The 72,089-nt window shown below is 44.9% G+C and overlaps 1 protein-coding gene across 1 annotated transcript; it reads right to left on the bottom strand.

Annotated features, from left to right (window-relative positions):
• Positions 1–18,081: 18,081 nt before the first annotated feature.
• On the bottom strand, positions 18,082–57,352 carry LOC121547201 (palmitoyltransferase ZDHHC2-like). Its single transcript, XM_041858350.1, has 12 exons — positions 57,094–57,352; positions 53,418–53,444; positions 51,475–51,569; positions 49,185–49,305; positions 48,683–48,752; positions 48,536–48,568; positions 46,939–47,059; positions 46,309–46,441; positions 43,867–43,993; positions 22,679–22,771; positions 18,397–18,512; positions 18,082–18,165 (listed from the first exon to the last, which is right to left on the bottom strand). Exons 1-12 carry the CDS (start codon positions 57,218–57,220, stop codon positions 18,125–18,127), a joined length of 1,104 nt encoding a protein of 367 aa, XP_041714284.1. The 5' UTR covers positions 57,221–57,352; the 3' UTR covers positions 18,082–18,124.
• Positions 57,353–72,089: the final 14,737 nt, after the last annotated feature.

Here is a 72,089-nt window from a genome sequence, read left to right as displayed (position 1 = left end):
TGGGTGATGAGAAATGTTGATTTGCATTGGTTAAGCAAGAATGGTATTAAATTCATGCTTTCTAGTTACGTGTTTGCAAATATGCTATTCGTTTTTGGTGGTGTGTGGATAGAATTTACTAATGCCAGGATTTAGTAAACGAAGCAGAGGGTAATGTGAAGCGGATGTCTGAATAGTTTGTTTATACAACAGTGAGTTATACAGACAGTTCACGTTGAACAATGGGAGATCATTTTTACTATTAGGCTGATGGCGTAGTAAACATTTTCCGAAAATTCTGGATTTATTAAACAACAAGTTTATATTTTAATGCAACAGGTTTAAATCAGTAGATTACCGGAAAGTGGTTATGGGTTTGTTATTTATAGGTTTAGTGAATTTAATGAAACGTGGAGTTATCCAATGTGTTCTGAGGGGGAGTTTTCTTCTTTATTTCCCAGGATTGAGGGAAATCCCTTACAGTATATGTTAAGGGACAGTAGGAGACAACGTATCATTTTTAAAAAAAATAGATGCCTGGGAACAAAATATCACTGCTTAAGGGATTATATTGGCAAATGAGTGAAATATGACATTAAGAAGAGTGACAGGAACAATATACGGGGAAACAGACATTTCCTATGTTCTTGATTACATTTTGCATTTTGGTCATTTGGTAGGTGCTCTTATCCGGAGCGCATACATTTTCATACTGTAAAGAAGACAGAATAAAGAATTGAACATGTGGAAAAAAGAAAGGGGCAATCCTACGAGATAATGTCTGGCATAAAGATAAATAATAAATAATTTATTAAAGTCACCCATTTTCATACATTTACATTTACATTTTAGTCATTTAGCAGACGCTCTTATCCAGAGCGACTACAAATTGGTGCATTCACCCTATAGCCAGTGGGATAACCACTTTACAATTATACTTTTTTTTTTTTTTTTTGTTTGGGGGTAGAAGGATTACTTTATCCTATCCCAGGTGTTCCTTAAAGAGGTGGGGTTTCAAATGTCTCCGGAAGGTGGTGAGTGACTCCGCTGTCCTGGCGTCGTGAGGGAGCTTGTTCCACCATTGGGGTGCCAGAGCAGCGATCAGCTTTGACTGGGCTGAGCGGGGAACTATGCTTCCGCAGAGGAAGGGGAGCCAGCAGGCCAGAGAGGTGGATGAACGCAATGCCCTCGCCTGGGTGTAGGGACTGATCAGAGCCTGAAGGTACGGAGGTGCCGTTCCCCTCACTGCTCCATAGGCAAGCACCATGGTCTTGTAACGGATGCAAGCTTCAACTGGAAGCCAGTGGAGTGTGCGGAGGAGGGGGTGACGTGAGAGAACTTGGGAAGGTTGAACACCAGACGGGCTGCGGCATTCTGGATGAGTTGTAGGGGTTTAATGGCACAGGCAGGGAGCCCAGCCAACAGCGAGTTGCAGTAATCCAGACGGGAGATGACAAGTGCCTGGATTAGGACCTGTGCCGCTTCCTGTGTAAGGCAGGGTCGTACTCTCCGAATGTTGTAGAGCATGAACCTGCAGGATCGGGTCACCGCCTTGATGTTGGCGGAGAACGACAGGGTGTTGTCCAGGGTCACGCCAAGGCTCTTCGCACTCTGGGAGGAGGACACAACGGAGTTGTCAACCGTGATGGCGAGATCATGGAACGGGCAGTCCTTCCCGGGAGGAAGAGCAGCTCCGTCTTGCCAGGGTTCAGCTTGAGGTGGTGATCCGTCATCCATACTGATATGTCGGCCAGACATGCAGAGATGCGATTCGCCACCTGGTTATCAGAAGGGGGAAAGGAGAAGATTAGTTGTGTATCGTCAGCGTAGCAATGATAGGAGAGGCCATGTGAGGATATGACAGAGCCAAGTGACTTGGTGTATAGGGAGAAAAGGAGAGGGCCTAGAACTGAGCCCTGGGGGACACCAGTGGTGAGAGCACGTGGTGCGGAGACAGCTTCTCGCCACGCCACTTGGTAGGAGCGACCGGTCAGGTAGGACGCAATCCAGGAGTGAGCCGCGCCGGAGATGCCCAGCTCGGAGAGGGTGGAGAGGAGGATCTGATGGTTCACAGTATCAAAGGCAGCAGACAGGTCTAGAAGGACAAGAGCAGAGGAGAGAGAGTTAGCTTTAGCAGTGCGGAGAGCCTCCGTGACACAGAGAAGAGCAGTCTCAGTTGAATGACCAGTCCTGAAACCTGACTGGTTTGGATCAAGACGGTCATTCTGAGAGAGATAGCAAGAGAGTTGGCTAAAGACGGCACGCTCAATAGTTTTGGAAAGAAAAGAAAGAAGGGATACTGGTCTGTAGTTGTTGACATCAGTGGGATCGAGTGTTGGTTTTTTTGAGAAGGGGTGCAACTCTCGCTCTCTTGAAGACGGAAGGGACATGGCCAGCGGTCAAGGATGAGTTGATCAGCGAGGTGAGGTAGGGGAGAAGGTCACCGGAGATGGTCTGGAGAAGAGAGGAGGGGATGGGGTCAAGCGGGCAGGTTGTTGGGCGGCCTGCAGTCACTAGTCGCAATATTTTATCTGGAGAGAGAGGGGAGAAAGAAGTCAAAGCATAGGGTAGGGCAGTGTGAGCAGGACCAGCAGTGTCATTAGACTTAACAAACGAGGATCGGATGTCGTCAACCTTCTTTTCAAAGTGGTTGACAAAGTCATCCACAGAGAGGGAGGGGGGGGGATTCAGCAGTGAGGAGAATGTGGCAAAGAGCTTCCTAGGGTTAGAGGCAGATGCTTGGAATTTAGAGTGGTAGAAAGTGGCCTTAGCAGCAGAAACAGATGAAGAAAATGTAGAGAGGAGGGAGTGAAAAGATGCCAGGTCGGCAGGGAGTTTAGTTTTCTTCCATTTCCGCTCAGCTGCCCGGAGCTCTGTTCTGTGAGCTCGCAATGAGTCATCAAGCCACAGAGCTGGAGGGGAGGACCGAGCCGGCCGGGAGGATAGGGGACACAGGGAGTCAAAGGATGCAGAAAGGGAGGAGAGGGAGGGTTGAGGAGGCAGAATCAGGAGATTGGAGGGAGAAGGATTGAGCAGAGGGAAGAGATGATAGGATGGAAGAGGAGAGAGTAGTGGGAGAGAGAGCGAAGGTTGCGGCGGCGCGTTACCATCTGTGTAGGGGCAGAGTGAGTAGTGTTGGAGGAGAGCGAGAGAGAAAAGGATACAAAGTAGTGGTCGGAGACATGGAGGGGAGTTGCAGTGAGATTAGTAGAAGAGCAACATCTAGTAAAGATGAAGTCAAGCATATTGCCTGCCTTGTGAGTGGGGGGGGGGATGGTGAGAGGGTGAGGTCAAAAGAGGAGAGGAGTGGAAAGAAGGAGGCAGAGAGAAATGAGTCAAATGTAGACGTGGGGAGGTTGAAATCCCCCAAGACTGTGAAGGGTGAGCCATCCTCAGGAAAGGAACTTATCAAGGCGTCAAGCTCATTGATGAACTCTCCAAGGGAACCTGGAGGGCGATAGATGACAAGGATATTAAGCTTAAATGGGCTAGTGACTGTGACAGCGTGGAATTCAAATGAGGAGATAGACAGATGGGTTAGGGGAAAAATTGAGAATGACCACTTGGGAGAGATGAGGATTCCTGTGCCACCACCCCTCTGACCAGATGCTCTCGGGGTATGCGAGAACACATGGTCAGACGAGGAGAGAGCAGTAGGAGTAGCAGTGTTTTCAGTGGTAATCCATGTTTCCGTCAGTGCCAGGAAGTCGAGGGACTGGAGGGTGGCATAGGCTGGGATGAAGTCAGCCTTGTTGGCGGCAGAACGGCAGTTCCAGAGGCTGCCTGAGACCTGGAACTCCAGGTGTGTGGTGCGTGCAGGGACCACCAGGTTAGAGAGGCAGCAGCCACGCGGTGTGAGGCGTTTGTGTAGCCTGTGCGGAGAGGAGAGAACAGGGATAGGCAGAGGCATAGTTGACAGGCTGCAGCAGATGGCTACAATAATGCAGAGGAGATCGGGATGAAATGAACTAAACATCAGGGAAAGGAGAGAGCAGGCCTCCCTCACCAAAAAAAAAATATATATATAACTCTCCCAACTTCCACCTCAGAAACTATAATTGTTTCACTGAACCACCCGAGTAAAACTCTCCCAACTTCCACTTTAGAAATTAGAATTGTTGTAAACTACAGCAGACTGTTATCAGTAGCTGTAATTAAGTACAGTAGCTACCAAGTTCATGACTTCAATGCATATGGGGATATAATTGTTTAGTTTCTTTGACATTCAGAGAAAAACAGTCAGGATATTTTGGTTGGCAGTTTGACAATGAACAGCACTACAGGAACACTTGACATGGCAAGCACACTGATGTATCAAAAAGAAGACAGGTTCATGATGTGTCTATAGCCACATTTATACCTGGTTCTAACATGCATCCTTTGTCCTGATCTTGTCCACATTCTAATTGTGTCCAAATTTTTAGACAATTGTAGATGATTAAAAGCCACATTGTGATCTGATTGTGATCAGATCTTCCTGACCAAATTGGTGAAGTGAAATGAAAAAAATAACTTGTTTCAAAAAATTCTAAAGCATAAATAACGGAAAAGTGGTGCGTGCATATGTATTCACCCCCTTTGCTATGAAGCCCCTAAATAAGATATGGTGCATCCAATTACCTTCAGTAGTCACATAATTAGTTAAATAAAGTCCACCTGTGTGCAATCTAAGTGTCACATGATCTGTCACATGATCTCAGTATATATACACCTGTTCTGAAAGGCCCCAGAGTCTGCAACACCACTAAGCAAGGGGCACCACCAAGCAAGCGGCACCATGAAGACCAAGGAACTCTCCAAACAGGTCAGGGAAAAAGTACAGATCAGGGTTGGGTTATTAAAAAATATCAGAAACGTTGAACATCCCACGGAGCGGCATTAAATCCCTTATTAAAAAATGGAAAGAATATGGCACCACAACAAACCTGCCAAGAGAGGGCCGCCCACCAAAACTCACGGACCAGGCAAGGAGGGAATTAATCAGAGAGGCAACAGAGACCAAAGATAACCCTGAAGGAGCTGCAAAGTTCCACAGCGGAGATTGGAGTATCTGTCCATAGGACCACTTTAAGCCATACACTCCACAGAGCTGGGCTTTACGGAAGAGTGGCCAGAAAAAAGCCAATGCTTAAAGAAAAAAATAAGCAAACATGTTTGGTGTTTGCCAAAAGGCATGTGGGAGACTCCCCAAACATATGGAAGAAGGTACTCTGGTCAGATGAGACTAAAATTTAGCTTTTTGGCCATCAAGGAAAACGCTTTGTCTGGCGCAAACACAACACCTCTCATCACCCCGAGAACAAATTTTCACAACAGTTAGTAATGTGTTGATCATCTCTTCATAACTTCTTTCATGTTGAAGTTCAGTGCCATAAAAAACACTAACCTGCAGATCTCATCCAAGTATCACACACACAAAGCATATGGGCAATTCAACACGAAGAAGGCCCATTTTTTGGGGGGTATCTCAAATTGTTCTGCAATTCTCACATATACATTTTATTGGGAGGAAGGATATTTGATATGCCTTTTATATTTGTATCACAAACAATTTATTTTGAAAATCACGATAAAAGTTGGCATTTTAGGCCATTTTCAGACCTATAAATAAATGCCTCATGTAAGACCCTATGATCTGTGAACTGCACATGATACAGACATCTTGGTGTCATTATATATTATATAAGACCTTGCGACTTAATTCCCTCATAATTCCATCACCTTTACGAGTGATGCAACGATGAATAAGGTCGAGCAACCTGACGGTTCCAAGCGGAACAAAATCTACATTCTTTTTTTCCATTGAAATAACACCATGTTCCATGCCCTTTAATTTACAAATTGATAAGAGCTATTGATAAGAGCTAGGTAATTGAGTAAATTGTTTGGATAAGGGGATTGTAAATATAAATGACAATTGTTTAAGTCTATTTTACCTTATGATCACTGGAGACAAATGTGAAACCAGTCATATGGCAGCAAACTGAAGCACATCAACATTTCACCTTTTCCACAGTGAAGTTTATGAAATGCTGGACTTATTACAAATGAAATTACAATGTAATTTAGAGACCCAAGCTATAGGCTTCTGTAGCCATACGCAAACATTTATGATTTCTATAATGTTTTAATTACAGTGCATTCGGAAAGTATTCAGACCCCTTGACTTTTCCTACATTTTGTTACGTTACAGCCTTATTTTAAAATGGATTAAATAAATAAAAATCCTCATCAATCTACACACAATACCCCATAATGACAAAGTGAAAATAGTTTTTTATAAATTTTTGCAAATGTAAAAAACAAAAATAAAGAATACCTTATTTACATAAGTATTCAAACCCTTTGCTATTACATTTACATTTACATCATTTAGCAGACGCTCTTATCCAGAGCGACTTACAAATTGGTGCATTCAACTTATTATTATTATTTTATTTTATGGGGGGGGGGGGGGCAGAAGGATTACTTTATACTATTCCAGGTATTCCTTAAAGAGGTAGGGTTTCAAGTGTCTCTGGAAGGTGGTCAGTGACTCTGCTGTCCTGGCGTCGTGGGGGAGCTTGTTCCACCATTGGGGTGCCAGAGCAGCAAATAGCTTTGACTGGGCTGAGCGGGAACTGTGCTTCCATAGAGGTAGGGGAGCTAGCAGGCCAGAGGTGGATGAACGTAGTGCCATCGTTTGGGTGTAGGGTCTGATCAGAGCCTGAAGGTAAGGAGGTGCTGTTCCCCTCACAGCTCCGTAGGCAAGCACCATAGTCTTGTAGTAGAGGCGAGCCTCAACTGGAAGCCAGTGGAGTGTGCGGAGGAGCGGGGTGACATGAGAGAACTTGGGAAGGTCGAACACCAGACGGGCTGCGGCGTTCTGGATAAGTTGTAGGGTTTTAATGGCACAGGCAGGGAGCCCAGCCAACAGCGAGTTGCAGTAATCCAGACGGGAGATGACAAGTGTCTGGATTAGGACCTGTGCCGCTTTCTGTGTAAACTATGAGACTCGAAATTGGCTCAGGTGCATCCTGTTTCCAATGATCATCCTTGAGATGTTTCTACAACTTGATTGGAGTCCACCTGTGGTAAATTCAATTGATTGGACAATGGCATCGGAGGGGTTGGCTGCCGTTTTACGGGCTCCTAACCAACTGTGCAAAATTTTTTTTTTTCGCATTGTTTGTAACTCATTTTGTACATAACGTTGCTGCTACCATCTCTTATGACCGAAAAGAGCTTCTGGACATCAGAACAGCGGTTACTCACCTCGAATTGGACAAAGATTTTTTCTTTAATGAATCCGATATACTGCTTTGTCAAGACAAGGCCCAAATCCACGTCATCAGCGTGAAGAAAAGATGGAGGAAAAGGGGGAGGAGGGCGGGGTGCCTTGTAAGAATTCGCCGATGAGTAGGTAAACCACCACTTCCCTCCGTATTATTGGCCAATGTGCAATCATTGGAAAACAAACTGGACAATCTACAATTAAGACTATCCTACCAATGGGACATTAAAAACGGCAATATCTTATGTTTCACCGAGACGTGGCTGAACGACGACATGGATAATATAGAGTTGGCTGGCTTCTCTGTGTATCGGCAGGACAGAGCAGCTACGTCTGGTAAGCCGAGGGGCGGGGGTGTGTGTCTATTTGTCAATAACTGCTGGTGCGCGATGTCTAATATTAAAGAAGTCTCAAGGTATTGCTCATCTGTGGTCCTCTGTAGCTCAGCTGGTAGAGCACGGCGCTTGTAATGCCAAGGTAGTGGGTTCGATCCCCGGGACCACCCATACACAAAAAATGTATGCACGCATGACTGTAAGTCGCTTTGGATAAAAGCGTCTGCTAAATGGCATATTTATTTTATTTATTTACCTAAGGTAGAATACCTCATGATAAGCTGTAGACCACACTATCTACCAAGAGAGTTCTCATCTATATTATTCATAGCTGTCTATTTACCACCACAAACCAATGCTGGCACTAAGACCGCACTCAATGAGCTGTATACTCTCCTCAGGACATTGAACGACCCCACAAACCGTGGGCTCAGCTTCCGGCAGGGCAGGCGGAGGGGCAGATTCCGGGTCGAGAGCCAGACCCAATCACCCTGTACCAAGACTGGCAACGCACGGCGCGCTGGAGGTGGACGTGGGCAACGTTTCACGTCTCCTCCGCGCGCTGAAACCAGTCATCCACCGCAGGAGCTTCGGTCTGGCTCTGATTCCACGGTGCCAGGACCGGCTGTTCACCTAAAACACATTAAAATGGAGATAGGTTAGTGGAGGAGTGGCGGCAAGAGTTCTGGGCATATTTGGCCCATGGCAAGAACACCGACCACTCCCCCGGCCGGTCCTGGCAGTAGGACCGCAGGAACCTACCCACATCCTGATTCACCCGTTCCACCTGCCCATTAGACTAGGGATGAAACCAAGAGGTCAGGCTGACCGAGACCCCCAGATGTTCCATGAACGCCTTCCAGACCCTGGATGTGAACTGGGGACCCCGGTCAGACACTATGTCCTCTGGCACCCGTAGTGCCGGAAGATGTGAGTAAACAGGGCTTCCGCAGTTTGCAGGGCCGTGGGGAGACCGGGCAGAAGAAGGAGCAGGCTTTAGAGAAGCAGTCCACAACGACCAGGATGGTGGTGTTACCCTGAGAGAGGGGAAGAACAGTGAGGAAGTCCATTGACAAGTGGGACCATGGCCGTTGTGGAACTGGTAAGGGATGTAACTTACCTGCTGGGAGGTGCCTAGGTGCCTTACTCTGGGCGCATACCGAGCAGGAGGAGACATACACCCTCATGTCCTTACGCAAGGTAGGCCACCAGTACTTCCCGGTCAGGCAGTATGCTGTACGGCTGAAACCTGAGACCAGAGGAGGGAGACGTGTGTGCCCAATAGATAAGACGGTCACGGACAAGCGACGGCATGTACCACAGCCCAGCTGGACACTGAGGTGGAGATGGCTCTGTGCGTAACGCACGCTCTATATGCGCGTCCACCGCCCACACTACCGGCGCCACAATGCAGGAGGCCGGGAGTATGGGAGTGTTGTCTATGGGCCTCTCCTCTGTGTCGTACAGCCGTGACAGCGCGGCTGCATTCACGTTCTTAGTACCTGGTATGTGTGACAACGTGAAATCAAACCGGGTGAAGAACAAGGCCCACATGGCCTGGCAAGGGTTCAGCCCCTTCGCAGCCCAGATGTACTCCAGGTTATTATGGTCAGTCCAGACGAGGAAAGGGTGTTTCACCCTCTCGAGCCAGTGCCTCCATGCAGTCAGAGCTCGGACAACAGCCAACAGCTCCCTATCACCAACGTCGTAGCACTCTGCAAACCAGGGACACATGCTCGGCGCGCATAGCAGAATACACCAGAAAGTCACCGCGACCAATTATGTCCCAAAACACCTTGTTCACAAAGGACTGGAAGACTGATGGAGCATTCATCAACCCGTACGGCATCACCAGGTATTTGTAATGCCCCATGGTTTTGCTGAATGCTGTCTTCCACTCGTCCCCTTCCCGGACACGCACCAGGTTGTACGCACTCCGGAGATCTAATTTCGTGAAGAAGCACACCCCATGCATTGATTCGATAACAGAGGATATGAGGGGTAGAGGGTAACTATAGCGAATGGTAAGTGCCCGGTATTCAATGCAAGGGTGCAGACCTCCGTCTTTCTTCTTCACGAAAAAGAAACTCGAGGAGGTGGGCGAAGTGGAGGGACGTATGAACCCCTGGCGCAGGGACGTATGTCTCCATAGCCTCCGTTTCAGCCTGCGACAGAGGGTAGACATGACTCCTGGGAGGCACAGCGTCTAACCTGAGGTTTATCGCACAATCCCCCGCCCGATGGGGTGATAATTTGGTCTCCTGCGTTTTGGAAAACGCGTGCGCCAAGTCGATGTATTCGGGAGGAATGCGCACGGTGGTAGGTAGTTCTGGACTTTCCACCGTGGTTGCGCCAACGGAAACAGTTAGACACCTACCCTGACACTCTCGCGACCACCCCGTGAGAACCCTCTGCGGCCATGAAAAGGTGGGGTCGTGTAGTGCAAGCCAGGGAAAAGCAAATACAACAGGGAAATCAGGGGACTCAATAATAAAAAAGGTAAGTTTCTTCCTATGGGTCTCCTGCGTAATCATCGTGACTGGTGCTGTAACCTCCCTAACATAACCTGTCCCTAATGGTCGACTGTCAAGTGCTTTGATGGGCAATGGAATGGGTAGGGTAACCAATGTGATACATAGACTATTAGCTAAAGACCTGTCCATGAAGTTCCCAGCTGCACCTGAATCGACCAGCACCTTACACTGGGGAACTACTGTGTAATCAGGGAAGGTGACGTGTATGGTGAAGTGTGCAGCAGAGGGCTCTGAACAAGTGTGGGTTTGCGCTACCTGGGGTGACACGAGAGTGCCTCAGATGGACCAGCCGCTCGCCCGCCTCTCTTCCTTCGGGAGGGTGATTGAAGACTGCCCGGAAGAGGCGAGTGAACTCCCCGTAGTTGTCCAACGCGTCTCCTCCTTCACTCCAGACCACATTGGCCCACTCCAAGGCTTTCATGAGAGGCAGGAGACGAGGGCGGACACTTTCTCCTGCTCCGATGGAGCCGGGCTGATGGTAGAAAAATAGAGGTCCAGCTGCAGTAGGAATCCCTGGCAGCGGGCAGCTGTCCCGTAATACTCCCTCGGTAGGGATAGGTGAATCCCTCTTGGTGCTGGGGTGTGGGTGGCTGGATCAGGTCCTCTCCTCTACAGATGTTGGACGACCTGGAGAACCTGATCCATCGCTTCGCCCAAGCTGGCTAGCATGTTGGAATGCTCCCGGACCCGCTCCACGACTCCAGGCATATTCCCGTGTCCTGCTGACTCCATGCTGTTGGGTGTGTGATTCTGTGGTGGGTGATTTGGACGGAGTCAGGTGCAGAAGGGTAAATCACAGAATAAATGGTTTATTCTGTAAGACAGTGGTACGCAGCAATGCGTAAAACACTCCAACAAGGCACACGGGTGAATATCCCGGCGATACAAAATACAATATAGCTCCACCGAGCTATAGTAACCTCAACAATAAACAATCACACACAAAAACAAGGGGGGCAGAGGGAATACTTATACAGGTACTGATGAGGGGATATGACCCAGGTGTGTGTAATAAACAAGACAAAACAAATGGAACGATGAGATGAGGAGCGGCAGTGGCTAGAAGGCGATGACGACGAACGCCGAAGCCTGCCCGAACAAGGAAAGGAGGCAGCTTTGGAGGAAGTTGTGACAATAAGGCCATAAGCAAACAAGAAAATGCTCATCCAGAAGCAGAGCTCCTAGTATCCGGAGACTTTAATGCAGGCAAACTTAAATCAGTTTTACCTAATTTCTTCCAGCATGTCACGTGCATGTAGAGAAAAAATAACTCTTGACCACCTTTACTCCACACACAGAGACGCATACAAAGCTCCTCCTGATTCCTGCTTACAAGAAAAAACTAAAGCAGGAAGTACCAGTGACTCGCTCAATACGGAAGTGGTCAGATGACGTGGATGCTACGCTACAGAACTGTTTTGCTAGCACAGACTGGAATATGTTCCGGGATTCATCCAACGGCATTGAGGAGTATACTACCTCAGTCACCGGCTTCATCAATAAGTGCATCGACGACGTCGTCCCCACAGTGACTGTACGTACATTTCCCAACCAGAAGCCATGGATTACGGGCATCATCCGCACCGAGCTAAAGGCTAGAGCTGCCATTTTCAAGGAGCGGGACACTAATCCGGATGCTTATAAGAAATCCCGCTATGCCCTCAGACGAACCATCAAACAGACAAAGCGTCAATACAAGACAAAGATTGAATCCTACTACACCGGCTCTGACGCTCGTCAGATGTTTAGAAAAAAATTACGGACTACAAAGGGAAACCCAGCCGCGAGCTGCCCAGTGACGCGAGACTACCAGATAAGCTAAATGCCTTTTATGCTCGCTTTGAAGCAAGCAACACTGAAGCATGCATGAGAGCACCAGCTGTTCCGGACGACTGTGTGATCACGCTCTCCGTAGCTGATGTGAGCAAAACCTTTCAACAGGCCAACATTCGCAAAGCTGCAGGGCCAGAAGGATTACCAGGACGTGTACTCAAAGCATGCACGGACCAACTGGCAAGTGTCTTCACTGACATTTTCAACCTCTCCCTGACCGAGGCTGTAATACCTACATGTTTTAAACAGACCACCATAGTCCCTGTGCCCAAGAAAGTGAAGGTAACCTGCCTAAATTATTATTGCCCGTAGCCCTCACGTCGGTAGCCATGAAGTGCTTTGAAAGGCTGGTCATGGCTCACATCTACACCAGCTGGAAAAACTAGACCCACTCCAATTCTCAAACCGCCCCAACAGATCCACAGATGACACAATCTCAATCGCACTCCAAACTGCTCTTTCCTACCTGGACAAAAGGAACACCTATGTGAGGATGCTATTCATTGACTACAGCTCAGCGTTCAACAATATAGTGCCCACAAAGCTCATCACTAAGCTAAGGACCCTGGGACTAAACACCTCCCTCTGCAACTGAATCCTGGATTTCCTGATGGGCCGCCCCAAGGTGGTAAGGTTAGGCAACAACACATCTGCCACGCTGATCCTCAACACTGGGGCCCCTCAGTGGTGCGTGCTTAGTCCCTTCCTGGCCAAGCACGACTCCAAGACCATCATTACATTTGCTGACGACACAACAGTGGTAGGCCTGATCATCGACAACGATGAGAGCCTATAGGGAGGAGGTCAGAGACCTGCCAGTGTGGTGCCAGGACAACAATCTCTCTCCCTCAATGTGAGTAAGACAAAGGAGCTGATCGTGGACTATATCAAAAGGAGGGCCGAACAGGCTCTCATTAACAATCGAAGTGGAGCGGGTCGAGAGTTTCATCACCAACAAACTATCATGGTCCAAACACACCAAGACAGTTGTGAAGAGGGCACGACAACACCTTTTCCCCCTCAGGAGACTGAAAAGATTTGGCATGGGTCCCCAGATCCTCAAAAAGTTCTACAGCTGCACCAACGAGAGCATCCTGACCGGTTGCATCACCGCCTGGTATGGCAACTGCTCGGCATCTGACCGTAAGGCGCTACAGAGGGTAGTGTGTACGGCCCAGTACATCGCTGGGGCCAAGCTTCCTGACATCCAAGACAACCTACAGTTGAAGTCAGAAGTTTACATACACTTAGGTTGGAGTCATTAAAACTCGTTTTTCAACCACTTCACAAATGTCTTGTTAACAAACTATCGTTTTGGCAAGTCGGTTAGGACATCTTCTTTGTGCATGACACAAGTAATTTTTCCAACAATTGTTTACAGACAGATTATTTCACTTACAATTCACTGTATCACAATTCCAGTGGGTCAGAAGTTTACATACACTAAGTTGACTGTGCTTTTAAAAAGCTTGGAAAATTCCAGAAAATTATGTCATGGCTTTAGAAGCTTCTGATAGGCTAATTGACATCATTTGAGTCAATTGGAGGTGTACCTGTGGATGTATTTCAAGGCCTACCTCTTTGCTTGACATCATGTGAAATTCAAAAGAAATCAGCCAAGACCTCAGAAAAATAATTGTAGACCTCCACAAGTCTGGTTCATCCTTGGGAGCAATTTCCAAACGCCTGAAGTTACCATGTTCATCTGTACAAACAATAGTACGCAAGTGTAAACACCATGGGATCAAGCAGCTGCCATACCACTCAGGAAGGAGACGCGTTCTGTCTCCTAGAGATTAACGTACTTTGGTGCGAAAAGTGCAAATCAATCCCAGAACAACAGCAAAGGACCTTGTGAAGATGCTGGGGGAAAAAGGTACAAAAGTATCTATATCCACAGTAAAACGTGTTCTATATCGACATAACCTGAAAGTCCGCTCAGCAAGGAAGAAGCCACTGCTCCAAAACCTCCATAAAAAAGCCAGACTACGGATTGCAACTGCACATGGGGACAAAGATCGTACTTTTTGGAGCAATGTCCTCTGGTCTGATGAAACAAAAATTGAACTGTTTGGCCATAATGACCATCGTTATGTTTGGATGAAAAAGGGGGCTGCTTGCAAGCCGAAGAACACCATCCCAACCGTGAAGCACGGGGGTAGCAGCAGCATGCTGTGGGGTGCTTTGCTGCAGGAGGGACTGGTGCACTTCACAAAATAGATGGCATCATGAGGAAGGAAAATTATGTGGATATATTGAAGCAACATCTCAAGACATCAGTCAGGAAGTTAAAGTTGTGGCAAAATGGCTTAAGGACAACAAAGTCAAGGTATTGGAATAGCCATCACAAAGCCCTGACCTCAATCCTATAGAAAATGTGTGGGCAGAACTGAAAAAGCATGTGCGAGCTAGGAGGTCTACAAACCTGACTCAGTTACACCAGCTCTGTCAGGAGGAATGGGCCAAATTTCACCCAACTTATTGTGGGAAGCTTGTGGAAGGCTACCCGAAACGTTTGACCCAAGTTAAGCAATTTAATAGCAATGCTACCAAATACTAATTGAGTGTTTGTAAACCTCTGACCCACTGGGAATGTGATGAAAGAAATAAAAGCTGAAAAAAATAATTCTCTCTACTATTATTCTGACATTTCAACATTCTTAAAATAAAGTGGTGATCCTAACTGACCTAAAACAGGGAATTTTTTACTAGGATTAAATGTCAGGAATTGTGAAAAACTGAATTTAAATGTATTTGGCTAAGGTGTATGTAAACTCCCGACTTCAACTGCATGTACTAGGCGGTGTCAGAGGAAGGCCCAAAAAATGGTCAAGTACTCCAGTCACCCAAGCCATAGACTGTTCTCTCTGCTACCACACGGCAAGCGGTACCGGAGAGCCAAGACTAAGACCAAAAGGCTCCTTAACAGCTTCTACCCCCATAAGACCGCAGAACAATTAATCAAATGGCCACCCGGACTGTTTACATTGACCCCACCCCTTGTTTTTACACTGCTGCTACTCGCTGTTTATTATCTATTGTGACGGATCAGCTTGTCCGAAACACCCTAACACAGGCGGGAGGCATGAAATTAACAGACCGGGGCAGTGTTTGTGGTTCCTTTGCTTTTGTATTGTCAATAAACGGGTTTACTTTCACCCAACAAAATGATTCCAGTACAGGGTAGCGTCCACCGCTGAAATAACAGGGGGAAAAAAGGAATAAAAATAAACTAAGCCGTTGACATGAAGGCCGTGGCCAAACAGGGAAAACAAAACAACAAAAGGCTTCACTCGTCTTTAGACTATCGTCTACACATAACATTTACAGGGGGAACGCTTCTCTCTACCTATAGCCTGCCTTGTTTAACCGAGAGCCAAAGTGCATCAGAAGAAGAAGAAGAAGAAGCTTTTTCTGAGGTAGGTGAGTACAACGTCCTTACAGGTCCCTGTGTATGCTCGCAGCCCCGAGCTCATCTCCTGGCACACCTTTATAGAGAGACACAAAGCAATTAGCAAGCCCAGCTTTGTACTAATTGGCTTTACACTGAGTACCTATCCCCTGAGGAGGGTGCTGTTGTGTCGTCTTTCTCCAGCCGGTCACTGAACTCTCACACTATGCATAGTCACTTTACAAATTACCTCGACTAAACTGTACCCCCGCACATTGACTCATTACCGGTACCCCCTGTATATAGCCTCGTAATTTTATTGTGTTACTTTTAGATTATTTTGTTTATTTTTACTTTACTTTATTTAGTAAATCCTTTCTTAACTCTATTTCTTGAACTGCATTGTTGATTAAGAGCTTGTAAGTAAGCATTTCACCTGTTGTATTCGGCACATGGGAGAAATACAATTTGATTTGATTTGATTTGGAAAGGCACACACCTGTCTATATAAGGTCACACAGTTGACAGTGCATGTCAGAGCAAAAACCAAGCCACGAGGTCGAAGGAATTGTCCGTAGAGCTCCGAGACAGGATTGTATCGAGGCACAGATCTGGGGATGGGTAACAAAACATTTCTGCAGCATTGAAGGTCCCCAAGAACACAGTGACCTCCATCATTCTTAAATGGAAGAAGTTTGGAACCACCAAGACACTTCCTAGAGCTGGCCGACCAGCCAAACTGAGCAATCGAGGGAAAAGGGCCTTGGTCAGGGAGGTGACCAAGAACCCGATGGTCACTCTGACAGAGCTCCAGAGTTCCTCTGTGGAGATGGCAGAACCTTCCAGAAGCACAACCATTTGCAGCACTCCACCAATCAGGCCTTTATGGTAGAGTGGCCAGACTGAAGCCACTCCTTAGTAAAGGGCACATGACAGCCTGCATGGAGTTTGCCAAAAGGAACCCAAAGGCACTCAGACCATGAGAAACAAGATGATATGGTCTGATGACACCAAGATTGAACTCTTTGGCCTGAATGCCAAGCGTCACATCTGGAGGAAACCTGGCACCATCCCTACGGTGAAGCATGGTGGTGGCAGCATCATGCTGTGGGTATGTTTTTCAGCGGCAGGGACTGGGAGACCAGTCAGGATCGAGGGAAAGATGAGCAAAGTACAGAGAGATCCTTGATGAAAACCTGCTCCAAAGGTTAACCTTCCAAAAGGACAATGACCCTAAGCACACCGCCAAGACAACTCAGGCGTGGCTTCGGGACAAGTCTCTGAATGTCCTTGAGTGGCCCAGCCAGAGCCCGGACTTGAACTTGATCGAACATCTCTGGAGAGACCTGAAAATAGCTGTGCAGCGACACTTCCCATCCAACCTGACAGAGCTTGAGAGGATCTGCAGAGTAGAATGTGAGAAACTCCCCAAATACAGGTGTACCAAGCTTGTAGCATCCTACCCAAGAAGACACAAGGCTGTAATCGCTGCCAAAGGCTCTTCAACAAAGTACAGATTAAAGCGTCTGAATACTTATGTGAATGTGATATAATCTTTTTTCATTTGCAAACATTTCTACAAACTTTTTTTGCTTTGTCATTATGGGGTATTGTGTGTAGATTGATGAGGGGAAAAAAACAATTCAATCAATTTTAGAATAAGGCTGTAACGTAACATAATGTGGAAAAAGTCAAGGTCGGAATTTTCACTGTATACAGTACCAGTCGAAGGTTTGGACACACCTACTCATTCAAGGGTTTTTCTTTATTTGTACTATTTCCTACATTGTAGAATAATAGTGAAGACATCAAAACTATGAAATAACTCATATGGAATCATGTAGTAACCAAAAAAGTGTTAAACAAATCAAAATATATTTTAGATTTTAGATTCTTCAAAGTAGCCACCCTTTGCCTTGATGACAGCTTTGCACACTCTAGTTTTGATGTCTTCACTATTATTCTACAAAGTGAAAATAGTAAAAATAAAGAAAAACGAGTAGGTGTCCAAACTTTTGACTGGTATTGTATATATTTTTGGCCCTTTCAGGCGTGGAATAAAGAAAAAAAAAAAAAAAAAGAATACTTCCATTTTGACATTATGGGGTATTGGGTGTAGGCCAGTGACACAAAATCATTTAAATTCAGGCTTTAACACAACAAAATGTGGAAAAGGTAAAGTGGTGTCAATACTTTCTGAAGGCACTGTATGCAAGTTAGTCATTCAAGTTTAGACATTACACTGAAGTAGAAAATAAATACAAAAACAAACACATATTAATTTGGGGATTATGAAGTCCAAGATAATCAAATTGTACAACAATACTTCAAGGGCCCTTTACTAAAAGAAAATAGATTTACTGACCACATACAAAAGTGGCTCCAGGAAACCAGTTTTCACCATGTTAAATTATTTATCTAGAAACAAAAATAACAATGATGTTTCCTTGGATTCAAATGTAATGTCTGTTTCCAATGATAATGTTGAGAGCAAAAACAACAGTAAACTAAACCTTATAAGCAGCAATTAACTAAAGCAGTGTGTTATTATATGAAAGCTGACAGGTTATGGTAAGATGTTATCACAACTGCACATTCTCATAGGCACTCTGAACACTGGGACCTGTTGAATGAAATAAATATTATGTGACACATTATATATAAATCATATCGTTTTTATCTCAAGCTTCGTGGATAATAATATTATTTAAATATTGAGATACTGTAAATGTCCAACTCACCTATGTTTCCAGGTACAAGTCCTCATTCCTCACTGTGGTTATGTTTCATTTTCTAAGGCCATTTCTATGTTACTTGTGCCTAAAAAACAAAACATGCCTACAGTAAATAGAGTTCAACCTGGATGTGGACATGAACCTAGGGTAAGAGTTAGGGTTGTGGTTGAGGATAGGGTTAGGGTTGAACCAGGATGTGGACATGAAGTTAGGGATAGGGTTAGGGTTAGGGTTAGCTCGGCTCCACCTCGCTCTGCCTTTGACTCCGGCTCAATTTAACCACTGAAAATAACCCATCAGATAGTTGATCCCTCACCCAGTCTCTCTTTGTCCTCTGCGGCCCCATTCTCTGTCCAGGACGGGGCGCTGTTCAGCAGTCGACTTTGGGACTCCCTCAGTGTTTTGATTGGGAACTGGTGGCTCTCTCCAACACTGCACAACACAGAAAAAAACCTTAGGCAAGATCCCTTGATCAGCACCTTAAGTTGTGTAAATGTGGTAAATGTGAAAAAAATTGTGTAACTGGCATGCCCAGACCCCAGTTACTCAACAGATAAATAGTCCCTTATTGTTATCTGCGAGCTTCAAGGGATCTGAGCTAAGTTTTTGTCCTGAGTTGAGTTTTCGTCCTGATTCCTATCCCATTGAGACTGTCTTGGCAGGCCCACTCGCCCCAGGGGCATTTAGCCCTGCCACCCAGCTGCTGTTTATTCATATATTACCTTACCAGAAATCAAACTCAAATTTGGATTGTTGAACATCAGATTTCTTTCTCCAAAAGCAATTCATGTGAATTAACTCTGTCCAAACTTAATGAAAATAATCTAAATGTCTATTGGATACGGTTGCTAAAATGACCAAAAGCCAATTGTTACAAACTCAATATTCCAGTTCTGATTATATGACTTTCTTTACAGACAAAATTGATTCAATGAGATAAAATAACCTCAACTTCTACTTTACCAACTAACCCCTCAAATTCCTTTAACATGCCCATAGTGCACGAGCACCATGATTTGACACCCTTATCTACTCTGGAATATTTTAGGCTCACACTAAGTAAACTGTCCAAAATTGATTTTCTAAATACAAACTCAATCTTTGAATCCTATCGATCTGGTTTTAGACCTCACCACAGTACCGAAACGGCCCTTATAAAAGTCACCAATGACTTACAACTTGCATCTGATAATGTCTCTCTCTCCATACTCATTCTACTCGATCTAAGCGCAGCTTTTGATACTATTGACCATCATACCCTTCTCAGGTGCTTAGAAACAAATATTGGTCTTTGAGGTCAGAGACTCTCTTGGTTCCGCTCTTACCTTTCAGACAGACTCCAGTTTGTACAATTAGATAATGAATCCTTACCCAAGGTCGATTTTGGGTCCATATTATTTTCTTTGAGGAAGCTCTTGAGGATCAAGTGGCAGGACACAATCCCAGACACTGAAGTCCTCAGCTGTGCCGACATGATGAGCATTCCCACACTGCTTATAAAAGCACATCTCAAATGGGCGGGCCATGTGGCCAGGATGCCTGCTACCCGTCTCCCTAAGCAGATCTTCTTCAGAGAGCTGAAGAATGGGAAGCGAGCACAAGGTGGTTCAAATAAACGCTTTAAAGACACCCTGAAGGCCTCCCTCAAGAGCTTTAACATCCATCTAAGGTCATGGGAAAGCCTTGCTCAGCATTGTCCCACCAGGTGGAAACTCATCCGTAAAGGCACTACCACCTCTGAAACCAGCAGGACCAAAAATGCCATGGTAAAGAGACAAAACCTGTATTAACAGAGCCGTCAGGAGACTGCTACCAAGATATCATGTCCAGTGTGCCAAAGAGTGTTCCGGGCTCAGATTGGTCTCATCAGCCATCTGCGCACTCACCATACCCCAGACTCATCCCAATGAATCGTGTCATGGTCATCATCAATCTATGATGGTTGAACAAGGACATGATACATTTAGGTGATATACAGTGGGAGTTCTCCCACTTAAAAAGATGAGAGAGGCCTGTAATGTTCATCATAGGTAAACGTCAACTATGACAGACAAAATGAGAAAAAAAATCCAGAAAATCACATTGTAGGATTTTTAATGAATTTATTTGCAAATGATGGTGGAAAATAAGTATTTGGTCAATAACAAAAGTTTCTCAATACTTTGTTATATACCCTTTGTTGGCAATGACACAGGTCAAACTTTTTCTGTAAGTCTTCACAAGGTTTTCACACACTTGCTGGTATTTTGGCCCATTCCTCCATGCAGATCTCCTCTAGAGCAGTGATGTTTTGGGGCTGTCGCTGGGCAACACAGACTTTCAACTCCTCCAAAGATTTTCTATGGGGTTGAGATCTGGAGACTGGCTAGGCCACTCCAGGACCTTGAAATGCTTCTACGAAGCCACTCCTTCGTTGCCCGGGCGGTGTGTTTGGGATCATTGTCATGCTGAAAGACCCAGCCACGTTTCATCTTCAATGCCCTTGCTGATGGAAGGAGGTTTTCACTCAAAATCTCACGATACATGGCCCCATTCATTCTTTCCTTTACACGGATCAGTCGTCCTGTCCCCTTTGCAGAAAAACAGCCCCAAAGCATGATGTTTCCACCCCCATGCTTCACAGTAGGTATGGTGTTCTTTGGATGCAACTCAGCATTCTTTGTCCTCCAAACACGACGAGTTGAGTTTTTACCAAAAAGTTATATTTTGGTTTCATCTGACCATATGACATTCTCCCAATCCTCTTCTGGATCATCCAAATGCACTCTAGCAAACTTCAGACGGGCCTGGACATGTACTGGCTTAAGCAGGGGGACACGTCTGGCACTGCAGGATTTGAGTCCCTGGCGGTGTAGTGTGTTACTGATGGTAGGCTTTGTTACTTTGGTCCCAGCTCTCTGCAGGTCATTCACTAGGTCCCCCCGTGTGGGTCTGGGATTTTTGCTCACCGTTCTTGTGATCATTTTGACCCCACGGGGTGAGATCTTGCGTGGAGCCCCAGATCGAGGGAGATTATCAGTGGTCTTGTATGTCTTCCATTTCCTAATAATTGCTCCCACAGTTGATTTCTTCAAACCAAGCTGCTTACCTATTGCATATTCAGTCTTCCCAGCCTGGTGCAGGTCTACAATTTTGTTTCTGGTGTCCTTTGACAGCTCTTTGGTCTTGGCCATAGTGGAGTTTGGAGTGTGACTGTTTGAGGTTGTGGACAGGTGTATTTATACTGATAACAAGTTCAAACAGGTGCCATTAATACAGGTAACGAGTGGAGGACAGAGGAGCCTCTTAAAGAAGAAGTTACAGGTCTGTGAGAGCCAGAAATCTTGCTTGTTTGTAGGTGACCAAATACTTATTTTCCACCATAATTTGCACAAAAAAAAAATGACTATGATGAAAATTACAGGCCTCTCTCATCTTTTTAAGTGGGAGAACTTGCACAATTGGTGGCTGACTAAATACTTTTTTCCCCACTGTAAACAAAATGTACTTTCAATGCTATGCTGATGACACTCAGGTTTATCTGTCTATGAAACCGCTGACATCACACAAACATCGCACTTGGAATCCTGTATTGTTGATATAAAAGAGTGGATGACTGCAAACTTTCTTCTCCTAAATTCAGACGAAACTGAAATGAACATTTTTGGCCCAAAAAACATAGAAAATCACAATCAAACTCACCTGTCAAAATAGACGGCTCCATCATCAAAGCAAAACAATCTGTCAAAGACCTCGGTGTAATATTAGACTCTGATCTCTCATTCAACACCTACATAAGGAACATTTCCAGAGCAGCCTTTTTTCATCTAAGGAACATAGCCAAAAGCAGAAACCTAATCTCATTTACCAATGCAGAAAAATGAATCCATGCCTTCATTAAATCCAGTCTAGATTACTGTAACGCTCTTTCATCAGGCTGTGCCACCACTAATCTGAAACCAACTTCTACAAAATGTGGCTGCCAGAGTCCTAAGAGGACCCAGAAAGTTCTCACTCCAATTCTTGCTTCACTTCACTGGCTCCCCATACAGGTTCGCACTGACTATAAAGTTTTACTATTAACATACAATTCCACCTACATGCTCATACCATACATACCAACTAGAACCCTCAGATCACAGGACGCCAGCCTTTTTGTCATCCCAAGAATTTCAAAAAACACAGCTGGGGACAGGGCCTTCTCCGACAGAGCACCATCCCTCTGGAATTGCCTCCCAATCCATGTCTGGGCGGCAGACTCAATTTTTAAGTCTGTGCTAAAAACACACCTTTTCAGCCTACATTTAGGGTAGTCTATATCATAATTTTCCTTTTCGTTCTACTGTTCATTTACTTCACTTTATGTTTCCATCATTGCTTCCCTAACTCCCTCCCTTTCTCACTTTCCCCCGCTTGGGGGGCCATTTCCCATTTCTAATATTTATTCTCTGTAAAGTGTGTTGAGACCTGGTGAAATGCACTGTAAATAAACTGTGATTTGTTTTGATTTAAAGTGATCTCTTTCACATCTGTATCCAAAAACCCTCTTTATGGAAAATGAACAAATATATGAAGACTCTAGACAGGACAGTGCCTTCCTGTGAGGGATGAACACTTACGTCTTGTTGGGAGGGGGGTTGTGTCCAGAAGAGGTGGGCTGCTCAGGATCCTGGTTCACCAGACAGGTTGGGAAGGAGCAGCCGTCACCCAGACTAAACATACAACATACAAACACACAGGGAGGAGAACAGTACTGTGATTAAAACTCTTCCTCCTACTAACTAACATGGATTCTGTGAATCCTATATTCTTCTTTTCACACTTAGCCATTTTAAAACCTATTAAAATGTTCCCCTCATTTCCCCCATAGATCACCATTGAATTCAAGTTCAAGTTCATTATTTTCCCTCCTCTCTGTCACTGTCAGCCCCAGTCTTGCCAGACCTATCTGTTTAGCTGAGAATATCAGTGTTTTCACAGGGGGCTCAGACACAGAGCAAAGAGCATTATATTTTATTTTCCAGCAGCCTACCACCCTGCATCCCACTGCTGGCTTGCCTCTGAAGCTAAGCAGAGTCAGTCCTGGATGGGAGACCAGATGCTGCTGGAAGTGGTGTTGGAGGGCCAGTTTGGGAATGCTTCCCTCTGGTCTAAGGAGATCCCAATGCCCCAGGGCAGTGAAGGGGACATTGCCCTGCGTAGGGTGTTGTCTTTCAGATGGGAAGTTAAAACGGGTGTCCTCTGTGGTCACTAAAGATCCCATGGCACTTATCATAAGAGTAGGGGTGTTAACCCTGGTGTCCTAAAAGTTCAAACATGGTTACATTTCATTTCAATTTTGGTAATGTTCTAGGAACGTTCTCCAACTGGTTTGACATTGGGAATAATTCTCAAATAGTTCAGAGAACATTAAAGGGGAACGGAAACACTTTAGGAAAGCTTAGCAACAATATGTATTCAATCCACTAATACTAAACATGTGCATGTAACATAGAAACCTATTTTTAATATTTTGATCTTGAACAACGTTTATTTGACCTATGGTCAGTGCCATCTTAAATTGCCATAGTAACGACTGACACCAATGCGTCATTGGTAGGAGTGAGCAAATTGTCTGTGGTATTGAGTTTTGGTGTGGAGAGTGAATCGAAGAGTGAGCAGCGGACGATGAAGATGGCGAGAAGTAATTCAAACGTGAACTGTATAGCCCCAGGCTGTACTAATTGCTACAAAAACAATCCCAAGGACCCACAATACTGGAAAAAGTGGAAGAGGAAGGACGTGCCAGCTCACAAGGCAGTGTCTGTAGCTAGCACTTTGCGGAGGAGGACTTTGTTATGAAAGGCACTTTTGATGTAGCAAGCAGGAGTTTCCGAATGGAAAGAAGTCAAACATTGAAGCCCTCCACTTGCCCCTCCATCTTCAACTTTGACAGTTACGGTGTTTGGGTTACTGACCGACCATCATCGACAACATCGATTACTTCAGACAGTGTCAAGGAATGAACGGAGGAGGCAGCGCGAGTTAGTGAAAGTAAGATCAGCTAGTTATGCTGACAGAGATTTGATTTGGCCTGCAGCAGCTAATGTTAGTCAGTAACGTTAGCTGTCAACAAGTGTTGCTAGCTAGCTAGCTACCTGATTTTGTTAGCGCCACCTTAGATAGATAGACTGAAGTTGACATAGCCAATGTTTTGTGGGAATCTAGATGTGATGACTAGCTTAGAAAGAATGCATTAATGATTAAACATAAAAGGTTTGTACTGTACTGATATAAATTGTTTCACATAACATGATGTGATTCATGTGAGGAATGTTAGGGAGTAGGGTGAGACAGACTTGTATTTCTCACAGACACATACACACTGCCTCTTTGTTAAACCATCATACTCAAGGACATGTGTACTGCAAAAAGTGCTGACTTTCTGGATAAGTTGCAAAACAACTAGACACCTGGCAACAGTGAAGCGCCAAGGGGATGGGACCAGCCTGTGCGCCAACGGATAGGCTGAGTAAGTCTAAACCACGCTCAGTCTCTACCCTGATAGGCCCAGCAAGGAGCGGGAACTATCACTGTCAGGGTATTTAAAGAACAGCCTGTAACAATGGATCAGTTCTCTGTCTGCCCTGCGTGGTATTTCAGTGAGCCCGTATACGAACCATCATACTTATCATACATATATTTTGCATATAATAAATTTAGCTTGGATTGAATATCTCTTGATTATGTTTTCTCTTATTCCAATACCAGATTTGTATTACGCTATTTCTAACAGTTGCTGAAAGAGAAATGTCGCTTCCTGTATTTTCTCTGCTGTGTCTGTGTGTGTAGATTAGATGGTTAGACTGAAGTTTACATAATGTTTGTTGTAAAATGTCCCTGTATTTGTATGTCACATACTGTGTGTGTGTGTTTGTCTGTGTGCATAACACATTTACAACCAACTGATATATTTTGTTCTGCAAATGTAACAAAATGTTTGTTTGTTTTCAGGATGACATCGTCATCCCTAAAAAGGTTTTCATCCTGGAGGAGACCGTGGAGACTGTGCAGGAGTCAGAGGAGGTAGCTGCATGCAAACCCATGTTATTTCTAAGCTATTTTTATTTCATGCCACAATCTGTCTTTCCTGAGGGGAATTTGGATATAAAATGGACAATATACAGTATATGCAGTGATTCTTGAAGAATATACTGTAGCTATAGCCTAAAAGATGCCTCATCATGTTCTTAGTACAACTGACTTAATTTGTTTTCTACCAACAGGAAAGAATGGTTAGTACTGCTTGCCAAACTGACCCCTGGGTGCCAGTGTCCTTGTGCTGAGCTGGAGAAGAGGTCCACCGGGACCATCACTACAGAGCTGGAGGCACAGCTAGTCTGCGCTCATGCCCATCTGTGTATGACCAAGCCCTGCCCCTTTTCACCACAGATCATGGAGGAGCTGACTGACAGTAAGAGTGAGAATGAGATGAGTCAAGACCAGGTCTCACTGTTTGAGCCTGAGAGAAGCAGCTCAGAATCACAATCATCGCAGTGCGAGCCAGGAGTTTCTATCGAAGAGTGTGTGCAAGATGCAAAATACATCATCTTCGATAGCAAGCTGAAGGAGCTGTTTAATGTCTGCCATGAGCCAGGATGTGGCGCAAGTGTAATCAGCTCATCCCAGTACAGAAGTGGTTTTGCCATCACCATGGAGTCCGAGTGTGTTGTGGGCTACAAGAGGAAGTGGTAGTTCCAGACCAGAGTGGGAAAGTTGTTTGCAGGGAATCCCTCCAAACAACTCCCACACCACATTTGTGGAAACTTGTCACCTCCTCAGCCTGGTGTCCATCTCGCGGCAACAGTTCACCAACATACAGCGCCTCTACATCATTTGGCACTTACACCATCCTGGACTCTGCTTCCCACCTGATCCTCGCCCAGGAGAGTGTGCATGTGACCGAGTTGAAGAACATCTACTGGTTGGAGACAGAGGGATTAGAGAGATGCCTGCAACACACTGAGGTAAGCTATAACCTATTTTTTGTCTTTGTCAAATGCAATTAATGCTGTTATGCAATGTGTAGGCCTACTTTAGGTACCTTTAGTAATAATGCCTTTATTATTATCCTTACAGGCCCATGGATGCGTAGTTGAAACCCTGGCCACCGACAGGCATCCAAGTGTGAGGGTGCTCTTGAGGGACTATTCTCATATCTGGCATGAGTACGACCTGTGGCACATACAGTAGCCAAAGGTGTGAGGAAACAGCTGTTGGCTATCGGGAAGCCAGAGGTACTGTCATATATTTTATGGTAAACTCAGAACCACCTGAACTTGTCACAATATAGGAATGAATTTGGTTTTATTTATTTTTACAAATGAATTTTCAGACAGAGGCGATCATTCAAGTCAATGACTCAGGTGTCTCATTTGTTCCCTATCTGTCTCAGGTACTGCCATGGGTGAGGGCAGTGGTACTGTGCCGTCACTGCTGGTGGAAGTGTCCAGGTGCTGAAAGGAAAATGGATCACTGAAGTTCACCACATCACAAATGAGCACCAGTGTGTCAATGGAGACTCCCGTAACAGATGTGAACCCCCCCCCCCACACACACCCGAAGAGGAAGAAACACGCCCCTGGCTGAACACGTCATCAGCAGCTTTTGAGAAAGTTAGAAACGTCGTCCTCAACTCGAGATTGCTAAAGGATCTCGAGAAGGTAATTTTCTAAATATATTTCTGTACATACACTACCGGTCAAAAGTTTGGACACGCCTACTCATTCAAGGGTTTTTCTTTATTTTTATTATTTTCTACATTGTAGAATAATAGTGACGACATCAAAACTATGAAATAACACATATGGAATCATGTAGTAACCAAGAAAGTGTTAAACAAATCAAAATACATTTTACATTTGAGATTCTTCAAATAGCCACCCTTTTGCCTTGATGACAGCTTTGCACACACTTGGCATTCTCTCAACCAGCTTCATGAGGTAGTCACCTGGAATCATTTTAATTAACAGGTGTGCCTTCTTAAAAGTTAATTTGTGGAATTTCTTTCCTTCTTAATGCGTTTGAGCCAATAAGTTGTGCTGTGACAAGGTAGGGGGGTATACAGAAGATAAGAAGTGGGTGGCACTGTGTGCAAAAAAAAGTGTGTGGCTCTGTGTGCTGTTTTCGAAGGATGGGTCCTGGCCTCTCGGGGGGCCTAGGGATCCGGGGGGACAGGGGTGGTATGCCGATCACTGGGATGACAACCCAACTTGGGATGGGGAGGGGCTTTAGCGGAGGGAATAGTGGAGAACAATTGGAGGGTTACTTAGTAGCAATGCAAATATCATGGTACAGCTACAGTGCCTTGCAAAAGTATTCATACCCCTTGGCGTTTTTCCTATTTTGTTGCATTACAACCTGTAAATTAAATGGATTTTTATTTGGATTTCATTTAATGGACATACACAAAATAGTCCAAATAGGTGAAGTGAAATGAAAAAAATAACTTGTTTCAAAAATATTGAAAAAATAAATAACGGAAATGTGGTGCAGGCATATGTATTCACCTCCTTTGCTATGAACCCCCTAAATAAGATCTGGTGCAACCAATTACCTTCAGAAGTCACATAATTAGTTAAATAAAGTCCACCTGTGTGCAATCTCAGTGTCACATGATCTGTCACATGATCTCAGTATATAGACACCTGTTCTGAAAGGCCCCAGAGTCTGCAACACCACTAAGCAAGGGGCACCACCAAGCAAGTGGCACCATGAAGAACTTTGAGAATCTCACGGAGCACCATTAAATCCATTATTTAAAAATGGAAAGAATATGACACCACAACAAACCTACCAAGAGTGGGCCGCCCACCAAAACTTACGGACCAGGCAAGGAGGGCATTAATCAGAGAGGCAACAAAGAGACCAAAGATAACCCTGAAGGAGCTGCAAAGCTCCACAGCGGAGATTGGAGTATCTGTCCATAGGACCACTTTAAGCCGTACACTCCACAAAGCTGGCCTTTATAGAAGAGTGGCCAGAAAAAAGCTATTGCTTAAAGAAAAAAATAAGCAAACACGTTTGGTGTTCGCCAGAAGGCATGTGGGAGACTCCCCAAACATATGGAAGAAGGTAATCTGGTCAGATGAGACTAAAATTGAACTTTTTGGCCATCATGGAAAACACTATGTCTGGCACAAACCCAACACCACTCATCACTCCGAGAACACCATCCCCACAGTGAAGCATGGTGGTGGCAGCATCATGCTGTAGGGATGTTTTTCATCGGCAGGGACTGGGAAACTGGTCAGAATTTAAGGAATGATGGATGACGCTAAACACAGGGAAATTCTTGAGGTAAACCTGTTTCAGTCTTCCAGAGATTTGAGACTGGGACGGAGGTTCACCTTCCAGCAGGACATTGACCCTAAGCATACTGCTAAAGCAACACTCGAGTGGTTTAAGGGGAAACATTTAAATGTCTTGGAATGGCCTAGTCAAAGCCCAGACCTCAATCCAATTGAGAATCTGTGGTATGACTTAAAGATTGCTGTACACAAGCGGAACCCATCTAACTTGAAGGAGCTGGTGCAGTTTTTCCTTGTAGAATGAGCAAAAATGACAGTGGCTAGATGTGCCAAGCTTATAGAGACATACACCAAGAGACTTGGTATTATTAAATATTTTGCATCTTCAAATCAAATGATACAAACCCCACAAAAAATCTAATTGAATTCCAGGTTGTAAGGCAACAAAATAGGAAAAATGCCAAAGGGGGTGAATACTTTCACAAGCCACTGTATATGGATACTCAATCACTATGGTACCTTTTATTGCAAAATTTACAAACATATATTATAATAAATAGATTTGAAACTTGTATCTTTTTATGGTAAGTGTTGAAATAAGTATAGCCAATTATAATATATAATTGTAATGGCTTAGCAGATAATAACAAAATAATAATTATTTTATAATAAATTATTTTTACATCTTTAACATAGAAATGCTACCAAAGATAATTTACTGAAACTGGTTACAAATGACGGAGTCACCCATGATTCACCAAATTATATTTTGAAGGTGGAAGCAAAGTACTTTAAGCATATGTTTTTGTTTCAGCCGCCTCCATCTCCTCTAACTGAATCTAATTGTAGGGATTATTTTTTTATTGATAATGTAAAATTAACAGCCATACAGAAAGACTAATGTGAAGGTGAAATTACAGAGGAGGAACTTCTGGATGCAATTAAAGACTTTAAGTCCGGATAAACTCCAGGGTTGGATGGCATACCAGTCGAGGAATACAAAACCTTTTTTGATGTACTCAGAGGACCGTTATTAGCCTGTTTAACCACTCCTATGTACAGTTGAAGTCGGAAGTTTACATACACCTTAGCCAAATACATTTAAACTCAGTTTTTCACAATTCCCGACATTTAATCCTAGTAAAAATGATCTGTATTAGGTCAGTTAGGATCACCACTTTATTTTAAGAATGTGAAATGTCAGAATAATAGTAGTGAGAATTATTTATTTCAGCTTTTATTTCTTTCATCACATTCCCAGTGGGTCAGAAGTTTACATACACTCAATTAGTATTTGGTAGCATTGCCATAAAATTCTTTAACTTGGGTCAAACATTTTGGGTAGCCTTCCACAAGCTTCCCACAATGAGTTGGGTGAATTTTGGCCCATTCCTCCTGACAGAGCTGGTGTAACTGCACGCACCACACACCTGGAGTTCCAGGTCCCAGGCAGCCTCTGGAACTGCCGTTCTGCCGCCAACAAGGCTGACTTCATCCCAGCCTATGCTACCCTCCAGTCCCTCGACTTCCTGGCGCTGACGGAAACATGGATTACCACTGAAAACACTGCTACTCCTACTGCTCTCTCCTCGTCTGACCATGTGTTCTCGCATACCCCGAGAGCATCTGGTCAGAGGGGTGGTGGCACAGGAATCCTCATCTCTCCCAAGTGGTCATTCTCAATTTTTCCCCTAACCCATCTGTCTATCTCCTCATTTGAATTCCACGCTGTCACAGTCACTAGCCCATTTAAGCTTAATATCCTTGTCATCTATCGCCTCCAGGTTCCCTTGGAGAGTTCATCAATGAGCTTGACGCCTTGATAAGTTCCTTTCCTGAGGATGGCTCACCCTTCACAGTTTTGGGGGATTTCAACCTCCCCTACATCTACATTTGACTCATTTCTCTCTGCCTCCTTCTTTCCACTCTCGCCTCTTTTGACCTCACCCTCTCACCGTCCCCCCTACTCACAAGGCAGGCAATACGCTTGACTTCATCTTTACTAGATGTTGCTCTTCTACTAATCTCACTGCAACTCCCCTCCATGTCTCCGACCACTACTTTGTATCCTTTTTCTCTCGCTCTCCTCCAACACTACTCACTCTGCCCCTACACAGATGGTAACGCGCGCCGCAACCTTCGCTCTCTCTCTCCCACTACTCTCTCCTCTTCCATTCTATCATCTCTTCCCTCTGCTCAATCCTTCTCCCTCCAATCTCCTGATTCTGCCTCCTCAACCCTCCTCTCCTCCCTTTCTGCATCCTTTGACTCCCTGTGTCCCCTATCCTCCCGGCCGGCTCGGTCCTCCCCTCCAGCTCCGTGGCTTGATGACTCATTGCGAGCTCACAGAACAGAGCTCCGGGCAGCTGAGCGGAAATGGAAGAAAACTAAACTCCCTGCCGACCTGGCATCTTTTCACTCCCTCCTCTCTACATTTTCTTCATCTGTTTCTGCTGCTAAGGCCTCTTTCTACCACTCTAAATTCCAAGCATCTGCCTCTAACCCTAGGAAGCTCTTTGCCACATTCTCCTCACTGCTGAATCCCCCCTCCCCCTCCTCCCTCTCTGTGGATGACTTCGTCAACCACTTTGAAAAGAAGGTTGACGACATCCGATCCTCGTTTGTTAAGTCTAATGACACTGCTGGTCCTGCTCACACTGCCCTACCCTATGCTTTGACTTCTTTCTCCCCTCTCTCTCCAGATAAAATATTGCGACTAGTGACTGCAGGCCGCCCAACAACCTGCCCGCTTGACCCCATCCCCTCCTCTCTTCTCCAGACCATCTCCGGTGACCTTCTCCCCCTACCTCACCTCGCTGATCAACTCATCCTTGACCGCTGGCCATGTCCCTTCCGTCTTCAAGAGAGCGAGAGTTGCACCCCTTCTCAAAAAACCAACACTCGATCCCACTGATGTCAACAACTACAGACCAGTATCCCTTCTTTCTTTTCTTTCCAAAACTATTGAGCGTGCCGTCTTTAGCCAACTCTCTTGCTATCTCTCTCAGAATGACCTTCTTGATCCAAACCAGTCAGGTTTCAGGACTGGTCATTCAACTGAGACTGCTCTTCTCTGTGTCACGGAGGCTCTCCCGCACTGCTAAAGCTAACTCTCTCTCCTCTGCTCTTGTCCTTCTAGACCTGTCTGCTGCCTTTGATACTGTGAACCATCAGATCCTCCTCTCCACCCTCTCCGAGCTGGGCATCTCCCGCGCGGCTCACTCCTGGATTGCGTCCTACCTGACCGGTCGCTCCCTACCAAGTGGCGTGGCGAGAAGCTGTCTCTGCACCACGTGCTCTCACCACTGGTGTCCCCCAGGGCTCAGTTCTAGGCCCTCTCCTTTTCTCCCTATACACCAAGTCACTTGGCTCTGTCATATCCTCACATGGCCTCTCCTATCATTGCTACGCTGACGATACACAACTAATCTTCTCCTTTCCCCCTTCTGATAACCAGGTGGCGTAATCGCATCTCTGCATGTCTGGCCGACATATCAGTATGGATGACGGATCACCACCTCAAGCTGAACCCTGGCAAGACGGAGCTGCTCTTCCTCCCGGGAAGGACTGCCCGTTCCATGATCTCGCCATCACGGTTGACAACTCCGTTGTGTCCTCCTCCCAGAGTGCGAAGAGCCTTGGCGTGACCCTGGACAACACCCTGTCGTTTCTCCGCCAACATCAAGGCGGTGACCCGATCCTGCAAGGTTCATGCTCTACAACATTCGGAGAGTACGACCCTGCCTTACACAGGAAGCGGCACAGGTCCTAATCCAGGCACTTGTCATCTCCCCGTCTGGATTACTGCAACTCGCTGTTGGCTGGGCTCCCTGCCTGTGCCATTAAACCCCTACAACTCATCCAGAATGCCGCAGCCCGTCTGGTGTTCAACCTTCCCAAGTTCTCTCACGTCACCCCCTCCTCCGCACACTCCACTGGCTTCCAGTTGAAGCTCGCATCCGTTACAAGACCATGGTGCTTGCCTATGGAGCAGTGAGGGGAACGGCACCTCCGTACCTTCAGGCTCTGATCAGTCCCTACACCCAAACGAGGGCATTGCGTTCATCCACCTCTGGCCTGCTGGCTCCCTTCCTCTGCGGAAGCATAGTTCCCGCTCAGCCCAGTCAAAACTGTTCGCTGCTCTGGCACCCCAATGGTGGAACAAGCTCCCTCACGACGCCAGGACAGCGGAGTCACTCACCACCTTCCGGAGACATTTGAAACCCCACCTCTTTAAGGAATACCTGGGATAGGATGAAGTAATCCGTCTAGCCCCCAAAAAAAAAAAAAAAAAAAAAAAATTGTTGTAAAGTGGTTAACCCACTGGCTATAGGGTGAATGCACCTATTTGTAAGTCGCTGGATAAGAGCGTCTGCTAAATGCGTCTGCAAAATGACTTAAATGTAAATGTAATGTAAATGTAACTGAGTCAGGTTTGTAGGCCTCCTTGATCGCACATGCTTTTTCAGTTCTGCCCACACATTTTCTATAGGATTGAGGTCACGGCATTGTGATGGCCACTCCAATACCTTGACTTTGTTGTCCTTAAGCCATTTTGCCACAACTTTGGAAGTATGCTTGCAGTCATTGTCCATTTGGAAGACCCATTTGCGACCAAGCTTAAACTTCCTGACTGATGTCTTGAGATGTTGCTTCAATATATCCACATATTTTTCCTTCCTCATGATGCCATCTATTTTGTGAAGTGCTCCTGCAGCAAAGCACCCCCACAGCATGATGCTGCCACCCCCATGCTTCACGGTTGGGATGGTGTTCTTCGGCTTGCAAGCAACCCCCATTTTCTTCCAAACATAACGATGGTCATTATGGCCAAACAGTTCTATTTTTGTTTCATCAGACCAGAGGACATTTCTCCAAAAAGTACAATCTTTGTCCCCATGTGCAGTTGCAAACCGTACTCTGGCTTTTTTATGGCGGTTTTGGAGCAGTGGCTTCTTCCTTGCTGAGCAGCATTTCAGGTTATGTCGATATAGGACTGGTTTTACTGTGGATATAGATACTTTTGTACCTTTTTCCCCCAGCATCTTCACAAGGTCCTTTGCTGTTGTTCTGGGATTGATTTGCACTTTTCGCACCAAAGTACGTTCATCTCTAGGAGACAGAACGCGTCTCCTTCCTGAGCGGATTGACGGCTGTGTTGTCCCATGGTGTTTATACTTGCGTAGTATTGTTTATACAGATGAACGTGGTACCTTCAGGCGTTTGGAAATTGCTCCCAAGGATGAACCAGACTTGTGGAGGTCTACATTTTTTTTTCTGAGGTCTTGGCTGATTTCTTTTGATTTTCCAATGATGTCAAGCAAAGAGGCACTGATTTTGAAGGTAGGCCTTGAAATATATCCACAGGTACCTCTCCAATTGACTCACATTATGTCAGTTAGCCTATCAGAAGCTTCTAAAGCCATGACATCATTTTCTGGAATTTTACAAGCTGTTTTAAGGCACATTCAACTTAGTGTATGTAAACTTCTGACCCACTGGAAATGTGATACAATGAATTATAAGTTAAATAATCTGTCTGTAAACAATTGTTGGAAACATTACTTGTGTCATGCACAAAGAAGATGTCCTAACCGACTTGCCAAAACTATAGTTTGTTAACAATAAATTTGTGGAGTGGTTGAAAAAAGCATTTGAATGACTCCAACCTAAGTGTATGTAAACATTTTTTACATTTTAGTCATTTAGCAGACGCTCTTATCCAGAGAGACTTACAGTTAAGTGAGTGCATACCTTTTTTTTTTTTTTTTTCATAAACTTCCAACTTCAACTGTAAATGGTACTCAAGAAGGTCTGATTTCATTATTACTGAAACGGGATACAAGTGAGAAATAGAAAAATATCCAGTCCATTAAAAAAATTGGAGGCACCTTACACTTCAGTGTTGTGATGCAAAAATTCTAGCAAAATGTGTAGCACATAGAATTAAAAAGGTATTGTCAGACATTATTCATTCTAATCAGACAGGTTTTTTACATGGATGATACATTGGAGATAATATAAGGCAAGTCCTGGAAACAATAGAACACTATGAAAAATCTGGGAAACAGGCCTACTTTTCATAGCAGACTTTGAAAAGGCATTTGATAAGGTACGACTGGAGTTTATATATAAATGCCTGAAGCATTTCAATTATGGAGAATCTCTTATAAAATGGGTAAAAATCATGTATAGTAACCCTAGGTGTAAAATAGTAAATAATGGCTATTTCTCTAAAAGTTTTAAACTGTCAAGAGGAGTAAAACAAGGTTGTCCACTATCGGCATATCTATTTATTATGGCCATTGAAATGTTAGCTATTAAAATCAGATCCAACAATAATATCAAGGGATTAGAAATCCAGGCCTTAAAAACAAAGGTGTCATTGTACGCTGATGATTCATGTTTTCATTTAAATCCACAACTTGAATCCCTCCACAGCCTCATAGAGGCTCTAGATACATTTTCTAACCTCTCTGGATTACAACCAAATTATGATAAATGTACTATATTACATATTGGATCACTAAAAAATACAATTTTTACATTACTGTGTAGTTTACCAATAAAATGGTCTGATGGTGATGTGGATATACTCGGAATACATATCCCAAATGAAATAAATGATCTCACTCCAATACATTTTTATAGAAAGTTATTAAAAATAGATAAGATGGAAAGGTAAATACCTGTCTATTTGTGGAAAAATCACCCTGATTAACTCTATATTATTATCCCAGTTTACCTATTTACTTATGGTCTTGCCTATGCCTAGCAAACAGTTTTTGAATTTATATCAGAATGACATTAAATGGGCCTATTTCTAAAATGAATATGAATTCGGAGGACAGAAATGATTAAATATTAAAGCATCAGACCTATCACTAAAAGCTTCAGTCATACAAAAGTTATACTTAAATCCGAACTGGTTCTCTAGCAAATTAGTAAGATTGTCTCACCCCATGTTCAAGAATGGCCTTTTTCCCTTTATTCAGATTTCTAATAACTGAAAGTGAGAGGTTGTAAAGGAAATCATCTCCCAAATATCACTCTTTCTAAAACAAGTCATAGAAAGTTGGTTGCAATTTCAATTGAATCCTCCAGAAACGATAGAACAAATAATGCAACAAATATTGTGGTTAAACTCAAATTACTAATTGATAAAAAACCATAATCTTTTGATTTTTTTTTACAAAATGTATAATCTTCATAAATGACATCATAGGTAGGAGTGGTGGAGTAATTTCGCACATGCAGCTAACAAAACCATATGGAAATGTCTGCTCTACCCAAAATTACTTCCAAATAATTCAAGCATTACTGCAAAAATGGAAGAGGAAAGGGGAAGGGGGCAAAAGTAAGGAACTTGTCTGTCAGCCCTGCATTAAAGACCATAATTGGTTAAAGGAAACTGTGATAAATAAAAAAGTATACCAGTTTCATTTAAGGACCAAAGGATCGACAGCCATCCCATATAGATTGCAAAATAGTTGGGAAGTTTTTTGACGTACCGATTCATTTTACATTTAAGTCATTTAGCAGACGCTCTTATCCAGAGCGACTTACAGGAGCAATTCGGGTTAAGTGCCTTGCTCAAGGGCACATCGACAGATTTTTCACCTAGTCGGCTCGGGGATTAGTACCAGCGACCTTTCGGTTACTGGCACAACGCTCTTAACCACTAAGCTACCTGCCGCCCCATTCCGATTCCATGGCATAGTGTTTATGAACTGATACGCAAAACAACGCCGGATTCAAAACTTAGAATTTTTCAATTTAAATTATTATACAAAATTCTTGCTACATATAGAATGTTATTTATATAGGGGATACAATCTTCCCAGCTCTGCAGATTTTGCTGTGAATAGACAGAATCATTAGATCATTTGTTTTGGTATTGTCCATTTGTAGCTTGTTTTTGATCACAGGTCCAGGAATGGCTGAAGGATTGCAATATTTAACTGGAGCTAACTCTGCAGATAGCACGACTGGGTGATCTGAAAAGTCATAGTCAATCGATCAATAATATAATAATAATTTTAGCAAAAACTATTATTTTCAATTTACAATCTGTAGAAACAATGAGAATAGAAGGGTTCAGAACTTTTGTGAAACATCACAGTACAGTTGAAAAAATATATGGCAAATAGAAATCCAATATGGATGGTGTTAAGAGATAGATGGGAGGTGTTGAATGGAGCTGAAGGATGGGACTAATAACAACTAACAACAACTAATAACAACAAGATAACTAATGTAAAGCATACTGTGTCCATAATAAGTATATAGGTTATAGGTTGAGAGCTTTTGTGAAAGAGCACAGTTAGAAAGAAATGGCATATAGAAGCATACCAGATGGACATCATGAAAATTATCGGCAATGTTGTGGGTGGAGGAAGTTCAGGAGTGAAAACAAACAAAATATAATTATTGTAAGATTGACTGTGTCCATAAAATGTACATAGTATGTATAAGCTGGAAGTAGAGGCCTAAGTGTGAAGGGATGATCTCCACATGTGTATTTCCCACCGTAAAGCATGGAGGAGGAGGTGTTATGGTGTGGGGGTGCTTTGCTGGTGACACTGTCTGTAATTTATTTTGTGTTAAAAAGTCGACAATCTCCACAATATCATCAAATAGCCATCACATATTATATAGTATGCACATAGCCCAGTGTTCCACAGTATGGATGGCGGAGGTCGGTTAGACGGGAGCTCATCTGCTGGCTGAGATGAAATTACCAAAAATGATTTGTGTAACTCCTATCTGGCTCTAGGGTCATCCCAGCAGACCCTCCTGAGTGCCCAATTTGTGTGTATTAGACAGTTTTGTATGTTATGATGATTTATGATACGTTCCGGGATGGCCCTGTTTTAGGTGGGAATTCAGTTCTGTTTTGGAAAATTGACTGGGGAGGCTGCTTTAGCCTGGTACACCCCCACCTGTCTAACCTGATAGAGACAGGGTAAGCCTGCTTGAGACTCAGTTCGTTTGGCTTTGTAAATATTGTAAATATCTTTATCGGATACCACTACTTGAATAATGTAAATAAATATCAACAGTTATGCTCCCGAACCTTCTGCCTCCTGCTGAATATCTGACCGCATCTCTACACTACCTGTTTTACATGTTTTTTTGTTTTTATTTACAATACATTTGTAATGTGTGCTTTTTGTCAAACAAAGTGCCAACTTGAGTGTCTAAGATCTCAAACTAGCTGCTCAGTGTAATTACCATTGTTTCCACAAGATGGCAGTGCTTCCCTAAACTACAGTGCTATGAAAAAGTATTTGCCCCCTTTCTAATTTTCTCTACTTTTGCATATTTGTGATACTGAATGTTATCAGATCTTCAACCAAAACCTAATATTAGATAAAGGAACATAAGTGAACAAATAACACAACAATTACATTTTTATTTAATAAACAAAGTTATGCAACACCCAATTCCCCTGTGTGAAAAAGTAATTGCCCCCTTACACTCAATAACTGGTTGTGCCACCTTTAGCTGCAATGACTCCAACCAAATGCTTCCTGTAGTTGTTGATCAGTCTCTCACATCGCTGTGGAGGAATTTTGGCCCACTCTTCCATGCAGAACTGCTTTAACTCAGTGACGTGTGGGATTTCAAGCATGAACTGCTCGTTTCAAGTCCTGCCACAACATCTCAATTGGGATTAGGTCTGGACTTTGACTAGGCCATTCCAAAACTTCCAATTTGTTGCTTTTTAGCAATTTTCATGTCGACTTGATTGTGTGTTTTGGATCATTGTCTTGCTGCATGACCCAGCTGCGCTTCAGCTTCAGCTCACAGATGGATGGTCTGACATTCTCCTGTAGAATTCTCTGATACAGAGCAGAATTCATGGTTCCTTCTATTAAGGCAAGTCGTCCAGGTCCTGAGGCAGCAAAGCATCCCCAAACCATCACACCACCACCACCATGCTTGACCTTTGGTATGATGTTCTTACTGTGGAATGCAGTGTTTGGTTTTCGCCAGGCATAATGGGACCCATCTCGTCCAAAAAGTTGACTCAAGTTTGCCAAAAAGCACCTGGATGATCATCAAGACTCTTGGAAGAATGTTTTATGGACAGATGATTCAAAAGTATAACTTTTTCACATAGGGGAATTGGGTGTTGCATAACTTTGTTTATGAAATAAATGAAATAAATATGTAATTGTTGTGTTATTTGTTCACTTATGTTCCCTTTATCTAATATTAGGTTTTGGTTGAAGATCTGATAACATTCAGTATCACAAATATGCAAAAGTAGAGCAGTTGCTATTCTTGCCCCGAGAACGAACTTTTCGACCTGGGGCAATGATCGGCTCAAACATGAAAGATTTCAGGAGGTTTATTGGCTTTCTAACTATTTCCTCCTCTTCCATTAATTCATTTTCTGACTTAGAGCTACTGCTGCTCTCGGTAAATTCAGCCACTTTTGGGAATTCCAAAACTTTCTCTCCTACCAGTGACGCGACAATGGCAATATGGCGAGATGGCAATATTTACACTTAGAGTTAGCTTTTGGGAATTTCAAAACTTCAGCATTAACGTTTCCTACAGATTTCCTCATGATTCTATTTAAAGTCATGTTTACAAATTGTTCCGAGAACATTAAGAAAACTTTCCATTAAACCACAAGAAAACTATAGTAACGTTTAGAAAACGTTCTAAGAATGTTATTTAAAAAACATACATTCTGTTCTCAGCATGAACAAAATGTTCCTCTATCTTGTTAAGTGTGTTCAGATGTGTTGGCCAAGCCCACTAATTGGCCACACCTGAGGTTAATGAGTGCTTGTTTCCTTTGAAATGGGATGTGTTTGAATAGACTAAAATGAACAGCTTTGTATGCGTAAAAAAACATGGCATGCTAATTCCATGGATAGAGAACAGAAGATTATAGGTTGGAATCTCACTGATTCTCTGTCATAATAAATAATACATGTATTTGCATGATTAATGCTTAAGCAAATTCATTTCCATGTGTCCCATCTGTGCTTGGAGTTCAAAAAAGTTAACCCAAAATAAGCTAGCAGTGTTATTAAAAGTCTTATTGAAATATTCAGTGAATGTTTTAAGGAAGGTATTCAAAAACCACCAAATAACAAGTATCATCCGCATATAGATGAAGTTTACAATTTTTAACAGATTGACCAATAGTGTTTATATGAATAGTGAAGAGAACAGGTCCCAAAATAGCCCCCTGTGGTACACCTTTATGTACTACAAGAAATTCAGACTTAATTCAGACTTGGCCTGAGTTCTAGCACTAAGATAATCATGAAACCATGAACAGGCGTCAGAGCTCAGGCCTATCGAGGACAACTTATTCAATAAAATAGCATGATCAACAGTATCAAAAGCTTTTGAAAGGTCCACAAACAAAGCAGCACATTTCATTTTAGTGTCTAAAGCATTGAGAAGATCATTAACAACTAAAGTGGTTGCTGTAATAGTGCTATGCACCTCGTAGTGCCAGAAGACATGAGTAAACAGGGCCTCCGCAGTCTGCAGGGCCGTGGGGAGACCGGGCAGAGGAAGGAGGTGGCAGGCTTTTGAAAAGCGGTCCACAACGACCAGGATGGTGGTGTTACCCTGAGAGAGGGGAAGATCAGTGAGAAAGTCAATACACAGGTGGGACCATGGCCGTTGTGGAACTGGTAAGGGCTGTAACTTACCCGCTGGGAGGTGCCTATGTGCCTTACTCTGGGTGCACACCGAGCAGGAGGAGACATACATGTCCTTAGCCAAGGTAGGCCACCAGTACTTTCCGGTCAGGCAGCACACTGTACGACCGATACCTGGGTGACCAGAGGAGGGGGACGTGTGTGCCCAATAGATCAGACGGTCACGGACAAGAGACGTACAGCAGCCCAGCTGGACACTGAGGTGGAGATGGCTCTGTGCGTAACGCCCGCTCTATGTCCGCGTCCACAGCCCATACTCCCGGCGCCACAATACAGGAGGCCGGGAGTATGGGGGTGTTGTCTATGGGCTTCTCCTCTGTGTAGTACAGCCTTGCCAGTGCGTCTGCCTTCATGTTCTTCGTACCCGGGATGTATGATAGAGTAAAATCAAACCGGGTGAAGAATAGGGCCCACCTGGCCTGGCGAGGGTTCAGCCTCCTCACTGCCCGGATGTACTCCAGGTTACGGTGGTCCATCCAGACGAGGAAAGGGTGTTTCTCCCCCTTGAGCCAGTGCCTCCACACGGTCAGGGCTTGGACAACAGCCAACAGCTCCCGATCACCAACGTCGTAGTTCTGCTCCGCCGGGCTGAGCTTCTTGGAGAAGAAGGCACAGGGGCGGAGCTTGGGTGGCATGCCCGAGTGTTGAGATAGGACAGAGCCTATCCCTACCTCGGACGCATCCACCTCCACTACGAACAGTAGTGATGGATCAGGATGGGCCAGTACCGGGGCTGAGGTGAACAGAACACTCAGGTTACTGAAGGCCCTGTCAGCATCAGCAGACCAGTGGAGCCGGGACGGCCCACCCTTCAACAGAGATGTGATGGGAGCTGCGACCTTGCCAAAGCCCCGGATAAACCTCCGATAGTAGTTGGCGAAGCCAATAAAGCGCTGTACCTCCTTAACCGTGGTTGGAGTCGGCCAATTACTGACGGCTGAAATGTGATCTCCCTCAATCTCCACACCTGAGGTGGTAATGTGGTATCCGAGGAAGGAGACGGACTGTTGGAAAAACAGACACTTTTCTTCCTTGGCATGAAGCTCATGTTCCAACAGTCAGGCCAGCACTTTGAGAACCAGGGACACATGCTCGGCGTGCATAGCGGAATACACCAGAATGTCATCAATGTAGACCACTGCACTGCGACCAAGCATGTCCCGAAACACCTCGTTCACAAAGGACTGGAAGACTGATGGAGCATCAAACCGTACGGCATCACCAGGTATTCGTAATGCCCCGTGGTTGTGCTGAATGCTGTCTTCCACTCGTCCCCCTCTCGGACACGCACCAGGTTTAACGCACTCCGGAGATCTAATTTTGTGAAGAAGCACGCCCCATGTATTGACTCGATCACACATGGAATGTGGGGTAGAGGATAACTATAACGTATTGTCCCCTTGTTCAGTGCTCGGTAATCAATGCAAGGGCGCAGATCTCCGTCTTTCTTCTTCACAAAAAATAAACTTGAGGAGGTGGAGGGACGTATGAACCCCTGACGCAGGGACTCGGAAACGTATGTCTCCATCGCCACCGTTTCAGCCTGTGTCAGGGAATACACATGACTCCTGAGAGGCACAGGGTCTACCCAGAGGTTTATCGCACAATCCCCCGCCCGATGAGGTGGTAATTTGGTCGCCTGCGTTTCAGAAAACGCGTGCACCAAATCGAAGTATTCGGGGGGAATGCACACGGTGGAGGTAGTGTCTGGACTTTCCACTGTTGTTGGACCAACGGAAACACCTAGACACCTACCCTGACACTCTCGCGACCACCCCGTGAGAACCCTCTGCGGCCATGAAAAGGTGGGGTTGTGTAGTGCTAACTGGGGAAATCAGAAGACTCAATAATAAAAAAGGTGACTTGCTCTCTATGGGACTCGTGCGTAACCATGGTGACTGGTGCTGTAACTTCCTTTACGAACCCGGACCCTAGTGGTCGACTGTCAAGTGCTCTAATGGGGAGTGGAATGGATAGGGGAACCAATGTAATGCCTAGATTATGTGCAAATGACCTGTCCATAAAGTTACCAGCTGCGCCTGAATTGACCAGCGCCTTACACTGGGGAACTACTGTGTAATCAGGAAAGTAGACGGGTAGGGTACAGTGCGCAGAAGAGGGCTCTGAACGAGTGTGGGTGTTCGATACCTGGGGTGACGCGAGAGTGCTCTGCCTGCCGCCTCCAGCGTGCAGGAGAATGTCCTCTCGTGCCATTAGAGTGACACTGGCGCTGTCGTCCTCTGCTCTCCCGGATCGCCGTTCCACCCAGCTCCATCAGCTCATGATCCAGGTTGGGGGGTTGGGGGACATCCTCTAGCATCCAACAGGTTGTCCAACCGGATGGCCATGTCCACCAGTTGATTGAAGGACAACATGGTGTCCCGGCAGGCTAGCTCCCTTCGGACGTCCTCTCGTAGATGGCACCGGAAGTGGTCGAAGAGGGCCCGCTCGTTCCACCCGGACCAGACGCTAGAGTTCGAAACTCCAGGGCGAGGTCCTGCGCGGTCCTCGTCCCCTGCCTCACGTGGACCAGCCGCTCGCCCACCTCTCTACCTTCGGGCGGGTGATCGAAGATGGCCCGAAAGAGGCGAGCGAACTCCCCGTAGTTGTCCACGTGGCTCCTTCACTCCAGACCACATTGGCCCATTCCAGGGCTTTCCCCGAGAGGCAGGAGACGAGGGCGGACACCTTCTCCCGCTCCGATGGAGCCGGGCTGATGTTTGAATAGTACAACTCCAGTTGTAGGAGGAATCCCTGCCAGAGAGCAGCTGTCCCGTCGAAATCCAGTGGTCGGGATATATGCATCCCTCTGGGTGCTGGGGTGTGGGTGGCTGGATCCGGTCGGCCAGCTGATCCATCGCTTCTGCCAAGCTGGCTAGCATCGTCGAATGCTCCCGGACCCGTGCCATGACTCCAGGCATGTGCTCCTCTCCTGCTGACTCCATGTCGGGTGTGTGATTATGTGATGGGTGAGTTGAAGGAGTCAGGCGCAGGAGGGTAAATCACAGAATAACAGGGTTTATTCCGGAAAACAGAGTTACGCAGTAATGCGTCAAAACAGTCTAATTGGCAAAACAGGCGCACCTAAACCAACAAGGTACACAGGGGAAAATAACCCGGCGATACAAAATACAAGGAGCTCCACTGAGCTTCACTATCCTCACAATAAACAATCACACACAAAGACAAGGGGGCAGAGGGAACACTTATACAGGTACTGATGAGGGGATATGAACCATGTGTGTGTAATGAACAAGACAAAACCAATGGAATTATGAAATGAGGAGCGGCAATGGCTAGAAGGCCGGTGACGACGAACGCCGACGCCTGCACGAACAAGGAGAGGTGGCAGCTTCGGAGGGAGTAGTGAAAATATCACAGCTAATCACAACACTGTGAAACACAACACTATGAAACACTAATACTGTGAAACACTATCATTCAACTATTAGCGGCAGATACATTATGGACATTTTCAGAAATTACAAAAATAAAATAAAAATCGTATTTGTAGCACCTTTAAGAGTAGATGCGTGCCCAAATTTATTTTTTTTCCCCCCATGTAAGTGTTTGCCACTGTTATTGCCATTGAAATGCATTGGAAGCTCATATAAATATTGTTGTAGCACAGAAAGTATAGATGCTATCAAAAATATTTTCTCAAGCAATCTACATTGGAAGTTCGTTTTGTGTTAATAGCTTAAATCGTTTAAGGGCTAGAGTGATTTCAAATAATAAGAATAAGAATAAGAATAAGACTATGTAAGAAATCTAGAGTTGTGCTTTGCCTTCAGCAAGCACACCTAATAAATAAATAAATACCTGGAGAATACGGGAAGTGGCCAGTATCTAATTTCATCCCCAAAGACCTGGCGGAAGTTCTTACTTAGGCCCAGACTGAAGCCATTCTTATCTGCCCCATGACGGAATGGTGGCGCACGGAACGCCTCTGAGGAACAATAGAATAGAATATGATCAGTGTTGAACCAAAACTGAGGAGAGATCTAGTTTTGCAACATAGAGAACATATGCAATCTAGATGTTTCATAACTCAAAGGAAACTGAGAGAAATACTTCATTGCATTATGTTGTGGGTACTTATGTAACTGCTGAATCAATAGCAACACTATAAGTCTAATGTCTAATAAGTCTAATGCATGGATAAGAAACATTTTGAGACATCAGTTGTCAAATATCCTCTTGTGGAACAGATTGATGAGAGTTTGTTATTCTCAAAGGGTGGGGAGATTTGCTGTTTAAAAGCCTGCTACAACTGCAGACTAATACCTTCTACTCCATCTCACTGAACTGCCATTTGTACAGCAAAGATAAAAATCAGCTACAGTGAGGGAAAAAAGTATTTGATCCCCTGCTGATTCTGTACGTTTGCCCACTGACAAAGACATGATCAGTCTATAATTTTAATGGTAGGTTTATTTGAACAGTGAGAGACAGAATAACAACAAAAAAATCCAGAAAAACGCATGTCAAAAATGTTATAAATTGATTTGCATTTTAATGAGGGAAATAAGTATTTGACCCCTCTGCAAAACATGACTTAGTACTTGGTGGAAAAACCCTTGTTCGCAAACACAGAGGTCAGACGTTTCTTGTAGTTGGCCACCAGGTTTGCACACATCTCAGGAGGGATTTTGTCCCACTCCTCTTTGCAGATCTTCTCCAAGTCATTAAGGTTTCGAGCCTGACGTTTGGCAACTCGAACCTTCAGCTCCCTCCACATATTTTCTATGGGATTAAGGTCTGGAGACTGGCTAGGCCACTCCAGGACCTTAATGTGCTTCTTCTTGAGCCACTCCTTTGTTGCCTTGGCCGTGTGTTTTGGGTCATTGTCATGCTGGAATATCCATCCACGACCCATTTTCAATGCCCTGGCTGAGGGAAGGAGGTACTCACCCAAGATTTGACGGTACATGGCCCTGTCCATCGTCCCTTTGATGCGGTGAAGTTGTCCTGTACCCTTAGCAGAAAAACACCCCCAAAGCATAATGTTTCCACCTCCATGTTTGACGGTGGGGATGGTGTTCTTGGTGTCATAGACAGCATTCCTCCTCCTCCAAACACGGTGAGTTGAGTTGATGCCAAAGTGCTCGATTTTGGTCTCATCTGACCACAACACTTTCACCCAGTTCTCCTCTGAATAATTCAGATGTTCATTGGCAAACTTCAGATGGGCCTGTATATGTGCTTTCTTGAGCAGGGGGACCTTGCGGGCGCTGCAGGATTTCAGTCCTTCATGACGTAGTGTGTTACCAATTGTTTTCTTGGTGACTATTGTCCCAGCTGCCTTGAGATCATTGACAAGATCCTCCCATGTAGTTATGGGCTGATTCCTCACTGTTCTCATGATCATTGCAACTCCACGAGGTGAGATCTTGCATGGAGCCCCAGGCCGAGGGAGATTGACAGTTCTTTTGTGTTTCTTCCATTTGCGAATAATCGCACCAACTGTTGTCACCTTCTCACCAAGCTGCTTGGCGATGGTCTTGTAGCCCATTCCAGCCTTGTGTAGGTCTACAATCTTGTCCCTGACATCCTTGGAGAGCTCTTTGGTCTTGGCCATGGTGGAGAGTTTGGAATCTGATTGATTGCTTCTGTGGACAGGTGTCTTTTATACAGGTAACAAGCTGAGATTAGGAGCACTCCCTTTGTTGTTGTTATTCTGTCTCTCACTGTTGAAATAAGCCTACCATTAAAATTATAGACTGATCATTTCTTTGTCAGTGGGCAAACGTACAAAATCAGCAGAGGATCAAATACTTTTTTCCCTCACTGTATTTCTAATTGACTTTATGTAATAACTAATGCCAATGAACCAAAGAGCCTGAGTACCCTGCTCTCTGAGGACAGATCTATGCCTTCAGGTCTGCTGGCTGTTCTGAGCTGTGGTTTGGCTGACTTCTCTTCCTCTAAAGGCCTGTCCAGCAGGGCTACCTGACCAGTGTCTATTTCTAAGCCTCTTACTCCTCTGAGCCTCCTCTTGGCGTTATAACAGACTCCCTGAGTAATCCACTCACTCCAATCTGAGACTGCTCTCTCTGTCTGTCTGTCTGTCTGATATTGGCCATGACAAAGATACATCGAATCATACCACAGATGAGGGACTCAATCTCTGTTTTTATTGGATGTGGAGAAAAATTGAATAAAGTCCCTATACTTGGAGACTCAGTCAGTGCACCCAGACTAGGTCTATTTACATTATGTTTAGTGAGACACCAGTGAGATGCTCTCAAAAACAGCCCTTACCTAGAGTGGATCTGTTCTTGCAGACCAGCCAGCAGTGGTAGACGAACAGTGAGGCCAGACTGACAGAGAACATAGAAGCAGCGAAGAACAGGAACATTATATGGAATTTAGCCTGGCTGTCAGGCAGACCATCCTGAGGGAGCAGTTCCACACAAACACAATGCATTAGACTTCTAGTATCTGCAAGTGCACATTAAACATTACCTCTCTATTGAAGTTACTGTAAGGAAAGTATGTCATCTAGTTGGGTGTTAGCGTTTGTTAGCTAGGACTAGGTCACTACAAAACTAGTTTAGGGGGAGCTTAACCAATCAGTGTGCATCGTCCTCAAATTAAATGCCACTGATTGGCTGATTGGCTCATACCAGTTATTCTAACAGACGGTCATGTGTTGTACCTCCAGCCTTGCAGAGAAATCAGAATGCCAAAAACATAACATGAAACAGTGATTTTAAAGTTATACACCAAGCATCATCTTTCATACTGTATTCTCCCCCTAATGAACATGGATATAGAGAGATATAGATATATAAGACAGTAAACTATAATTAGAAATGCAATCATTCTACTGATTTAGATTCTACAGAATGTAAATTATTCAGAAGTTTACAACGAAAATATTGTACTCACGATCCAGAATTTAATGAAGTACTGTAAATCTGTAGCAGTGATGAAAAGGCAATATAATAAGGAGTATGCCAGGAACAGCATGAAAAACTTATAGTTGGAGAAGCCCACACAGTTATTCACCCTGTCACATTCCAAAACAATAAGGCAATGCTCCAAGTCAATATCACACAATATGGGGAAAAAAAACATACAGTTTGACTGCAACATAGATTGTAAGAATGTCCCCAAACAGAAATGGACAAGGCTGAAATATCATCTACACTATATATACAAAAGTATGTGGACACCCCTTCAAATTAGTGGATTAGGCTATTTCAGCCACACCCGTTGCTGACAGGTGTATAAAATCGATCACACAGCCATGACAAACATTGGTAGTAGAATGGCCTTATTGAACAGCTCAGTGAATTTCAACGCGGCACCGTCATAGGATGCCACCTTTCACCCTGCTAGAGCTGCCCCGGTCAACTGTAAGTGCTGTTATTCTGAAGTGGAAACGTCTAGGAGCAACAACGTGGTAGGCCACACAAACTCACAGAACGGGACCGCCGAGTGCTGAAGCGTGTAGCGGGTAAAAAAATCTGTCCTCAGTTGCAACACTCACTACCGAGTTCCAAACTGCCTCTGGAAGCAACGTCAGCACAAAGACTGTTTGTCGGGAGCTTCATGAAATGGATTTCCAATGCCGAGCAGCCGCACACAAGCCTAAGATCACCATGCGCAATGCCAAGCGTCGGCTGGAGTGGTGTAAAGCTCGCCGCCATTGGACTCTGGAGCAATGGAAACGTGTTCTCTGGAGTGATGAATCACGCTTCACCATCTGGCAGTCCGACAGATGAATCTGGGTTTGACGGATGCCAGGAGAACGCTACCCGCCCCAATGCATAGGGCCAACTGTAAAGTTTGGTGGAGGAGGAATAATGATCTGGGGCTGCTTTTCATGGTTCGGGCTAGGCCCCTCAGCATACAATGACATTCTTGACAATTCTGTGCTTCCAACTTTGTGGGAACAGTTTGGAGAAGGCCCTTTCCTGTTTCAGAATGACAATGCCCCCGTGCACAAAGGGAGGTCCATACAGAAATGGTTTGTCGAGATCGGTGTGGAAGACTGGCCTGCACAGAGCCCTGACCTCAACCCCATCGAACACCTTTGGGATGAATTCGAACGCCGACTGCAAGCCAGGCCTAATCGCCCAACATCAGTGTCCGACCTCACTAATGCTCTTGTGGCTGAATGGAAGCAAGTCCCCACAGCAATGTTCCAACATCTAGTGGAAAGCCTTGGAAAGCCTTCCCAGAACAGTGGAGGCTGTTATAGCAGCGAAAGGGGGACCAACTCTATATTTATGCCAATGATTTTGAAATGAGATGTTCGACGAGCAGGTGTCCACATACTTTTGGTCATGTAGCGTATATCGTAGCCAGACATCTGTTAAGCCCTTGACGACAATGGAAAAAGCTATCTATTTATCAAATGAGATTTAAACACTATTACAAATCATACAGGGACCTAATGGAAAATATTGTTTATTTCCCTAGAATAATTAATAGAACATCACTTATATTTAGTATGAGATCATACAGTAACAATACATACCACGGGCAATGGTGATCCATCTTTAGGATGCATCTGTAAAACAACAGTAAGGAAACTCAGTGACAGCTAGAATATTCTCCTACACATTAAAAAGAGTTACAGCAGAGTTCTTATTAACAGTACATAGGACCATGAGCAAAGCCATACTTATCACAGACTGAGCAATGGTGACATCGATCAGGCTTGACCAGCTGGCAGCGATCACAGAAACGGATAGCTGAGGAGAGACAGCAAGAGACAGCGTTAGCATGGTCAATTAGACACCATTGTCAGCCTATCCACCCCACTGATAAATAACAAATGAAATTGACTTTTGATTGCCAAAGGCCAGTGCTTCTGGTGTGTCGCTACACACTGCTCTGTCAACAGCAAGTATTGAAAGGTTTTAGGGGTACCATAGGCCTATGTTCTTTTGTTCATCACCATTTCTGTAATTGTGTTCAACAACTGAAATGCTATAGAAATATATTTGTATTGTAAACAGAGAATGTCAAATGAAAATGGTTTGTCAATTAAATAAAGAATGTATAACAATGAAAGCACCTATAACAATGAAATTGTTATACTGGTGGATTGGTAAAAGTCACAGGGCAGAATTGCATTGAACCATCCATCACAGTTAAGACGTTTATCAGCGTGTGTTCTGTACCTCCAGACATGGTGCGGGTGTAGATGGGTAAATCCTTGGCTAGCCTTCTAAGAATCTCCTGTTGAGACTCTCCGCGGTCCTCACGCTCCAACAGCTCCTTGTCTGAGTAGGACAGGTGGAACTACAGAGGAGAGGATGGAGGAACATAATAAGAAGCATCCTGTGCCTCTAGCATACTGCAGGCCTATATCCATTACTAATGAGATACACTTCCCATTACAGCACTTATCAAAGAATATGATAATGCAAGTGATCTAAATGATGTGTAGCTCTGAGTGCTGGAGGACTGCAGTACAGTATTGTTGTGTGTCGCAAGGCTGATCAGTCATTTGCAGTTCTATATTTCCCCTTTCCTTCTGATTCCTTCTGCCTGAGCAGCTAGATTGGTTGGAGAGCCACAGCACTGCTACATTATTACTTTGAGGCACTCAGGCATTTTATGATTGAAGGCTAAGGACTAATAACTTCAACAATAACAAACAGCATGGTACCCAGTGCCACATATATCACTTTTATTGCGACATCACCACCCACTGAATAATCTAACAAATAAATACTACAGTATGAAGGAAAACATTGTTATGTGGTGACCTGAATGTTAAGTTCTCTCCCCTTGAATGCACACAATGAAACAGAGCACTCAGTAGTGTAAAGAGGATTTTTGAGTGTCGTCTGAAGCACATGGATTCAACAACAACAAGCACTGAATCCGAGTGGTCAGGAGAAGTGCTATTAGAGTGCTCCTTCAGGCAGTTGGAGAAGAATGTAATATCACACTAAATATCACTCTCAATCATAGAAGGAGAGACTGTAGCCTAGTTCTGCACCTCTCCCTGTACCTCATCATCGAGACTTGTCTAGAGCCGTGTGGGTGACTGTGGTCAGACGCACGCACCAAGGTTATTATAGTTTTCTGTTTATATATTCGTTTTTATTTCTATTCGTTTTAAGATTTTATTTGAAATTCAGTTTAGTTTGTTAGTTTTCAGATCCACTTTATTAGTTTTTATTCAGTTTAAGTTTTATAAAAACATTTATTTTGTTTTTATATTAATTTCGTTTCAGTTTTAGTGTTAGGGACAGAAATGTGTGGGAGGCTAGGAGCCATTTATGTGTTTTGGGGATGTCACTTCTTGCCACTGTGTGGCAGTAATGCATAGGTTAGTTTAGGTTTAAAGGTAGACACAATTTCTGTAACAACCAGGAGGGTTGAAGCACGAGGCTAAACTTCTCTACTGTTTTGGTCCCGTAGCTACCACGTTGTAGCAGCATGAAACACAGCTGTGCACATGCGCAGATACTCTGTGTGACGGTGTAAGAGCAAAGTCTTGCATAATGGGTGCGTTCAAGCGAATCACTTTGGTCAAGTCGGTGACCATCGTGTGTTGCATTCTGGGGATTGTCTGACTTGCATCTACATGTCAACTGCATGAACTTTACAAAAATAATGTGATCAAAGGTCATGAAGTTTTGACTGCAAGTTTCTGCAGTTGCTCTTCACCAACTTCATCCTGCAGCATCGCCTGCATTGTGGGAGGCTCTATTGTCAACCAATCATCAGGGTGCTTTTGTTTGACCCACGTGAACATGACCAAAGACATGAAAGAGGAACCAATTTGCCGCGATTTATGTGTACAGTGGATATATACAAATACATGTGATATTTGAGGCTCTTTCTCACTAAGTGATTGTACAATGTACACACATAATATTCTATTATGATTTCAGATTGTGTGATATGGTGGTTAGATCCATGTTTATTTCGACATTATAAAGAAAACATTTAATAAACAATGGCAACACTACCATGTTGATCTGAGCCTTGCTGTTGGAAAACCACATTAGTGTCCGACTTTCGGCTGTCGCATATGCACCTCCCCCGACTTTCGTCTACTGTCGGTTGCTTTAGCCTTACTACTCAAACACGCCGAATACCTGTGGTGCTGTTTGTGGCAACGTCATCTCACTGAGTCTACCTTTCAATTATAAAGTAAATCTCAATGTGACCCGCCAGATTCAGAAACTTGAAAATCCCATTCGAAAAAAAGTTTGTAAACCCCATTAGATTTTGAAACCACCCCCCCCCTCAAACTGAACATAATTCATGTTGGTTTTGATTTTACTTCAGTTCGTTTTGGAGTCAAAGATAATAGTTTCAGTTTAATTTTAGTTTTTCAAATGGATTTGTGAATTATTTTATTTAAGTTTACTAAATGTTTTTTCATTAGTTTTAGTTTCAGTTCTAGATTACTATAACAACGGTGGCACACACACACACACACACACTCACCTCTTTCATGGGGTTCATGGGCTTGGTGAAGATGGTCTGCCAGTAGGCCCAGGTAAACAAGATGAAGGCAACATGATAGGCCAGCAGGTAAACAACTGGAAATAGAAAGACATACAGAAAGACAATTGTAGAATGATGATTTATTGGGAAAGATGGGTTGATCTGTGGCTTTCTGAAGGGTGGAATTGATGAGTGTTGGAATAATTATATACACAAATGTAGGTCCTCCAATCAGGGGTGAGGGCAGGGCTGGGATTATTGTATGTTTTTTGATTTTTGTGGTTTGGCTTCATGCTGTGAGCGGTGTGTATCCTGGTCCTGGTAGTTATGGGTTCGCTCGCTTCCATGCCCGTCCGGGCATCGGGCGGGGCTTGGTTTTTCCCGCCCTTGGAAAATCCCCTTTGGGTCGGGAGCGGGGCCTTGCCGTGTCGGCGTCTCGGGGCGGGTGGGAGCGAGCACACCCTCTGACCAGAGCACCCACTGTAGGAGTGGCCATTTGTATTGTCTGTATTGTATTGTTGTTTTAAAGAAAACATTTGTATATCCCTCAAAACAAATTGTACAAAGGGAAAAAAAGACATACAGCTCACTGTGCAGGCAAGTCATGTCTGCTAGCAGCTAGATCTCTGATACAGTTTTCGAATAGACCAACAAAAATGCCCTGTTTCCCATTAACTTAAAGTCAATAAAGTTATTATTCCTTTCCCACACTTTGAACAGAGCACATTTTTCCTAAGAACCCCCAAAGGAGAAATTGTGGCGGCTTTGGGTCAGCTTGACTAAGGGCTCTATTCAAACAGATCCGCTTTAGCCGACATACGCATAGCGGTTGTTTTGGCAGTGTCGGAGGTGGAAATGCAGAGGTAAAACCACAAGCGGCTCCTGGCATTATAGCCTACCTAAAGTGGACATTGCCATTGGCTGCACAGAGTCGCATTAAGAGAAATCCCATGCAGCCTTGTTAACAAGTTTGAACTTGTTGAGATGTAATATACACCTCGATTAGGCTGATAGAAATCCTCATTATTTTGTTTCATGATTTTCAGTTAGAGAGTCATTATTTCTATATAGCCTACACAGTCCCTAACACTCTCGTTCCGAACTTCTAACACGAGTAGGATGGGTGTGGCTTCGTGACAATGATCAAGAGCAGCTGCTCACCGATTTGACAGCTCCAACACAGTTACACCTCTGACATTACCAAAACATCAGCTATGCGGATGTCGGCTATCGCAGGTTAACGCTTGATCTGATTGAATCTAGGCCTAACTTTGCTTAGATAAGGCTCTGGCAAAGATAACAGAAGTCCTTTTTGCTTTTGGGATCTTATTTATTCAGGAAGCCCTCTTACATAGCCTTTAATAATAACAGTGAAAATTAGTTTCCAAATGGTTTTGAGTAAACAAACATAATTGGAATCCATGAAACTGACTATAAACTGCATGCTTGACTGACATTTTTTCTAAAAGACAGGTTGGGGTTAGACTATGATGAAGCGTGTAGTGATGCTTAGGCTAGCTACAGTAAATGTCTCTATTGGGTCCCAGCCTGTGTTGATGAGGGACTTGGGGAACATCCTATTCAACTGCTTCCAACTGCGTACTCCCTGACCCATCATGCAACATCATCCTCATTCCTGGGTGTCTCTCCTGACTCTAACTGTGTATATAACAGATTCAGGCCTGGCAGAGGAAACAGAAAGTTCTTAGACAAGCACTTTAACAGACCTACTTCCCCTGCCCACAATGGTACTAACCACCTGAGCGACAGTTGGTCAGACTAATGGCTACTGTTGGCACACGACTGACCATTGATAAGCCTCAATCCTCTGGGTTATTCATCAGTGCTGGGTTCACTGAGACAGACAGGCACTACTAATGGCATGGCATCAGTGTTCATCATATCATACTGTAGAAAAAAACTATATCGGTCAGGGCACTTACTCTTTTCTCCAATGTTGTCGATGGATTCTGAAAGGAAAAGATGAGAAATGTGCAGTCATGTCTCTGTATTTAGTTACCGTAAAAAAAATCAACGTTTACTGCATAACACCCGAAAAAATATGAATGTAAATGCTTTGAACATTTTCAGCAGCATCCCTCTTCAGTATAATGTGTAGATTGTGCTAAAAACAAAGGATATGCCTATGTGGCAAATTTTCTCCTTGGTGTACTTGGCGTCAAATTATTGTTTAATAATGATAAATAAGCTGAGGGTCACACAGACATGCTGTAAGCATGCTGCTGAATTGCTATAAGTGAAATATGCTAACACTAAGACATCCTTTAGTCCCAATGCCGTCTGAGACATCAAACTCCTACGACAGGGTTCCTCAACTGGAGGTGGTTTTATGAGGCACCCCAAGTTTTCCCCCAAAAATATATAAATACTTGTTTTATTTATTTTGGACATAAAAGACTGTAAAAACACCAGGAAATCAGCACAAAGTGATTTTAATTTAGGAAATCTGTTCCCAAGTATTCCCACGCATAATACAGAGACACGTGATCATATACAAACGTAAGCAAGGTTTGAAATGATTATGTTTTAGTCAAATATTATATGTTTGGGCTTCTTGCAGTCAATTTGCAGTCTACAAATTCTTTGAAATTATGTTCCTGCCCCCCGACCATCCGCTCAAGAAGAAATTGTCCCACAGATGAATCTAGTTGATGATCCCTATCCTACAACTTATCACGACCCATTCCAATCATAAATGACTGTCCTTGTTTTACCTTTTGATATAATAAAGCATTAATGTGCATTGACACGAAAGCAATGAAAACAACAGTAGCATCGTGTCTGTTACAGTCTGTGCTGACTGTTGCAGCTGCTCCACGTGCAGCTGGACAGGGGGCAAACAAAGAACCTGGCCACTTGCTAGGATCAGCACCCCAGTCCTCAACACACTGAATCAGCTCAACTACTGAGTATACAAAACATTAAGAACACCTGCTCTTTCCATGAAATAGACTGACCAGGTGAATCCAAGTGAAAGCTATGATCCCTTATTGATGTCACTTGTTAAATCCACTTCAATCAGTGTAGATGAAAGGGAGGAGACAGGTTAAAGAATGATTTTTAAGCCTTGAGACAATTGAGACATGGATTGTGTATGTGTGCCATTCAAAGGGTGAATAGGCAGTATGGTAGTAGGTGCCAGGCGCACCGGTTTGTGTCAAGAACTGCAGCGCTGCTCTGTTTTTCGCACTCAACAGTTTCCTGTGTGTATAAAGAATGGTCCACCACCCAAAGGGCATCCAGACAACTTGACACAACTGTGGGAAGCATTGGAGTCAACATTGGCCAGCATCCCTGTGGAATGCTTTCTCCATGCCCTGCCGAATTGAGGCTTTTCTAAGGGCAAAAGGGGGAGGGTGCAACTCAATATTAGGAAGGTGTTCCTAATGTTTGGTATATTCAGTGTACATGAGTAGCACCCTACTACATACACCTACTAATATAACATGAACAGCACCAAGAGACACCTATGAGAAGCTCCAGTACACACATATTACACAGTTGCACCTTACTACACACACCTACACACACTTAATAAACATCATTAAAATACACACCTAATACACATGACCAGCATCCACCAAATACATTATATACTACATCAACAGCACAGAAAAGACAGGACCAGCTCCCTAATTGAGACAAAGTATCCTACACATAACTAATACTAAAAACACCAAACACATAAGACCAGTTCCCCAACAGCACATTGATCCTTCTTCCTTCCAATCAGCCCTTACAGGAGCACACATTAGCTTAATATTCACAGGCATATAGCACACTGCAGTCTGCACACATACACAGCCAGAGCTGAGGAAAGGTGATCAGAGCAAAATAATCATACAAATAATTATTGTGTGTGCGTGCATGCTTATGTGTGTGTTGTCAACCCAGTTTCCATACACACTGGGTCAACACGACTAAGAGGGCAGTGAATTGGCACTTTAGTGGTGTGGCATAACATATTGTTTGTCCACATACTACAACAGGTGCTTGGTAATACATTTGAAAGGGTGAAATCAAACAACTGATTTGTGTCCAAGAATTCTCATAAAGTTTCCCAACAATAACAGCGCTGGAATATCACAGCTTTGACATTTTGTCAACTTCAAAAGACCCTGCTGCCATTTTTCAAAGATAGTGTGAAGTGATTTTATGAGGGGAAAACTGGGTCAGGCAGAGATTGCTTGGGGTGAATTAAGTGAGTCAGACAATGGGATTAACAGAACTAGAGGGATCAGTTGATGATACACTGCTACAATTTTTTTTGGAACTCATCACACCACTTGCTGGCAACAACAGTTCTAGTCCTATCTTACTGGTTTCATTATAGATAGGAGAAAACAAGAAATATACGTTTTCTGTCATTTTACAGTCAATGCAAATATCATATTGTAGGAACTAAAAGCATTGATAACAGATTAATACATTCAATCCCTGGTTTCCTCTGACACACACAGAGCTCTTCACCTAAGGAATCAGCATCACTATTCAGGTAAATTCAATATTCTGTCTAATATTCCTCTCTTTTACACAATAATTTAACAAAGTGTAACATTGCCAGCCTAAAAACCAGCCTTGAAAGCCAATGGGAGGGAGGAACTAAATGTCCAAAATGGCACCCTATAGTGAACTACTTTTGAGCAGGGTTCATAGGGCCCAATTGTATTTTGTATTTATTATGGATCCCCGTTAGCTGCTGCCAAGGCAAATTAAGGCAGTAATACAATTTTAAAAACATTACAATACATTCACAACACATTAAGTGTGTGCCCTCAGGCCTCTACTCTACCTTAGATTGCTTATTGTAAAGCAGCAAGTGCTGATCACATCACAGTGTTGTCGTGAATGTGCAACACATGAACACGTAATGAATCTTGTCAGAGCTGTATGAAGTAGTAGTACATCCATGTAATCCATACATACAGGCAAAGGATAGTACAGGCCATCAATCTGCCAAACTCATCCTTGTGAAGTGATTTTTCATCCGGAGAGGAACTCAAATGGAGGGGGCTTGATTTTTCATAGTCATAAACATTTAAAAGCAGACCACAACTTGGATGTTTTACAGAGGCACAAGTTGATATAGACCCTTCATCTTAATCAGTGCTTGTTTCTTGTATAGTTGTTTGGATTATACATTTGCAATAAATGGTCCATACATACAGTATATGGTGCATTGCTTGAGATAATCAAACACATTAGCAAGATTATTGAATGATGTCAGTCCATATATAAACAACCAATAATTACATTTCCACTATCATTATTTCATTATAATCAAACAGTATTTGCAACTAATGTAATCTATTTCAGTTATAGTATTTATAGGAGCCTTCCAGATACCAACATTTGTTTCCAGAATAACTGTCTTTGAAATGATGGTAGAAATTGGTACTGTCAACAACAAGCACCAGCATAAACAAATTGTTCAGCGTCCAAAATCAGGCTGGACCAACATGAGTGAATGCTGAAAATGAGACGCAGCACAGGAGCTGGGAAAAACACATGGACACATCAGTTTTAAAGGCAATGCAAGGCATCCACAGCATCCTAGCATTCAAACCCATACTGTACCGACAGCGGAGTTATCCTTACCTATGCAGAGCTGTACAACATACGCGTAGTAGGACCAAGCCACTATGATGGTGATAAAAATAACTGGAATCCAATACAAAACTGTCTGACAGCTCCGTTTGATACTGCGCGAGCCAGACGGCGCCATATTCTATTTATAAACCATTTGTTTGACATTAAGTTTTTGTCTCTCGTTCACTGAGCTTACTGCACATAAATCAGCCAGGACGTAGCACTTCTGTTCTTCAGCCTCCACTTCGCAGGCAGAGAGCGGCGGCGCGACGTTCCTCGTTCCTCTTTGTGCTGCAAAATATAGAGCACTACCCCTTTTCATCAAGTTGCCATGACGTTCGTGGAACGCTGCAAACCAATTTTCATTATTTGGAATGAGCCCATTGAGCCTCTGACCATTGATGCAGAGAAGAAAATGTGTATCAACATTTAAGTTGCTTTTAATGTTGACTTGACATTGATCTAACATTGATGAAAGTAGGCATATATGATGGAAAGATCTTAGGCTACATTTAATGTGCCTTTTTGTAGAATAGGCCTATTGGTAGGCAGCAGGGGCGGTGTGTTCAATAGGGCGATATGGGCGACGCACTGCCAAACGGGAAAAGGAAGGGATTTTTTTTCTAATCAATTATATCACGGCAACAGTAGTTATCAGTGTTGTAATCTAGACGTCTGATCTGCCACAGTGCCACTAAATGTCCAATCAGGCTAAAGTCGTGCTTCAAATGCCCCCCCCCCCTTTTGGGGCGATTTCAGTCAGGTTGAAAATCGCCCAGAAGTCTGTCATAGACTCCCATGTAAAATCAATTTTTTTCAAATATCAGAGCTTTCAATACAATCTCTATGGGTTTCTGAGGGCTTGCACTTACGCGCTTTCGTCATACGTAACATAACCATGAACGTAACTCAAGAAAAGAGCGGGTAGCAGCGTCAATCAATTCACTATTACTGTCAAAATGGCTAGGCTTCAGTGCAACTCGATTGTGTCTTTGAAAGAAGTTCCTTTTTTGTCGGCGAACAAATGAAGATAAATTGGCAACGAAACAATTAGGACCTCCCAGACCAAATTTAATAATTCAACAGGTTTCTACTAAAGGGGGGAAGTCCTACACCCGAGGATTTTCCAAAAATTGGTACGAACGAAAAACCTGGCTAGCAGGCTGCGATGTAGCTAATGCAGTCTTCTGCTACCCCCTGCTTACTCTTTCACCCTGAAGGCGGCACGGCAGACAGCACCGCTTGGACAGCGACTGGTGTGTAACGGACATGCACCATCTTTCAGGAAAGATTAAGAAACATGAGCTGTCAAAGACCCACATGGATAGCTGTTTGAGATTGTCTGCTTTGGGGAGAGTGAACATTCCCACTCAACTGGATGAGGGATACAGGCTAGCTGTCCGCCGCCACAACGATGAGGTTAGTGTTGATAATCACAAGTTTACTGGAGAACTGAAACTGACAAGGCTGACAAGATAGGACCCTTTTGTCCATTGTTATTGGATAGGAACATAACTTATAACCAGCTCCTGACCTAAATAGATCTTAGCACAACATTTTACTCAACATATCATATTCCATATTCACTATAACAAATATATTTACTACGACATTAGCAAGAACCGCCACATCCTCAGCCGGCTAATCCAGTGTGTGAAGTTTTGCGGAGTGTTTGAGTTAGCTTTGCGAGGCAAAGATGAAACTGAGGGCTCCACCAACCCTGGTAAGCCAACACTTTTGAGATCAGTCAATAAATGCTTCTGGTATTGACTTATATGCTGCCCCTGTCTTCATGTTGTTGCTGGACATATATTTTTTAAAATGTGTGTAGGTCACCTAAATCATCAGAAAAATTGCCCCCCCTGAGAATTTTTTCAGGAGCCGCCACTGGTAGGCAGTGCTTGACTTTTACATTTACATTTTAGTCATTTAGCAGACACTCTTATCCAGAGCGACTTACAGTTAGTGAATGCATACATGTTTTCATACTTGGACTGAAATAGGTTCAGGTACTCATTTTGGGTGTCGGTACTGTTTATATTTAGGTGCAGGAGTTCCACAATCCTTTTGAGCTAATATTATATGAGGAATAGGAGCTCAAGCAGTGGAAAATGTGAGGTGCTGGTACTCAGCTCCGGTGATCCCCTGCCCAAGTCAAGCACTATTAGGCATATTTGTTTATGAATGTAATACAGTAAGAGCAGAAGATGCTAATATAGCCGCTCTGTTTCAAAATTCTGAGGAATGTGTGACACAATCAGCTGTTAATAACTGACATATTAAATATTGCCTTCAGCTAAAATCTGAGGTCAGAGGTTATGAAATTGTGTTTGTGTGTGTGTGCGCTCGTGTGTGCGCTTTTGTGTCCAGAACATTTTTTACACAAAGCTTTGATTGTTTTAAAATCTTTATTTACCAAGTCAACGTAACAGCCTGCAACAGCCTGTGTTATCCATCTCATCTTAACAAAGTTCTGTAGACGAGAGCTTTGTCATTCACATGACTTCCAAACATCATTCAGAAGAGGTAGACAAAAAGAAAATGTAAGATATTCACATTACTTGCACAAATGGCTTCTGTTATATCATGCAAAGGGAGTAGGCTAAGTAAACACATCCATTTGTTTGATTTAATATGTAACATATGAGATAATATTGTGAGACATTGGCACCAGCAAACCAAGTATGTATTCAAGCAGGAAATCCACTGTCACGATCGTCTGAAGAAGCGGACCAATACGCAGCGCGTGGAGTGAACATGATGACTTTATTAAATAAAGCAACCACAAAAAACAACAAATGACGATAGTGAAGTCCTCTGTAACACTGACAGAAACATGGAACAAAAACCCACAATACCCACGAGAAAACACACAGTATAAATATGGCTCCCAATCAGAGATAACGAGCCGACAGCCGTCACTCGTTACCTCCGATTGGGAGTCACCTGAATAATCACGAACAATCACCACACATAGAAATGAAACAACCAGAATACCCAACATAGAAATACACCCAAACAAGGAAAATGAACAACCCTGGCTCAATAATAAAGTCCATGGAGCCAGAGTGTCACAGTACCCCCCCCTAAAGGTGCGCACTCCGGGCGCACCAGCATACAGTCTAGGGGAGGGTCTGGGTGGGCGTCTGTCCATAGTGGCGGTTCTGGTCCAGGTCGTGGTCCCCACCCCACCTTAGTCACTATCCGCTTCCGTAGCCCCCCTCCACATGACCACCCCCCAACTAAACCCACCTGGATTAAGGGGCGGCACCGGACTAAGGGGCAGCACCGGACTTAGAGGCAGCACCGGACTAAGGGGCAGCACCGACTAAGGGGCAGCACCGGGCTAAGGGGCAGCACCGGGCTAAGGGGGCAGCACCGGGCTAAGGGGCAGCACCGGACTAAGGGCAGCACCGGACTAAGGGGCAGCACCGGGCTAAGGGACAGTACCTGACTAGCTGGCGGATCCTGGCTGGCTGGCTCAGGCGGATCCTGGCTGGACGGCTCTGGCGGATCCTGGCTGGCGGAAGGCTCTGGCTGATCCTGTCTGGCAGAAGGCTCTGGCTGATCCTGTCTGGCAGAAGGCTCTGGCTGATCCTGTCTGGCAGAAGGCTCTGGCTGATCCTGTCTGGCAGAAGGCTCTGGCTGATCCTGTCTGGCAGAAGGCTCTGGCTGATCCTGTCTGGCGGAAGGCTCTGGCTGATCCTGTCTGGCGGAAGGCTCTGGCTGATCCTGTCTGGCGGAAGGCTCTGGCTGATCCTGTCTGGCGGAAGGCTCTGGCTGATCCTGTCTGGCGGATGGCTCTGGCTGATCCTGTCTGGCGTGAAGGCTCTGGCTGATCCTGTCTGGCGGAGAGCTCTAGCGGCCCCGGGTCTGGCGGACGGCTCTGAAGGCTCATGGCAGACGGGCGGCTTTGCAGGCTCAGTACAGACGGGCAGTTCAGACGGCGTTGGGCAGACGGACAGTTCAGACGGCGTTGGGCAGACGGGCAGTTCAGACGGCGTTGGGCAGACGGACAGTTCAGGCGCCGTGGGCAGACGGGCAGTTCAGGCGCCGTTGGGCAGACGGGCAGTTCAGACGGCGTTGGGCAGACGGACAGTTCAGGCCCGTTGGGCAGACGGCAGACTCTGGCCGTCTGAGGCGCACCGTAGGCCTGGTGCGTGGTGCCGGAACTGGAGTTACCGGGCTGAGGACACGCATCTCAGGGCTAGTGCGGGGAGAAGCAACAGGGCATGCTTGGCCCTGGGGACGCACCGTAGGCCTGATGCGTGGTGCCGGAACTGGAGGTACCGGGCTGAGGACACGCATCTCAGGGCTAGTGCGGGAAGCAGCAACAGGGCATGCTTGGCCCTGGGGACGCACATAAGGCCTAGTGCGGAGAGCAGCAACAGGGCATGCTGGACCCTGGGGACGCACATAAGGCCTAGTGCGGAGAGCAGGAACAGGCCGGGCTGGGCTGGCGACGCGCACCGTCTCCCTGGTGCGGGTGGCCGGAACAGGCCGGGCCGGGCTGGCGAAGCGCACCGTATCCCTGGTGCGTGGAGCAGGAACAGGCCGGGCTGGGCTGGCGACGCGCACCGTATCCCTGGTGCGAGTGGCCGGAACAGGCCGGGCCGGGCTGGCGAAGCGCACCGTATCCCTGGTGCGTGGAGTAGGAACAGGCCGGGCTGGGCTGGCGACGCGCACCGTATCCCTGGTGCGAGTGGCCGGAACAGGCCGGGCCGGGCTGGCGAAGCGCACCTTATCCCTGGTGCGTGGAGTAGGAACAGGCCGGTCCGTACCGGGAACACACACCACTGGCCTCAACCGAGGATCAGGAACGGGCCGGACCGGACTGGCAACACACATCAGTCTTTCACGCCGTGCCACAAACACTTCCCTCCCTCTACTCGCCAATGGCTCCCGTACTCCGTTAGCCTTCTCTCCTTTTCTCCCTGTGGCAGCCTCCTGCTGCCCAGCCGCCCAAGCCATGTGCCCCCCCCAAAATTTTTTTTGGGGTTGCCTCTCGTCCTTCCAACGATGGCCCTGCTGACGCCGTTGCTCCTCTCTCGCCAGGGCCTTGATTCTCCCCCAAGGTCCCTTGCCCCCGAGCATGTCCTCCCAGGACCACGATTTGCCCACCTGGGCCATCGCCAGCCTCTCGATCTCCTTACCCGGCGCCTCCTCCCATGTCCAGCTGTCTTGCTCCTGGACACGCTGCTTGGTCCTTTTACGGTGGGTTTTTCTGTCACGATCGTCTGAAGAAGCGGACCAATACGCAGCGCGTGGAGTGAACATGATGACTTTATTAAATAAAGCAACCACAAAAAACAACAAATGACGATAGTGAAGTCCTCTGTAACACTGACAGAAACATGGAACAAAAACCCACAATACCCACGAGAAAACACACAGTATAAATATGGCTCCCAATCAGAGATAACGAGCCGACAGCCGTCACTCGTTACCTCCGATTGGGAGTCACCTGAATAATCACGAACAATCACCACACATAGAAATGAAACAACCAGAATACCCAACATAGAAATACACCCAAACAAGGAAAATGAACAACCCTGGCTCAATAATAAAGTCCATGGAGCCAGAGTGTCACATCCACCTAAGGCAGGGGTCCCCAAACTTTTTCCTGTGAGGGCCACATAACTTTTCCCTTCTCTGATGGGGGGCCGGTGTCAGTTTGTAACAGAAAAAGTGTGACGATCGTAGGGGAGCTTAAAAAATTTATTGTTTTCCAGAAAGCCACACATAACCAAATAACCCTTTCCAGGTTCTTTACAGAAAAAAAGTCAGGAAACAAATAATAACACTATTAATGAAATAAATAATAACTAAATAACCCTCTCTGAGTTCTTCACAGAAAAAACAGGAAATAAATAACACTATTTATGAAATAAATAATAACTAAATAACCTCTCTGGGTTCTTCATAGAAAAAAGCCATGGAACATTAACTTTCTGTTGTGCCATGCACAATCTTAACAGATAAAAGTTCAGCTCAGTTGTCAGAGCAGAATCTCTCTGACACATATGAGCAGTCTCTTAAAGTTCTTGTGTTCCTTCCTTATAATCCTTTTGTAGGTTCCAGTAGGCTTGTAGACACCGCTGTTTGCAACTCTCTCTCATCAACTTCCCTGTGAAAACCACAAAGGAAGCAGGTTGAGAAACTGAACTAAGTGATACAGCACCTACACAGCACAATACATTTCACTACCAGTATGGTTGTAAAGATGGATTTTATCCCAGTAGATTTTATTATGATTATATTTGTTTATGCTCAGAATGACTCATTCAAGTCAGAAAAGTGAGCTTACCTATGTATGTTCATCAGTGTGAACTGTGGGCCTGCATCTGGCTGGTGAGAAGTTGAATATCAGGTTCCATTCTAGTTACAGCCAGTCTCAAGCACTGATGCAAATGTTCATCTGTCAATCTTGATCTCATCGGAGTTTTCAGCAGTTTCATGCGAGAAAAGGTTTTCTCGCAGATATACGTGCTGCCAAAAACTGTGGACATTTTCATTGCGTGTTTTTTGATGTTTGGATATGTGTCGCTTGGGGAGGGCGGCATAGAAGTCAATGAGACTGTTGGGCTTGAATGCGTCTTTCAGAACATCACAGTTCTGTAACTCAGCCAACTCAAACTGATATGAAGGCTGGGCTTCATCAATGTCGGCAACAAAGGGGTTCTGAAAAAGACGGATTTCTTTTGCATGAACATGTAGTTCACTGAATCGCACACCGAACTCCGCCTTCAGCATTTCCAGTGCTTCCACGCACTTTTCAGCTGGGAACGGGACCGCTGGGTTCTCTGTCGACAGGTTTTGGGTAGCAGGAAGATGGACGAAGTTGCGCTTTTTCACTTGTTCCAAAAGCAGCGCTAATTTCACCTCAAATGCTTTTATGTGTGAATACATGTCGCAAATGAGTTTCCCCCGCCTTGTAGCTGCAAGTTAAGGCTGTTAAGTATTTCTGTCACGTCTGTTAAAAATGCGAGGTGCCATTTCCATTCTGGGTCGATCAGCTCTGGGACCGTTTTGTCTTTTAAATGAAGAAATGCGTTAATTTCGGGTAGCAGCTCGTAAAACGCCTCAAAACTCTGCCCCGGCTCAGCCATCGGACCTCTGTGTAGTACAGCACATCTCCGTGCGTAGACTCCAGTTCAGACAGGAATTCTTGGAACTGCCTGTGTTTAAGTCCCTTTGCTCTGATGAAGTTTATGCACGACACCACAACCTTCATTACAGAATCCCACGTCAACACTTTGCAGCACAGTGCTTGCTGGTGAATTAGGCAGTGGACTCGTAGCGGGGCGGTGAGACCCCTTTTTTCCAACTCCCGGTTCATGCGTCCTATTAGACCGCGAGTTTCGCCCACCATGCTAGGGAGCCCCGTCAGTCGTGATGCTAGCTGGCTTTGACCAGTCCAGGTCCAACTTCTCCATGGTTTGGCACACTTTGTCAAAAATATCCTCTCCCGTTGTAGTCCCTTTGAGACTTTGGAGGGCTGCCAGCTCCTCGCATATCTCAAAGTTTGCGCTAACTCCACGAATAAAAATGAGCAGTTGCGCTGTGTCTTGCACGTCCGTGCTCTCATCCAGTGCTAATGAAAAAAGGTCAAATTCTTTCGTCTTCTGCTGCAGCTGGGCATATACATTACTCCCGATTTCTTCAACGCGCCTGGTGATTGTACTCGCCGACAGACTTACGGCATTAAATGCATCTTTCTTCTCGGGACACACCTCCTCCGCGACAGCATCCATACATTTCTTAACAAACTCTCCGTCAGTGAAAGGCTTACCGCTGCTTGCTATCAGTTTAGCAACCCGAAAGCTGGCCCGAACGGATGCCTGGTTCAGCTGAGCTTGGCGTACAAATGTATTCTGCTGAGATAGTAGTCCACTTTTTAGCTTTGAGAGTTTGTCTGCTCGTATTTGGCCTTGCAAGCTATCGTACTTGTCTTTGTGACGGGATTCATAGTGTCGGCGAAGATTGTATTCTTTGAATACCGCCACCGTCTCTTGACAGATGAGACAAACAGCCTTTTCTTTGCATTGAACAAAAAATAATCGTTTGTCCACTGCAGGTTAAATACCCTGCATTCTGAATCAATTTTTCTCTTACCTAACCTTTTCGCCATTATTCCGTTCTCTCTTTGACAGGGCCGGGCCTAGGATTTTTTTTCTGGAGGCCAAATAGGAAAAAAATCCGATAGCGTCTCTGGTATTGTTCAGAGGGCCGGGCCAAATGTGCTGACGGGCCGTATCCGGCCCGCGGGCCGTAGTTTGGTGACCACTGACCTAAGGTAAATATCACGAGACCAGGACTACAGTCTCTATAAAACATCACTGAAATGCATACACTATGATGTTACCCATTTAGAAATAAACACAGGTAGGCCTACCCCTCTGAACAAACAGTAATCTCATTGGTACTCCAACATTTTACCTTTGGTGTAAAAAATCTGCAAATTCATAAAGTTCTCATTGTATAGAGTCCCTGTCAGTAGGCCTAGTATGAAAATAGTCTGTATGGTTAGTATACACTACATTTCTCCATTACAGAGTAAAACCTGGATTATGATACATTATTAATAGAGTTAGCAGCCTCTATTTACACAATGAAACCCAGAGATAAAACCCCCATTTGAAAGGTGTTAGCTAGCTGGCTCTGAGAGTTATTTGAGTACTATTTCTGTACTTCCCTGCGTCAGTTGATCTGTGCAGTGGGCTGCAGACAGGCTTGGAGAAAGTATGTTAGCAATGCGCCCACTGTACAGGCAGATTATCAGGTTTAGGACTGGGAGGGAACTACACTTGTGATGAGTGTAATAGAAGGAGTCAGGCGCAGGAGGATAAATCACTGAATACAGAGTTTATTCTGTCGTACACAAATGCGCTGGATAGTGACACACGGAAACAGGCACAGGGGACTATCTACCCCGGCAATACAAAGGGAGAGTAGCTCCACCGAGCTACACTACTCTCATAAATAACAATCACCCACAAGGACAATGGGGCAGAGGGAACACTTATACACAGACTAATGAGGGGATAAGAACCAGGTGTGTGTAATTGACAAGACAAGACAAATGTAATGATGATATATGGAGCGGCAGTGGCTAGTAAGCTGGTGACGACGAACTCCGAAGCCTGCCCGAACAAGGAGGGGAGGCAGCCTCGGTGGAATTCGTGACAGTATCCCCCCCCCCCCCTTGACCTTGGCCTCGGGGACGGCCAGGAGGACGCGGAGCAGGGCGAGCCGGATGGCGACAGTGGAAATCCCGCAACAGGGAGGGATCGAGGATATCCCTCACCGGGACCCAGCACCGTTTCTCTGGACCGTACCCCTCCCACTCCACGAGGTACTGAAGGCCCCCCACCCGACGCCTCCAATCCAGGATGGAACGGACAGAGTATGCCGGGGCCCCATCGATGTCCAGAGGAGGTGGAGGAACCTCCCACATCTCAGACTCCTGGAGCGGACCAACCACCACCGGCCTGAGGAGAGACACATGAAACGAGGGGTTAATACGTTAATTAGGGGGAAGTAATAACCTAAGTGACCTCGTTGATTCTCCTCAGGACTTTGAACGGCCCCACAAACCGCGGGCTCAGCTTCCGGCAGGGCAGGCGGAGGGGCAGATTCCGGGTCGAGAGCCAGACCCGATCCCCCGGTACGAAGACCAGGGCCTCACTGCGGTGGCGGTCAGCGTTGGCCTTCTGACGACGCACGGCGTGCTGGAGGTGAACGTGGGCAGCGTCCCACGTCTCCTCCGCACGCCGAAACCAGTCATCCACCGCAGGAGCCTCGGTCTGGCTCTGGTGCCATGGTGCCAGAACCGGTTGGTAACCTAAAACACATTGGAATGGCGTTAGGTTAGTAGAGGAATGGCGAAGAGAGTTCTGGGCATATTCTGCCCATGGCAAGAACACCGACCACTCCCCCGGCCGGTCCTGTAGTAGGACCGAAGGAACCTACCCACCTCCTGATTTACCCGTTCCACCTGCCCATTTGACTCGGGGTGAAACCCGAGGTCAGGCTGACGAGACCCCAGACGTTCCATGAACGCCTTCCAGACCTTGGACGTGAACTGGGGACCTCGTCAGACACTATATCCTCTGGTACCCCGTAATGCTGAAAGACGTGCGTAAACAGGGCCTCCGCAGTTTGCAGGGCCGTGGGGAGACCGGGCAGAGGAAGGAGGCGGCAGGACTTGGAAAAGCGGTCCACAACGACCAGGATGGTGGTGTTACCTTGGGAGAGGGGAAGATCAGTCAAAAAATCAACACTTAAGTGAGACCATGGTCGTTGTGGAACTGATAAAGGTTGTAACTTACCCACTGGGAGGTGCCTAGGTGCCTTACTCTGGGTGCACACTGAGCAAGAGGAGACGTACACCCTCATGTCCTTAGCCAAGGTAGGCCACCAGTACTTTCCGGTCAGGCAGCGCACTGTACGACCGATACCTCGGTGACCAGAGGAGGGTGATGTGTGTGCCCAGTAGACCAGACGATCACGGATAAGCGCAGACACGTACCGCAGCCCAGCTGGACACTGAGGTGGAGATAGATCTGTGCGTAATGCCTGCTCTATATCCATGTCCATCGCCCATACTACCGGTGCCACAATGCAGGAGTACGGGGGTGTTGTCTCTGGGCCTCTCCTCTGTGTCATACAGCCGGGACAGTGCATCTGCCTTCAAGTTCTTCGTACCCGGAATGTATGACAGTGTAAAATCAAACCGGGTGAAGAATAGGGCCCACCTGGCCTGGCGAGGATTCAGCCTCCTCGCTGCCCGGATGTACTCCAGGTTACGGTGGTCCGTCCAGACGAGAAAAGGGTGTTTCGCCCCTTCGAGCCAATGCCTCCACACGGTCAAAGCTCAGACAACAGCCAACAGCTCCTGATCACCAACGTCGTAGTTCTGCTCCGCCGGGCTGAGCTTCTTAGAGAAGAAGGCACAGGGGCGGAGCTTGGGTGGTGTGCCTGAGCGTTGAGATAGGACAGCACCTATCCCTACCTCAGACGCATCCACCTCCACTACGAACGGTAGTGATGGATCGGGGTGGGCCAGTACCGGGGCTGAGGTGAACAGACCCCGCAGTTTGCTGAAGGCCAGGTCAGCCTCAGCAGACCAGCGGAGCCGGGATGGCACACCCTTCAACAGGGATGTAATGGGAGCTGCGACCTTGCCAAAGCCCCGGATAAACCTTTGATAGTAGTTGGCGAAGCCAAGGAAGCGCTGCAACTCCTTAACCGTGGTTGGAGTTGGCCAATTATGCACGGCTGAAATGTGATCTCCCTCCATCTCCACACCTGAGGTGGTAATGCTGTATCCGAGGAAGGAGATGGACTGCTGGAAAACATACACTTCTCTGCCTTGGCATAAAGGTCATTTTCCAACAGTCGGGCCAGCACTTTGCGAACCAGGGACACATGCTCGGCGCGCGTGGCGGAATACACCAGGATGTCATCGATGTAGACCATCACACCGCGACCAAGCATGTCCCGAAACACCTCGTTCACAAAGGACTGGAAGACGGATGGAGCATTCATCAAACCGTAGGGCATCACCAGGTATTCATAATGCCCCGAGGTTGTGCTGAATTCTGTCTTACACTCATCCCCCTCCCGAATACGCACCAAGTTGTATGCCCTCCTGAGATCTAATTTGGTGAAGAAGCGCGCCCCATGCATTGACTCAATCACTGAAGGAATGAGGGGGAGAGGATAACTAAATCTTATCGTCTCCTTGTTCAGTGATCGATAATCAATGCACGGGCGCAGACCGCCGTCTTTCTTCTTCGCAAAGAAGAAAATCAAGGAGGCGGGTGAAGTGGAGGGACGTATATACCCCTGGCCCAGTGATCTCATTAAAATGCAAATCAATTTATAACATTTTTGACATGCATTTTTCTGGATTCTTTTGTTGTTATTCTGTCTCTCACTGTTAAAATAAACCTACCATTAAAATGATAGACTGATCATGTCTTTGTCAGTGGGCAAACTTACAAAATCAGCAGGGGATCAAATAATTATTTCCCTCACTGTACATGGAGCGGCAGTGGCTAGTAAGCCGGTGACGACGAATGCCGAAGCCCGCCCGAACAAGGAGGGGAGGCAGCCTCGGCGGAAGTCGTGACAACACTGAACAATACTGTGCACACTGCCAGCCACCAACTAACCAAATGGGTTTTTCCATTTCAGAGACTTACAGTGGTAAACATACAAAATAATTATGTAAATGTATAAATAAATACTGTACATAGATGAAAAGTTAAATAGTGAATAAATCTGCTGTAACAATATGTTGGAGTTTTAAGTGACACTATCAGCTCCTGTGACTTGTAGAAGACCAAGAAGGTGTTACACCGGTCTTGATCCATAGCGTTTAATGCCGTGATTTAACATAGAAGAAAACTATTTAGTAGAAAAATAAAACACAATCAGTGCAACTTAACATTCATATCATGGCCATTACAGCACTACATAGCACATATTGCTGATTTCCATATGTAACAGACTGAAAGCTTAACAACAAGCTTAAGACTTTAGGTATTGTAAATGGCTTACTTACTTTTAGGGTTATCAGAGTAACTCTCTGTTTTCTCACATCAGTCTCAACTTGAAATCACTTCCAGTAGCAACTAGGCATAGGTATGCAGCATCCTATTTAATTTAATTTCTACTTTTTAGGCTACTATGCAGAGACTGCCACATGAATAATATCCTTCTCTCATCTTCGCATAGCAGAAGGAACTATACTGTTGTTTTGAATTATCTTCTTCATGGATAAGGGGGAGTCTATCCAGGTAGAGGGGGAATACAGAGTGCAGGATATTAACCTGGTGATCAGCAGAAGAAAAAATACTAATTATGCAATACATTGAAGGACATAGCACACAAAGCATTTAACACTATCGACCTGTTCAGTGGCAACATAAAACTACTGGGAAAAACAAAAGAACTGCTGAGCTATTCATAAAATAACCTCATGTATCCCTTGATGGCCCAGAGTCTTTCCTGGTCAGATCAGGTCCCAGGGGTGTCAGTTGGGTATGGCAAAGACCAAAGATGCAAGTAGGCTGCAAATAAATTGACTAAAATCATTCCAATCGTGATTAAAATGCAAAGGCTGTTAAGCTTATTGGTTGGCTGGCTTTAGGCCCATCGCTTGGAGAGTAGCTGCCAGCCTGCGTGTCTTTATCTCAGAGCGTAGAGATGGTGCCAGACAGTTTGCTGGTCAGCTGTTTAGGCAGTGTGCAGATTACTTTGAACTTGATGTCGGCATTTGAACTCGGCCTTATAAGCGTTGTGGCTACCGTTTTATGCACCGTTTACTTTCACATTGATGTCGGCATAAGCGACGCGTCCAATAGGCTAGGGGAAGATAAGCTTCCCCTAAAGTAAACTGAATAAAATTGGCCAAAATTAGCTATATAATTACTTGTGCCTACACAGAAATAAATAAAATCATTCAAAATACTACACCAAAGTGCATGATTTGGCCACAGAGGATCATTATCTTAAAAAAAATAAAAAATGGTGTTGTGCACAATTTGGGAAGAGTGCGTTATGAAATAGCTGATTGTTGAGTTGCAGAGGTCAGTGAAAAGCAGTTATGAAAGACACAGGTTACACAAGTCAGATAGTTTGAGAGGCAGGTTTATGTTACCCCCTAGACTCTCAGGCTCTGGGTTGTACCCCCTAGACTCTCAGGCTCTGTGTTGTACCCCCTAGACTCTCAGGCTCTGGGTTGTACCCCGAGACTCTCAAGGTTGTGAGGTGCTGATAACAGTCACCGGGCAGGGAATTTGTAACAAGTTAAATAGCCCCAAAAATTAAATCGTACTGAATAACATCGATTAGAGGCTTTTCTTTGTCTTCTCTTTTCAGCAATAGCCATTTGCTTTCTAAACTGTCTCTAGTTATCAGCATCGGCCATATCCCCGGTGAGTGCTCGCATATTCACTGTCTTTATCATTGGATCAGTACCACTATAACGTTTTTTTGGGGACAATAATTTCCTTGTCCATGCTAGATGGACATCATATTTTACAATTTGTGTCTCCCATTTTCATAGGCCTAGATTAAATGGTTGCGATAAGGTCGTTTTTACTGAGCAGGCTACTAATTTGTGTCGTATTAAAAAATATGTTGCTTATGTTTCCAGTCATATAAAGTGTAGTAGAACTGCATGAAATGTGTTTATAAAAGGCTACATTTTTCCAGTGCATTGAAAGGAGAAGAAACATTGCATGCATTTATTACCCTAAATTATGACTATGCAAAGGTGTGTTATTCTGTCAGATATGTGCTGATGTGGATGCGGTGGTTGAGTCAATCGCAGGACACAGAGGATAAGTCAAGACGACTTTACTAATACTTGTAAATAGACACAAAATAAACGGCCTCAAACACAGGAGGCGAACAAAATACGCGCAGTGCGTAAATTACTATACAAAGCCAAGGCACCGAACCTATCAACACACGACATGTGGAACAATAACACACAACTACAAAACATAACACAGGGAAACTTATAGGTGACATAATCATGACAGAATACGAAACAGGTGCACTAAACTAAACATGACAAAACAAACATCGAAAACATCAAACGGTGGCAGCTAGTACTCCGGGGACGACGAACGCCGAAGCCTGCCCGAACAAGGAGGAGGAGCAGCCTCGGCGGTATTCGTGACAATCACATTAGTAAGAGTAGCCTATCTTACATTAGTCTGCAAATGCGATGATAGATGTTTTATATAGGTGCAATTTTATAGTGAAAAAATTGCTTCCCCAAACTCACGCGAGCCTATGGATGTCGGCATTTGATGTCGGCCTTGTTGTGACTTGATAGAGTGTTTTTTTCCACAAGGAAATGTGTCAATTTATGATGAGGTTGAGTAGTGGTTGACATAGCATATGCCGTTCCACAGACCTTTAAACCTAATACTGCGGTGATACAGTAAGTAGCCCTTTCCTGCAGTCAGCACCCAAAAGCG

Source organism: Coregonus clupeaformis, chromosome 3 (assembly GCF_020615455.1).
Source record: "Coregonus clupeaformis isolate EN_2021a chromosome 3, ASM2061545v1, whole genome shotgun sequence".
NCBI classification, from domain to species: Eukaryota; Metazoa; Chordata; class Actinopteri; order Salmoniformes; family Salmonidae; genus Coregonus; species Coregonus clupeaformis.
The sequence above is the reverse complement of the archived record's forward strand: the minus strand, read 5'-3'. Positions and strand labels throughout refer to the sequence as shown.

Coding starts and splice junctions, on each gene's coding strand:
- LOC121547201 (XM_041858350.1), bottom strand. CDS start 57,220: ATGGCGCCGTCTGGCTCGCGCAGTATCAAACGGAGCTGTCAGACAGTT. Junction 53,445..57,093: donor TGTTGTACAGCTCTGCATAG/GTAAGGATAACT, acceptor TTTTCCTTTCAG/AATCCATCGACAACATTGGA. Junction 49,306..51,474: donor CCATGAACCCCATGAAAGAG/GTGAGTGTGTGT, acceptor TCTCCTCTGTAG/TTCCACCTGTCCTACTCAGA.